We start from the raw sequence: 72,089 nt of genomic DNA on the forward strand, positions 1-72,089 counted from the left end.
GTTCAGTTAGCCAGGTGAGTGTGGAGTAGGGAGGGAAGCATGTGCAAAGGTTCTGTGGCAGGAATGATGGTGTACGGTGACTGCCCATCTTGGTCTACCCCAGGCAGTCCCTATTGTCCTGGCTTATTGATCAATAGCATTCTCTTCCTTTCTCCAAAGTGGCCTGGTTTGGAAGGTAAATTATATGGTTGACTAACTGAATAAAAAGAAGCTGGCTGGCACAGTGTCTCACGGCTGTAATCCTAGCACTTTGAGAGACGGAGGTGGGTGGATCACGAGGTCAGGAGTTTGAGACCAGCCTGACCAACATGGTGAAACTCCATGTCTACTAAATATACAAAAATTAGTTGGGTGTGGTGGTTCATGCCTGTAATCCCAGCTACTCAGGAGGCTGAGGAAGGAGAATTGCTTGAACTTGGGAGGCAGAGGTTGCAGTGAGCCGAGATCACGCCACTGCACTCCAGCCTGGGTGCAGTGAGACTCCATGTCAAAAAAAAAAAAAAAAGCCTGGAGTGTCAGGACTGCCATGCTGGAGAGGTTGGCAGGGACTAGACCACATAGTCCTTGAAGGCTGGAGAAGGAGATCATTATCTTGCCTAAGAATAATGAGACACCATTCACCATTGAAGGGTTTCAGACAGGGCGAGCCAGGATATTCTCTACTTTTCAGAACAACTTCCCCTTCTCTATTCTCCCAAAGTGTTTTTGGCGCCTGCTCTCTTGAGGATCCACCTTGCATATTATGGGTTGTTTTTTTCCATAGTTCTTCTCTCCCTAGACTGTGAGCTTTGTGAGGGACAGAAGGAACCTCTCCTGGACGATGCTCCGTGTCCTCCTCCTCCTTGCTTGCTGGGCGTTGGGTAGGAACAAATTTATGGAGGATCTTCCATGGCTTCAAAGCTGGAGCTTCATTGGGTAGTTTGTGAATAATAAATTAACTTCTATTATGTCTGAGCCATTATAAATGACTAGGAAATAGTCAAAGGGAAAATACTAGCTACTGTGCATTGAGCTCATGGCCTATGTTAGGCCTTGCACACTTTATACACACTATTCCATTTAATCATGAAAATATTTACTTTATGGATAAGGAAACAAAGATTCAAAGAGGTGACTTGCGCAAGGTGACACAGTGAATGAGCTGGGATTTAAACCAAGAATGTCTGACTTAAAAGCCAAAGCTGGGCCAATCACGCCTGTCATCCTAGCACTTTAAGAGGCTGAGGTGGGCAGATCACGAGGTCAAGAGATTGAGACCATCCTGGCCAACATGGTGAAACCCCGTCTCTACTAAAAATACAAAAATCAGCTAGGTGTGGTGGTGCACGCCTGTAGTCCCAGCTACTCAGGAGGCTGAGGAAGGAGAATCGCTTGAACCCGGGAGGCGGAGGTTGCAGTGAGCTGAGATCATGCCACTGCACTCCAGCCTGGCGACAGAGCGAGACACCATCTAAAAAAAAAAAATCCAGAGTTCTTAAAACAGCAACCATGAAATTAGTAGCCCTCGATTTCTCCATTTGTGGGAGCAGAGAGAATCTCCCCACCCTGTGGATCCAGAGATGAGGTTGGCCATTGTCCTGCTAGGCAGAGCTTCACCAGAGCAGATGCTGGGGTAAGGGAGGTGCGTGGGAGAGGCAGAGGCGTCCCACACCCGCAGTCATAGCCTCTGGTCCCGTGTCTACATCAAGTACCCAGCTCAGACAGGGGGCGGTGGTATTTCTTTCACCCGCCTGCAGTTTGGCAGGTTCCTCAAAGAGAAATGCTCTTAGATTCATTTAAAAGTCTAAGTAGGGACAGCACAAATTATTAGTGTTTGAAATATTTATAAAGTCTCTTGTTTGCCATGGCATAGGAGGTGATAGACCACAAATAAAAGAAAACCGCAGATGCACCACGCATGGAGAGAGACAGAGAGGGGCAGGAATGTTGTCTGCCTGCCGCCACCTCATTTTTGAAGGCTGCTAAGCCAGGTGAATTTTCATCCTGTGTTTTCTGAAACTGACTTCCTTTCTACGGCTCTGTTCACCTCTCCCTCCTTAAAATGATCACCAGACACTTAAACGGAGGATTTCAACATCACAAACCACGAACATTAGGGCAAGCTGGGGGAAAGGCAGATGAAATCACTCTGTTTTTATTTTTGTTTTTTTAAGAAAGGGTTTCACTCCTGTCACCCAGACTGGAAGTGCAGTGGCACGGTCTCGGCTCACTGTAACCTCTGTTTCCCGGGCTCAAGCAATTATCCTGCCTTGGCCTCCCAAGTAGCTGCAACTACAGGTGCATGCCACTGTGCCTGGCTAATTTTTATATTTTTGTAGAGACGGTTTCGCTATGTTGCCCAGGCTGGTCTTGAACTGGGCTCGAGCGATCTGCGGACCTCAGCCTCCCAAAGTGCTGGGATTACAGGCATGAGCCACTGCACCGGGCCAGAAACAGTATTTTAAAATTTTTCTGGGAGTCTAAAATGATATCAAAATTAAAAAGTTTAAAACACACACACACACACACACAACATAAACTTATACAGTGTTTAAGTTGGGAAAAAAACATAGAGAAAAATAAATGTGCTTTTCTGATTTAACAGATGTAAAAACCAAAGTCATCCATGAGTCAAGGATGAAAACTGAGGTCGTCCGTCTGACTTCCAGCCCGGACCTCCCTTTTTGCTGATCGTTGGCCACTTAAATGCACATGCTAATAATTTAGAAAATAGGTGCTTAGGTCCTGCTTTGGGAATTACCATGGCTTGAATGTATTCATTGATGTGCATATGTACATACAGCTGTTTATACATGTATATGCATTCATTCACCCATATCAATGAATAGAATGAATGAATGAACTCATTTGCACTCATTTACTAACTCAACAAATACTGTGCTATGTGCAGGAGATGCAGCAGTGAGCAAGAGAGATTTGGCCCTGCCTTTTCCGAGCTAGAAAAAGACATGGATTCAGGTAACGTCTTGCGCTTCCAGTTGATCCCATGAGGAACTCTGGAGTGTGACTTGTACCCTAGAGTTGTCCTGCCTTGGAGTAAAGAGGCTGGCCTTTTGTACCCTTGTATTAGTCAATTATTGGCTACATGACACCAATGTAGCCAACTGGTGCAGAGGGGAGGGTGTACCCTCCCCAGGATTTCCAAGTAAGGCAACTCCTGTTGGTGGAGGGCAATGTTAGCTGTGGGGTGCTGCTGTGTTAGCAGCAAACATTCACCACAGCAGGGGTCTGGACTTACCAATGTACATTACCAGTTTAATATACATTTAATGTACAACACCAGTTTAATGTACATTTAATGTACAATCAAGGAGGTTGGATGCATTGACCTTTCAAAGGGGATCTGAGTGGGGCACCAATGGCATCTACTACGTGAGAGACGGAGCTTTATCCCACTGGGAAAGTGGGGGAAGCCATCTAGAATTCACACTTCTATGTGGTCTCAATTTGAGGGATGAGGGAGCTGGGCTATTTACCCACCGACTCCTGGCAGCCCTTACTGAAGGTGACTCCCGGGGAGTTTAATTCTCAGCATGGCCTGTGCGTAGCCACAGAGAGCTCCAGCAGCAGACAGAGTCATGTGCTGGAAGATAGAGATTGGGCAGATGTGCTTGGAAGTGGGGAGCATTATGGAAATGTGGGTGTGTGGGATGCCAAGATCATCTGCTCCAGGTGGCCTGGACCAATCCGACTTATCCCTCAGAAATGTGGAATGAGGAAGCTGGTGTAAGCTTGGAGTCTTAGGTCAGCTGAGGCACCAGAGCAAGGAAGTTACAGCTGTGGCTGGAGTGGTCATCATGGCCTTTGGCGTGGTGAAAATGTACGGGCATGAAGGTAAGGCATCATCAGCATTAATGACCAGGACAGATGGGGAGTAGGGAGCTGTGTGCACAGAGATGCTGGGGAGTCACTTGGGCAAGGGGGTAGCTGGCTGGGGACCCCACCTGGCTTCTGATTATTCTTTCATTTGTTCATTCATTCTACAGATATTTATTGAGATTATTGAGATTATGATGTGCCAAGCATTGTGCTCAATGCGGGGAATATGAAGGAGGAATAAAACAGACAGGGTCCTTGCTCCCTTGGAGTTTATGTTCTATGTGTGTGTGGGGGTGGGGGTGGGGGCAGGTAGGAGGGGGGATAAGTAAATAAATGAACAAGATAATCGGAGAGTCAGGTACATTTAGTAAAGGAAACCCAACAGGGTGCAAGGTGGAGAGTATCTGATGATGAGGGTACTTTCAACAGGTGATCATAGGCAAATTCTGACCATCCCCACTTTACAGATGAGGAAACCGAGGCTTTGAGAGGGTAAGGAACTTGCCCAAGTGCATTCAGCTAGCAAGCGGCCCTTTCTGTAGATCCCATCTGTCTCTCTGTAATACCTTCTACTCCTTGGCTCTCGGTTAATTCCTTGAGCTAACAGAGATTAGATCCACTCTTTCTGCTTTCCCTATCAGTGATTTTATGATTGGAGAGCAGGACGCTGATCCTCCTGAGTCCCTGCCCAGACCCTTCTGGGCATGCACTGGCCTGGGATGAGCTGTGACTCACAGCTTTGGGGCCAGCCTCACATTGCAACTGTCAGGGCCCAGGAGAGTAGAGTGGCTCTGGGGACAGGGAGGCTCGTCCCGGCCCACTATTCGTTCACCGTGGGACCTTGGGCGAATGACCTCACTTCTCCAAGTCGCAGTTTCCTCCTCTGTCACATGCCGACACCAGTTGTCTCTACCTCCTGGCACTATTGTGAAGATTAAACGAGCTAACACTTGTGTAGGACTTGGCGCCATGCCCAGCACAGTAAACACTGACATCAAGCTCAGTGGGGGCAACTGCTGCCCCCAAATATTCTGATCACCTGTCCAAGGGTCTGAAGGGGCAGGGGAAGGCAGGCACTCTCAGTCCTGGTCTTTAAGACCCTCAGCCCCTGAGTGACCCTGGACCGGAGCCGGGGGTGGAGAAGAGGCAATTTTCCGACTTTGGGTCAGGACTGCCAAAGCCAATTAGGGAAGTCAGACGGGCGGCAGCCTCCAGCACCCAAGCAAACCGATGTGGCAGCCAGCGGAGGGGCCAGCTCACTCTGACCTTAAACCCAAACGCTCCTGCCCACATCTGCAGCTAAATAAACCAAGTAAATCATGCTGGCAGATAGATAATTAAATAATTATCAGGCACTTAATAACAAGGAGTGGGTGTTCTGAATTACCATATTAGACAGTGTCTTTGAGGACTAATTGTTGCATTACATCAGAGTTACTCATTCATTATTCTTGTCATTTCGGGTGATAATTTGCACTTTAGGAGACAGCGACAATTTTAGCAGGCAATTAGAGACGTGTCAGGCTTGGCCCCGTGAGTTACTGTCACAATTACTGCCTTTTTTTCCAGGGTCCTCATTTGCAGCCGTGTATTTAAGGGGATTTGGGTAATTCCAGGCCTGGGCAAAACAACCAACCCACGGGATAGTGGCAGGGTGAGGACACAGCAGCCGCCACCATTGGAGCAAGGAAGGGGCGGCTTTCCCAGAAGTGGTGGTGCGGAGCTCGGGCCAGCAGGCAGAGCTGAGCAGGGCTGTCGGAGCCACATCCAGTCACTGAAAACGAGCGTTCTACCTCCCAAGTAGTTCGTGACGCTGCCTGTTCCTCTCTTGGCTTCTTGTCACCCACTCAACCTAGGCTTTTATTACTGCTTACCTGAACCTTTGCGATGAGTTCTTCCCAGGCCTTGGGGAGGCGGAAAGGGGGAGAGAATGAGAAGGGAGAACAGAGAAGAGGAGAGGGGAAGGAATAAAAGAGAGGAAGGAGAAAAGACGTAGAAATCATGTTTTTAACTTTCTGTCTTTGATGATGCTTGGGAATTGTGGAGGTCTTGAGTATCCGGGGAGGGAGTGCCCCTCCCAGGGTTAGGTAATTCCTACAGATAGCAAACCACTTCCCTTCTGAGCAAGCCTTTGATATGCAAACCAACCAATCCTGAGTCTTTTTTTCAACCTCCTGCCCTCCAGGACACTATCCCCCTGTTCCAAATCACCCCAGGACCAGGAACCAGACAGCTAGGGACTGCCCCTATAGCCCAGAGTCAGCCGAAATTATTCAAAATGGCCAATGCTAAGTCTGCCTACCCTGGCTCACCTGTTCTTGCCAGCAAAACCCATGATATTGTTATCATTAGTATTATTACTGTTTTTGAGACAAGGTCTCACTCTGTCTCCCAGGCTGGAGTACAGTGGCGCAATCTTCGCTCACTGAAACCTCTGCCTCCCAGGCTCAAACGATTCTCCCACCTCAGCCTCCCAAATAGCTGGGAGGACAGTGTGCACCACTGTGCCAGGCTAATTTTTTCTACTTCTTGTAGAGGCTGGGTTTCACCATGTTGCCCAGGCTAGTCTTGAACTCCTGGGCTCAAGAGACCTGCCTGCCTGCCTCTGTCTCCCAAAGTGCTGGGATTATAGGCGTGAGCCACCATGCCCAGCCTATTATTATTATTATTATTTTATTTTGGCTACCATCAACTGAGAAAACAAAATCCATGATAAAGGCCCTGACCTATGCTTTCCCCTGGCTTCTTCTGCCCTGTGTAACGTATTCCCTCCTCTTGGGAACTGTGAGTAATAAACTATCTTTTCGATAGCAGTCGTCTTCCTGCTGTGTGGGTCTTACCTAAATAAAAGCAAAATCCTGTATGCAAAATAGAAAAGAATATAGGAAATGAGAGAATAGAAGAAGGAAGAGAAAAATGAAAGAAGAGAGGGAGACGGAGAGAGAAGAGAGAAAAGGGAACGGGAGAAAAAGGTTTGAAGGAGAGAGGAATAGAGGGAGAAAGAGATGAGAAAAAGGAAAATCAACGTGGAAAGGACGGAAAGGAGGGAGAGGGAGAAAGAGATGGGGGAGAAATGGAGGAAGAAGGGGAAGACTAGAGGGAAGGTTGCATGTGAAAGTTATATATGAAACCAACTTTTTTTTTTTCCATTGCTTGGAGTGTTTACTTTTCAGTGAAATCCGATGTCTGGGTTCATTTACCCACAGCTGACTCGCTTGACCCTGGGCAACTTCAGAACAGACACCACGAATCAATGACGCAGAATAGGCTCTCAGAAAATATTTTTGACTGGCTCCACAGTGTGAATCAAGAAAAATAAAGCACGATTAAATACAAATGTGAAACTCCACAGAAAGAGAAGAGTTTCAGCTTCAAAGCAACGACTTCTCAGCTCTGTCCTTAGCAATTAGACAGGAAGAGACTGCAGTGGCTGAACTGGGCCTCCTTTTTCCTTGGCTTAGACTTGGAAGGAATTATCGGCTCAGAATGCATGCTGCCAGGAGAGAGGGCAGCTGCTGGAGGGATGTGTGGCCCAATAACAGTCAGAGGTAGTAAAACTCTGTGCCTCAGAATGTGGGCCTGGAGTCTCAGCTCCACTACTTATTAGCTGTGTGACCTTGGGCAAGTCACATTTCTGAAATCATAATTTTCTCATCTCAAGGGTGATGTGCTAGCGGGCTTTGCTGAGCTTTAACAAAATGAAGTCTATAAAGAATTATGGACCAGGCACTGTGGCTCACACCTGTAATACTACACTTTGGGAAGCCAAGGTGGGGGGATCCCTTGAGGCCAGGAGTTTGAAACCAGCCTGCAGCAAGAGTTGGCTTCATACGCAAAATGGGTTTTTCCCAAATGTGTAAAAAATTACATTTGAAGAAAACCACAAACCATTATGTAAAAAGCTATGCAACATAGCGAGACTCCCAACTCTACAAAAACTAGAAAAACTAGCTGGGTGTGGTAATGAGCACCTGTAGTGCCAGATACGTGGGAGGCTGAGGGGGAAGATCTCTTGAGCCCGGGAGTTGGAGGCTGCAATGAGCTCTGACTGAACCATTGCACTCCAACCTGGGTGGCAGAGTGAGACCTTTACTCTCCACTAAAAAAATGCATAGGACCTGATGCAAAGCAAGTGTTTTTGGGTAAGTGGGAGCTACTGTTTTATTATCATTATTTTAAATTTGATTTAGTATATGGTTATCTGTCCCTGTATGGCTTTGATCTGAACCCACCATCTCCCTGGTCCTATTGGGTTAGAAGGTAATTCTGGTGTTTGGGCTGGTTCCCTCTGACACTGGGACTGGCCCTTCCTAAGGTGGTTCCTCTGAGGGTTGGGATTCTCCCTTGACCTCACTCCTTGAGGCATGCTACCCCAAACATCACAAGTCCACTCGCTGGCTGGGAAGCAGAAGGAAGGGCCATCTACAACATGCACTCAGCATCCACTGCATGCCAAGCCTCATGCCAACCACATAACATTCATCACTTTGTTAAGCCTCACAGTAGTCTCTGAAGTAGGGGCAATTAATCTATTCCCATTTTACACGTGAGACAGGCAAAGAGAGGTAGAATAGGTTCTTTAGGGTGATACAGTCACTCAATGGCAGAGTCAAGATTTGAGCCTGACTCAGGATCTTTTCGCAGTCTTTCCTGTCTCCTAAGATGCAATATCGTTACCTGATGTGGTCACCCCACAGGTGAAAAACTCAAACAGTGCTTTGAACCCATTTCTGCAGCAAGAGTTGGCTTCATACGCAAAATGGGTTTTTCCCAAATGTGTAAAAAATTACATTTGAAGAAAACCACAAACCATTATGTAAAAAGTAAAAGTGACTGTGGACAATGCATTTTAAGGATATGTATAACATATATAAATCTGTGTACATATATATATATATACACACACACACACATCCTACACGCACGCACACACACATATATGCATAAGCTAAATGGAGTTAATTAAGTTAAAACCACAGTAAATCTGACAGATTCATATTAACACGATGGTCAAAACTGTAGGAAATATAGTATTTTGAAAAAGAATAAATCCAGCCAATTACAGATTTATGTTGACGCCAGCACAGTTGCCACCGTTTTACAATAATCATTGATCAATCAACGTTTTATGACAAAACTATAATTTTCACGTGTTTCACCCTCACCTAAAAGTTTCCTCGTTTGCTTAATTCCCAGAATGTGATTCCATAAATCTTTCTCTTTGCGATATTAAGTAGATAATAAGAATGCCATGTAAGATTTGCTTATGGTTTAAACCACAGTTGCAAATGATTTATAATTAGGGCCAAATCTAAGACAAAACATTATTAAAGTCAAAACCTGCTGTAAATTGGTGCGGTCGTCTTGGGCATTTAGGAATTTATCAGGGTTTGATGACAATATTTCCTCTGGTGATTTCCAAGGGGTCTGCGACACCAAAGAGAGATATTTATGATTAAGGGAAAGCTACAGAACTACCAGGGTGTCCCTGGTGGCATCAGCCAAGGGGACTGTCAGGCCTGACTCCGTGTGTCATCATCGAAGGCAAAACCCTCAGTGTGGGTCTCTCTAGGCATGTCAGCCAGCACTGAGGGGCTCAGAGTCCACCCTGCTCTTCCCACAGGCTGATCTCCTTGGAGTTTTCAGCTGAAGAAGTTTCTTGGAATAAATCAGACCATTAGAGTGTCATTTGTGCAACATGTGTTTATTGAGCACCTACTATGTGCAAGGTCCTGGGGATACAGTGGTCAACTAATGAAGCAAATATCTCTGCTCTCATAGTGTTGTGGAGAAGAGACCTCATCCTCTACATATAGGAGGTAAGGCAGAGGCCAATGTAGGTGGGAGGTTGGAGAGATGCAGTTAATGGGTGAGAGGGAAGCTGGTAGGAAGTGGGAGAGAAGCTAGGCTGGTGGAGAGTGGGAAGGGAGGCTGGTGGGACGTGAGGGGGAAGTTACAGGGATACAGGGGAGGCTGGTAAGGGGTGGGAGGGAGGATGTAGAGTCCATTTAAAATAAAGTTGTCAAGGAAGTCCCCCTGGAGGAGGTGGGGTTTCCTTTGTTTTAGGGGTGGAGCAGTGAGCTGGGGTCTGTCTGAGGAAAGAGCATTGGTAGATCTCTTTCTGAGGAGGAGAGATCAGTAAATGCAGAGGCTGTGAGAAGACAGCATCCCAGCACACACAAGTAACAGGGAAGAGCCCAGTGTGACTGTGACTGCGGAAGAGTGAGCGATAGGGGGATCGGGGAGTGGAGTCAGGGCTCAGGCCATGAGCTGCCAAGACCTTAGATTTCTGGTGATGGGGAGGCCATAGGGGAGGGTTGAACCAGCTGGTGACCTACTCAGATAGACATTTCAAAAATAATTGTTTCAGATACCGTCTGGACAAATGACTCTAGGGCCAGGAGCAAGATCGGAGGCATTCCTGCTATCCAGGTGAGGCATTCCTGCTATCCAGGTGAGGCATTCCTGCTATCCAGGTGGGAAAGGAAGGTGGCCAAGACCAAGAGGTAGAGAAGGGGAGAGATGAGTGCACTTGAAATCATTTTTGGAGTGGAGCTGCCAGGACTTGATGAATTGGACATTGGATGTGACAAGGAGGGAGGAATAAAGGTTGGGTCGTTTGAGTGAAGGTTGAGTTGTTTTAGGTCTGAGCACCTATTTGCATGATGGTGCCTGTTCCTGAAATGAGGACTGGAGGTGGTACCAGGTTAGAGAAAGAGTGGCATAGGATCTAGATTTTGGCGAGGGGTTGTGAAGCTTGAGATGCCATTAGTTTCCAAATGGAGAGGTCAAGGGAGCAGGTGAATATGTGAGTCTGACCTCTTTTGGGAGAGAGGTCAGGCTGGAGTGAGAAAATAGGAAGGCATCCTAAGGATGGGTGTAAGCCATGAGGTCACCAAGAACCAAGGACAGATAAGTACAAGGGAACATCTGCAGCTGAGTCCTGAAGCCTGCAACGTTTAGGCATTGGGGGAAGGAGAAGCACCCAATAGTGGACATCCAGAAGGAGATTTCACTGACATTGGAGGAAACCAAGAGCATGTGGTGTCCTTGGAGAGAACATCAACCCACAAAGGTGAAACCATCAGTGGTATCAAATACGGCGGAAAGGTCAAGATGAACAGTGGACTCTGACTACTGGCTTTGGAAACATGATGGTCTTCGGCCACCTGGACATCAAAAGTTCTGAATTCTTGGACTGCACTTTGACATTTTTTCATCAACCTCCCTGTAAGACATTTCAAGAATCAATGGTGTCAAAATTGCTTAATTTCTTGGAGACCTGTTTTTGAAGAGCATCCTTTACTGCATGACAACTGCCTTGGTATGAGCACCTAGGAGGTATTGCTTCCAGGGGAATACCAAGGAAATCTGCTTCTTTTGAATAACTGACTATATTTTCCATCTTTAAACACATAGATTCCTATTCCCTTCTTTGCTTTGGCCACCAGTTGCTTAGCGACTGCATCCGGACAGTGTATTGTGTGCCAAACTCATTCTTGGTTCCATCCTATTTTTTATTCTCATTTTCCCTTTGCCCTGGTTACCTTCTCTATTTTATTTTAATCCTCTTGTAATGTGCACTTTTCTCTCTAACATGTATTTCTGGTGTGTAATCACTGTAAATTTCTTTGGAACCATATGGGGGCAAATAGTGTGACAAATGCCAAATGTTATGACTGTTAGGTAGATACCCTTGAGCCTTGATTAAGAACCCGCATGCATCCTGATGGGGAGAAAAGAGACCTGGGCATGAAGCCAGGAGGTATTTATTCTAGTTCAGGCTCTGTCCCTAAATAGCTGGGTGACCCTGGCAAATCTAGTCCCCTCTCTGAATCTCAGCTACTTCCATTATCACACACGGGTTATACTAGCTTGGGATTAGCAAACAAGAGGCGCCCATGCACTGACCGTCACCTAGTTCCATATCGGGCATCACTCATCAATTAGGCACTCTTTGGCATTGGGCTTAAACAAGACATCAGAATCCTTCTTAACACCGTACCTCAGGCCACGGCTACCAGTTAATGGGAGTTGGCGTGCTAAAGGAGGCCTGTTTGCACTGTGGGACTAAGTAACATTTCCATGTGAGATTGTTGCTGATGAACTGGAACCCTAGTACCATCTGTAGTGGCTGGCATTCTATTGTCCGCACGACAGCATTTCAAAGCAGAGGGGATGGAAAGGCATTGTGGGAAGGCTCTATAATAATTGTATAAAATTATAAGGTATACCATATATATCCTAGCATTTGCCATTGAATATATGAGTATATCCTTAAGTATATCCATAGAGGGTATGGTCAGACCATACCCTCTGTTTACTTAGGCTGAGCGTTTGGGACCTCAGGATATACAGGCTCACTGAATGCTAAATCTCAGATATACAGGCTCACTGAATGCCTTCTGTTGGAATAAGCAAACTCATGTAGTTTCCATGATCACTAAAATGTGTTGTTTTTTGTTTTTTCCTTCCAAATAGAAATAAAGACATAATCCAACATTTCTGTTTAAATCACCCTTCACATGTCTGGGAAAAAAGAAAAAAAAAAAACCTTTTCTTAATAGAGAAACTGGGAGACTAACTTTTAATTAATTAATTGATGTTCAAAAAATTCCCCGTTGCCTAGTGTAATTGAGTGTATCTATGTCTATGTTCTTTGAGATTCACAGAGCTGTAACTGTGTGACTCACACAGTGCTAAGACCTCCCTAATTAATTACTTCCTTTAACCCTTTGAGGTGGCTAATTTTATTATTCCCATTTTAGCACTGAGAAAATTGAGACTCAGAGAGTGACCAGATCAAAATGCTTTCAAAAACCATCTTCAAAGATATCTCCGCTATAACAAAATCCTCACCAAAAACTTAGAAGAATTCTGGCTTTCTATCCTCGTTTTTGAAACCTCAATGAGAAATTGACGGCTTCAATAGAGATTCTGTGCACAGGCTTTTATCTCAGAAAGAGGGTGATATTTTCTACATTTTCCCATTTCCCCATTGAATCCCCCTTCAACCTGAGAGCTAGGCATGGTTGTGATACCCCTTTTACAGATGAGAATGAAAAGGCTTTGAAAGTGGTGCGTTGCCAAAGCTTATAGATTTGAACCCACGCGTGACTCCAGATCCCCTTCTCCAGGATAAACTGCCTTTGAGGACGAACTGTCCTTCTTAGGACTAAGCACAGGCATATATTACTTCTTTGCAGAAATGAAAATGAAGGAACAAGATGATGATGGGGATTTCCAAATGTAGATCCTTTATTCAGATGCCAGGTTGCTGGGGGAGGAGGGAGGAGATCTGGCCATCAAGAAAGACTTGGTGTCAGACGGCTGTTTGCATATGGTGATCTTGGTTTCTTGTAGCCGGTGACAAGTGGGTTACCAGGTTCTGCGGGCAGAAATATATTTTAGGAATCACTCTGGCCCAGGCACTATGGACAATAAATATTTCCTGAATAAATGATGGTTGAATAAGTTAATGAACAAGTGAATGACAGCCCTGCTTGTTATCACCCCAGCAAATGTCCGACATCTTGCATCTTTCAAAAACCCATTTACAACGCCGAGCCCTGGACGCCTTGCCTGCTCTGCCCCCAGATTCCAGAGGCAGCCACCCTCTCTCCCATCTCTGTTTGGGGAGCCGCATCCAGGAGATTTGCTGCAGCAGCAGGAACCGGCTGACAACACAATTCTTCCTGTTTCCAGGGAAAGCCTTTATTTTGCTTTGTTCTGCACTTGAAGGGAGCATGCACAAGGCTGCCAGAACAGCTCAGCTACTTTAGGCTGTGCTGTTTGGAACGAGGGATGTTAAGCAGAAAGGCCCAGGCTGATGGGGGACTGGGAGGCTGCCTTCCAGCCCATCCCTGCTGCTTGACCTTGGATGCATCATTGGTGGTGGAACGTAGGTTCAACTATCTTTAAAATCAAGGCTGGGCCGGCGCGGTGGCTCACGCCTGGAATCCCAGAACTTTGGGAGGCAGAGGCGGGCGGATCACCTGAGGTTGGGAGTCCAAGTCCAGCTTGGCCAACATGGTGAAACCGTGCCTGTACCGAAAATACAAAAATTAGCTGGGCCTGGTGGTGCGTGCCTGTAGTCCCAGCTATTCGGGAGGTGAAGGCAGGAGAATCACGTGAATCAGGGAGGCGGAGGTTGTAGTGAGCCGAGATTGTGCCACTGGGCGATAGCGTGAGACTCTGTCTCAAAAAAAAAAAAAAAAAAAAAAAAAAAACAAGGGCCTGGCATGGTGGGTCATGCCTATAATCCCAACACTTTGAGAGGCCCAGACAAGGAGGATCGCTTGAGGCCAAGAGTTTGAGACCAGCCTCAGCAACATAGTGAGACCTGTGTCTCTATAAAATTTTTTTTAAAAAATTAGCCAGGCATGGTGGCACATGCCTGTAGTCCCAGCTACTCAGGAGGCCAAAACAGGAGGATTATCTGAAGCCAGGAATTTGATACCAGCCTGAGAAACAAAGCTCTCTGCAAAAAATATTTTAAAAATATTAGCTGGGCATGGTGGCATGTGTGAACCTATAGTACTCAGGAGGCTGAGGCTGGAGGATTGTTCGAGCCCAGGAATTCAAGGCTGCTGTGAACTGTGATTATACCACTGCACCCTAGCCTGGGTGACAGAGCAAGACCCTGTCTTTAAAAAAAAACAAGCAGGCTGGAAGAGATGCTCCCAGAGTCTTTTCTAGGTCAATGACATACCTTCATTTAGGTGGTAGGCACACCAACAGTGCCTTGCAGGGAGCAGCAGCTGAATACATCCTTGCTGTTCTGATTTCAAAAAACATCAATCCCTCCCTCCCTCCCTGCTCCTTCCCTCCCTCCCTCCCTCCCTCCCTCCCTTCCTTCCTTCCTTCCTTCTTTCCTTCTTTCCTTCCTTCCTTCCTCTCTCCCTCTCCTTCCTGTCTTTCTCTCTCTTTCCTTCCTGTCTTTCTCCTCTCTCTCCGTCCCTCCTTTCTCTCCCTCCCTCCCTCCTTTCCCTCCCTCCCTCTTTCTTTCTTCCTTTCTTTCTTTCTTTCTTTCTTTCTTTCTTTCTTTCTTTCTTTCTTTCTTTCTTCTTTCTTTCTTTCTTTCTTTTCTCTGTCTCTCTCTCTCCCTCCCTCCCTCCCTCCCTTTCTTTCTTTCCTTCTTTCTTTCCTTTTCCACCTAGGCTGGAGTGCAGTGGGCATGATCTCGGCTCACCACAAACTCCTTCTCCCCGGTTCCAGCAATTCTCCTGCCTTAGCCTCCTGTTTGTTTTAATAAAGATAGGGTTGCACCTTGTTGGCCAGGCTGGTCTGAACTCCTGACCTCAGGTGATCTGCCTCCCTCGGCCTCACAAAGTGCTGGGATTGCAGGCAAGAGCCACCGCGCTGGCTCTTGCTCCTTTCCTGAGCGGCTATTTTGAGAGCGATGGAGGGGAAAGGGTATTAGATCCCTGACCTTGAGGTCGGGGAGGGGAGGGTGATGCTAAGTGGCGGACGAAAGACGTGAAGATAATGAGAAATTGCATCAACTTTACGCAGGCTGTTTCTGGGTCTAGAAGCAAGCAGAAATAAGGCGGGAGGGGGTGGGGGGAAGAAAAAGAGGCATTTATTTTGGAGCCATATCAGAAGCACAAGTGTCAGGGGCTGAAAGGCCGCCTTCTCCTGCGGGCTAACGGTGTGGGCGACAGCCCGCACATTGAAATGAGGGAGCGATTAGACCGCGCTTGCTTCTGAAGACGGATTTCTTGGTAGGGGGAGCGGGCTGGGGGGCTGGGCCGGTGTAAAGGGGACGGCAACATTAGGCTTTGGCAAGTTAATTAGGGTTCAGGAGTCCAGCGAGTGAGCAGGGGGAGAGGCTGGATTTGCATAAAGCCCATTTACATAATGTTCTTCACAAATTGTGCAGCCAGAAGGCAGGGAGGGGGTGGGGAGGGAAAGGGCTGGGGAGGGGGAGGTGGTTAGACGCCCGAGGCAGCCGCCGCCAAAGGGGGAAGGGCGAGGCCCGAGATGGGACCTGCTCCTTCTTCGCCACTCTCTCCACCTCTCCCCTCCTCTGTCTGCACCAGGGCCACCCCTGCCTATCTCGGCCCCCACCTCCATTCTGGGCCGGACCCCACACTGCCCCCACCATAGGGTCGGCCCAGAGCAGACAGATTTCTAAACTGCCTCTATGGTCACGGGTCTCCCTTGCTTTAACCCTTTCTGGGACTCCTGGCTGCACTCAGGGTCAAGTCCCGGCTCCCTAGCCAACCTATGTGACTCCTCGTGGTGGTCTTGCCCCTTTCACCCTCCTGACCTGGCTTCCTTCTAGTCCCCTCTTCCTAGCTAAGCTCAGTCCCACTGAAAAGCTCGTGTCCCTGGACTCCTTTGGCTCTCACAAGCCTCCTCCGCTCCTGTCTTGTCATCTGTCCTGGAATGTCCCTACCACAAAAGCTAGTTTCTTTATGGCAACCTCACCTCCTGTTGCACCAAATACTCTGCTCTTGGGGCATTTTCTGAAGTCCCCATAACTTCCTCAAGTGGACTGCTAGCCCCCTTTTGTGCGACCAGGGAACCTTCACCCACCTGTATTCCAGAACTTACCACGCTGTATAGTAACTGCACTGGGGCAGGTCTCTTTCCCCACTGGGCTGTGACTCCTCCAGAAAGGAACTTGCCTGATGCAAACAGTAGATGCCCAAAACTGTTGATTGAATGAATGAAATATGTCATCTCAGCCAGAGATTGAGACCAGGTTTCAGTCTGCCTGAAATGAGCCCGACCAGCTCTCTGATTTCTCTGGGGTTCTGTCTACACCTTCTTTCCTTATTGGGTTCCTCAGCCTGTCCTGTGTTAGTAGCTGCAGAGGGTGAAGAAGCTGTGGTGACCTCTGAGCTGAATTCTCCACTGAGGGAAGCAGGCTAAGACAGGCAAAAGGGCAAAAGGCAACCCAGGCTGGGCACACAGCATGTGCAAAGGCCTGGTGGCCGGAAAGTGCATGGAATGTTTGGAACGTGAAAAAGGATTGAGTGGGTTAAAGCCAGAGATGAAAGACGGAAAATATGGCGAGGCTCCAATCTAAGCTTAAGAGGCTGAAAAAATTCTGGTAGATTTTTGTGAGCCTCTGAAGCTTTGTGATCGAGGAGAAGAAAGAAGAAAGTTGCATCCACTGAGCACCTACTGCGTGCCACTGAACAGGTGATGTAATTCAATGGCCAAGCACAGTAGGGATTATTCTCCCCGTAATTACCAGTGTGGAGGATGCCGAGCCTGCTGGAGTCACTTGCCTGAAACCTCACAGCTGCAAAATGGTCAAGCAGGGCTTTGGACCCCTGGTTTCCAAATCCTGCGCTGCCTTCTGAATTCAATGTATTTGTGTTTTAGAAAAGCATATAGAATAGAAGGGAAATAGAAGAGAGAAAGAGGCAAAGAGAAAGACAGTTGGGAGGAGGCAAGCAGTCATTTAGAAAGAGAGAAAAACGGAAAGAAGAGAGGAGAAAGACGGGAGAAGAAAGGGAGAGAAAAGAGGAGAGAGAAGAAGGAGAAAGAGAGGAGAGAGAAAAGGGAAAGAGAGAAGAGAGAGGAAAAAGAAAGAAAGGAGAAGAAAGAGAGAAAAAGAAAAGATCATGTCCTTTGCACGAACATGGATGGAGCTGGAGACCATTATCCTTGGCAAACTAACACCGGAATGGAAAACTAAATACTGCATATTCTCATTTATAAGTGGGAGCTAAATGACAAAAATACATAGACACATAGAGGGGAACAACACGCACTGGAGCTTATCGGAGGGTTGAGGATGGGAGGAGGGAGAGGATCAGGAAAAATAACTAATGGGTCGTGGGCTTCATACCTGGGTGATAAAATAATCTGTACAACAAATCCCCATTACAGAGATGTACCTCTATAGTAAAACTGCACATGTACCACTGAACTTAGAGTAAAACTTAAAAAACAAAGAAAGACGAGCAGAAGGGAAAAGAGAGAGAGAAGGGAGGGGAGAGAAGAAAGAGGAGAAAAAGAAAGTGAGAGGGGAGGGGAGAGGAAGAGAGGGGAGAAAGAAGAGAAGGGAGAGAGAAGGAGAGAGAAAAGAGGAGTGAGGGGAAGAGAGAAGAGAGGAGAGAGAGGAAGAGAGGAGGAAGTGGAGGAGAGAAGGCTGGGAGGAAAGAGAGGAGACTCAGGTGTCAGTCACCCTGCAGGGCGGCAGGGATGCTCCCGCTCCTAGACAGAGCTGTCCAATAGAACTTTCTGTGATCTCTAATCTGCCCTCCAACTCAAGTGCTCAGTAGACTCGGGTGGCTACTGAGCACTTGAAAAGTGGTTAGCGCAACTGAAAAGCTGAATTTTTGTTGTATTTAGATTTATATTAAATGCTCACATAAAGGTAGCGGCTACAGTGTTGGACGGTGCAGCTTTAAGAGTAGTCCTTTTTTCCTTCAAGGTCCTGGCTTGAATTTTCTCTGGGTCCTTCTCGGCCTCCCCTTCTGTGACTCTGTTCTGAACCACACATCCCTGATGTTTCCTTCCCTCATATTCCTGGACATCCCACCCACACCGAGGTTTAATTTTAGCTGATTCTCTCTCAAGGACAAAGTATATATTTTTATTTTAATTTATGTCGCCTGAACCATTTCCAAGTTTTACTTTTAGAACCTGTCAATATTAGTGACATGTGGCATTTCAGGTACTTTTCTGCTGGTGGGGCCTAAATTTATTGTCATTTTATGTCACTCGGCAAAATGCACAAAATGCCAGAAGTGTTATAAACAGAGACGATTTATGTTCGGGTTGGGGTGAGGTTAAGAGAATGAATATAATCAATTTTTTTTTCAGAGACTTTTATGTGAGTGTGAGGGCCAGCAGGTGCACATTTGAAGCTCAGTGGGAAGTGTTTTCCAAGCAACAGGAGACAGCAGATGCAGACGGGGTCCAATTACTGCTGCTCACAGCTGATCACGCCATGCACTTGTGTGCGGATACCTGGCTCCTGGTCTCAGGTCCCTAGTATGGGGCTATGCACACTGTAGGCGCTCAGTTAAAGCTTGTGGAAGAAGGGATGGAGAAAGGGCAGGAGACCTAAGTGGGAATTCTAAAGACCCCTCTGTTCAACCCCCGTCAGAGTGATCTTTCCGGACCTTGTCACTTAACTACTCAAAACCTTTCAATGGCTTCCTAGTACCCCTATGTTCTGACTTACAGGGTCCTGCAAGATCTGCACCTGAGGGTGTCTCTAAGGGACTTGGAATGCTCTGAAAGTTTCATATCTTTGCTCCTTGCCTTCCCACGAGCTCCTCCTGTTCCTGGGAGTGCTCCCTCCTCTTTCTTGGCCCTTCTTCAGTAACCAACTCAAACTCAAAATCCTCTGTCCTTGCACCCTTTACCTTTTATCCCTCCAATGAGAGTTTGGTGTTTCCTGTTGGTACCTTATACACAGTCATCCCTGGGTACCCATGAAGGATTGGTTCCAGGATACCAAAATCCACGAATCCTCAAGTCACTAATACAAAACGACATAGTATTTGCATATAACCCACACAATCCACCTGTATGCTTTAAATCATTTCTAGATTACTTATAATACCTAATATAATGTAAATGCTATGTAAATACTTGTTATACTCTATTGTTTAGGGAATAATGACAAGAAAAGAAGTCTGTACATGTTCAGTACAACCATTCTTTTTTTTTTTTTTTTTTGAGACAGCGTCTGACTCTGTCACTCAGGCTGGGGTTCAGTGGCTCCGTTATAGCTCACTACATCCTCCACCTCCTGGGCTCAAGGGGTTCTCCCATTCAGCCTCCTGAGTTGCTAGAACTGTAGGCATGCACCACCACACCTAGCTTATTTTTTGATTTTTTGGAGGCAGGATCTTGCTTTGTTGCCTAGGCTGATCTCAAATTCCTGAGCTCAAGCAATTCTCCTGCTTCGACCTCCCAAAGTGCTGGGATTATAGGTGTGCGCCACTGTGCCTGGCTGAAAATACTTATTATGTTACATCTTCTTATGTTACATTGAGTGGGTAAGTGAGTGAGAATCCTTAAATATAACAGAGAAACAGAAACCTAAGGGCCTGTAGATTGTGTTGCCTTACAAGATTCAGGTGAATTGCTTTTTGACTCTTCCAATAAGCTCTCAAGTATAGTTTAAAAAAACATTTTTTTTTTAACAGAGGTGGTGTCTCACTATGTTAGGCCAGGCTGGTCTCCAACTCCTGGCCTCAAGTGATCTTCCCCATCCAGCCTCCCAAAGTGCTGGGATTACAGGCATGATCTACTGCGCCTGGCCTGCAACCATCCTTTTTTTCCCCTGATTATTTTCAATGTGTTGTTGGTTGAATCCACAAATGCAGAATCCAAGAATATGGAGGGCCAACTGTATGTCTGCATTACAGGGCTCCACATGTTGCCTTGTTTGCTTCCCTGTTGCCACCAGAAGATCACGCACCACTGGGCGGCATGGTCTGGAGAGTCCCATTCATCTTCATCCTGGGCCTGAACAGAGAAACCGACAAATGAAAGACAATTGAATGAGATAATGAATGGGTGCAAATTGGGTTGTTCCCTCACTGTCTCCACTTCTTATCCATGTTGGATCTGCTAAGTCAATTACCACCATCACCTACTCACTTTCCCATTTCCAAACCTTATAACTGTTATCTTTTCCTCCATTCTCCTTGTCCTTATGAGTTTATGCCTTTAAAATAAATCCTTTATTATAATAGTATTGTCTTTTAGGGAAGGAAATATATTAGAGGAGTGTGTTCAATCCTCCATCTTCCCTGGAAGTCAGTAACAAATGAAAGGAAATTTATCTGATAGACTGTGGGCAAGTCACTTCTCTCCCCACAGCCTCTGATTCTTCACCTGTGGCATGAGGAAGTTGGGCTGGATGAGTTCTAGGGTCCAGCCAAAGTCTGTGAGGGAGTCAGAGCTGGATTAGATGTGCCTAGTGGGCCACAGACATGGATTTTACATAACAGCAGTCACTCTCTGGGATCCCTACTCCGGCCAGTGCTCCCCTTGGACTGCTAATTCTCTTTCCACACATTCAGTTTCTGACTCCCAAACTCTGAGGACGATGGCAGGTTCTGAGGTCCCTCCCACCTTGTACAACTCACAGTGACAGTAACTGTCTCAGTCTGTTCAGGCTGCTTATAACAAAGGAGCATGGACTGGGTGGCTCATAAACAACAGGAATTTATTTCTCACAGTTCTGGAGGCTGAAAGTCCTACAACAGGGCCAGCAGAATTGATTCTGGTGGGGGTGATGGGGGTTTTCTTCCAGGTCGCAGACTACCAACTTCTTGCTGTATCCTCACATGGTGGAAAGGGTGCTAGGGTGCCCCATGCGGTTTCTTTAATGAGGGCACTAATTCTATTCATGAGGGCTCCACCCTCATGACCTAATCACCCCCACAGGTCCCACCTGCTAACAGCATCATGCTGGGGGTAAGGATTTCAATATATGATTTTTGGGAGAACACATTCAGTTCATAGCAGTGACTGACACTTGTCCAGTTCAGTGGCTTACTCAGAGACCTCATCTTGACCTAATGCTTGTGCCAACCTGGTGAGAAATCTGGAATCCCATTCCACAGATTAGAAATCTGAGGTTTAGAGAGGGGAAGGGACTCATCTAAGGCCAGAGAGCAAGTCAGTAAGGACCCAAGGTGGCAGTCGTGGTCCAACTGACCTACATTCCTGGAGTGTCCAGTATCCTGCCCATGGTGACTGCTCAGCTAACATTTGTTTGGAATGAAAGGTGACTACACTTGAGTTGGGGTAGTCAGGATCATGGCGACAGCCATGAGGGCAAGAAACAGCATTTAAAAAAGTATTTACTTAGTGTGACATTTTCAGAGCTATTCCATGCCACAGCGTGGATTGGTACTTCTTCATTCTTTATGGCTGAATGATACTCCATTGTATACCACATTTTGCTTATCCATCTGCTAATGGGCATTTGAGTTGTTTTCACCTTTTGGCTATTGTGAACAATGCTGCTGTGAACATTCATGTGCAGGTACATGTCTGACTCTAAGTGAAAGAAGCTCAACACAGAAGGTCACATACTATATACGATTCTATTTGTATGAAATATCTAGAATAGGTAAATCCATGGAGACAGAAAGTAGATTAGTGGTTGCTGGAGCTGGGAGAAAGAGTGAAAAGGGAATGGCAGCCAGGCGCAGTGGCTCACTCCTGTAATCCCAGCACTTTGGGAGGCCGAGGCGGGCGGATCACAAGGTCAGGAGATTGGGATCATCCTGGCCAACATGGTGAAACCCCATCTCTACTGAAAAATACAAAAATTAGCTGGGCGTGGGCATGGTTGTGTGTGCCTGTAGTCCCAGCTACTCAGGAGGCTGAGGCAGGAGAATTGCTTGAACCCAGGAGGCGGAGCTTGCAGTGAGCCAAGATCGTGCCACTGCACTCCAGCCTGGCAACAGAGCGAGACTCTGTCTCAAAAAAAAAAAAAAAGAAAAGGGAAAGGCTACTGACGGTATGAGGTGTTCTTTGGAGGTAATGACAATGTTTTGGAACTAGACAGAGCTATGGTTGCACAACACTGTGAGTGAACTAATGCTATTGAATTGGATACTTTAAAGTTGTTAATTTTATGTAATGTGAATTTCACCTCAATCAAACAATGAATGACTTAAGACTTCTCTCCAGTAACATTCAACAAAGCCTTCTGTGTGTCTAGTAAGTGTTTGCTTCTCCAGTTTAAAACACATAGCACACACTTGGGAAACATTTGTGATATCAGTTCACCAGTGGGCAAGTTGATGGTTTCTGTCTTTAGCCTTGATACTCCCAGTCAAGTTCCCAGATCAGTGGCTCGGCATCCCCAGGAGCTGGTTAGAAATACAGAATTGTTGGCAACCCCAAACCCAGACCTACTGAATCTCTGATGTATGGCACGCGTTTGCCTCTGCAAACTACTTTCCTGCTATCCTTGTCTAATCACTGAAGAAAGAAACTGTGAGAGAGGGATTGAGGCTAAATCTCCCTGAAGTTTGTCCTCGATGAATAGATGTGCGGCTCACTTTCTCCCTCTCCCTCTCTCTCTTTTTTCCCTCTTTTTCTCTTTTCTCCCAGGTCACTCTCTTTCTCTCCCTCCCACCCTCTCCTCTCTCCCATACCTCTCCCATTCAGTAGAGTCCCTTCTCTCCTGCATTCTCTGAATTGATTTTTCTCACTCATCTTGGCAGGTTAGTAATCACCATTCTCAGCAGAAATTCCTTCCATTTCATTACACTGGGTGAGAAATCCCGGGCAGCAGGGGGTGGGGTAGGGGCTGTGTTTCATTTCACTCCCATCTCTGTGTCAGGTGGGGATAGAGGAATCTCCACACTGAGCATCCCACAGGAGGAAGGCCAGTGCTGGGAAGGGATGGAGACCCCTTGGTGGCTCTTTTCAGCTTCATGGTCCTGTGCTGCGGCTCATCCCAGCTCCCAGGACTCCTGCCTTTCTCTGTCCTCAACAATCGCTCACATTTGTGGGAATTCCAAGGCTGGCAGAACCTATTTCTATGCATTGCTCAGTTTAATCCTCACCACACTTCTGAGAGGTTGGCATTGTCACCTCCTTCATGTTACAGGAGAAGAAAGTGAGGCTCAGAGATACTTGCAAGACACCTGGGAATGAAAGCCGGTCTCCAGGCTCAGGCAAGGTTGTCCTGGACTATACCAGAGCCACATAATAAAAGGATCATGCTGCCCATCCACCTGCCAGCCATGGTGGGTTCTAGCAGAAAGAGCCCAACATTTGTGATCCTATGGACTTGGGGTCCAGTCCCAGCTCTGCCACTTACTGGCCATGCCACTCTGGGCAAATTGCCCCATCTTTCTGGCCCTTCCTCTCCTTAGCTGTTCACACGGGATGGGGGGGATGGGGGGGATGGGAGAGACCTGCCAGAGTACAACACCTAAGAACAAGGAATTCTGTAATGCAAACCAGCTGTAGAACCCAGGGAGGACCCACCATCTCTTGGAGGCACCATTTCCCTATTCTCAAAGCATATTTAGAAAAAACACCTACTTTCTGTGTTGTTGCAAGAATTGCGTGAACTATCATAGCTCTCATGCAGCTTTTAGCACATGCCTGGAACACGAACAAGCACTCGATAAATAAATACCCTGGATGGAAATAATATTATTATAGTTCAAGGATTTAAGATGCTTTCACAATGGCAGATGGACCCTGAATTCAGAAATGGAAAATGTGAACGAAACGTGTGCTTAGAATTAAGAACATCATCCTGCGTATGGTGCCTGCCCCAAGTGAGGCACAAGGCGAAGCATTTTACAGAAGTTTTCCTATTGAATCCCGATGAAGAGTCCTACAGGGTAGGGTGTAGTCTCCCCATTACATAGGCGAGAAAACTGAGGATTGAGGACATGAAGTTACTTCTTCTAACTCCTATAGTGTGTAAGAGGTAAAGCTGAAATCAACTGAGATCAGTCTGCTACCAAATCCAAAGTACAGATGAAAAAAACAAAAAATCAGATGTGAATATGTTTTGCAAACTACATAGTTCTAGTCGTTTGTAGGGTGAAAGATGGAGGCAAACATCATCATCATCACCACATTGTCATATCTATTAAACATTAGATATCATCATCATATCTACTAAGCATTAACTGCTTATCACGTGCCAAACACTGGGCTAAGGGATTTACACGGATTAGCTCATTTAAGCTCTACAACAACAACTCTGTTATAATCCTCATTTCACAGATAAGCAAACAGGCTCAGAGTGGGAAAGCAATTTACCCTAGGTCACACAGCCAGGAAGTGGTAAAGCTGGGTTCTGACTTCAGGGCTTACAGGCTCCAGAGTGGAGTCCTTAACCCTTCACCTGAAATTGGAAGCTACTAATCTTGGCTACAGGGAGTTTAGCTGGCAGGACCCTCTCAGCCCTTGGGGACCTCCCTATCACCCCGTGCCCCAATCTGGGCTCCAAACTGGGAGTGGACTAGGCTCCCACCCATATCTCTGTGATCAGCCCATCTTCAGATCAGGCTGTCCCTCTCCTAGCCCGTTGGAGCCCCAGCCGGGACCATGCTGTATGCAGATCACCCCATTAAAATTTCATGCGGATTCAAAAATTCAGTGTTGACTCCGGTGACGCAAATAAGTATGAAAATTCTGAGGAAGGCACACTGTTACTGAAATCAAATGGTTGAACGGCCACTAATGAGGCAGACAAGGAGCCTCGCTCACCCTCTGAGGATTGAGGAGAGACGAGAGGAGCAATCGCGCTACATTATTCATGCCCTCTTGTTTGAGTTTCAGATCTCAAGGAGGCTCTGGAAGGGGAAGGCAGAGAGGGCAGAGGCGGCGGGAGGAGGGGGTGGCAGCCTAGACAGGGCCCCACTCTGCCAGCTGCGGAAGGCCGGGTGACTAATTGACAACTACTCACTGATCCCCTTCCCTAGGGCGCCCCTCTTCCATCTCTCATTTTTAGCTCCGGCCCACAAGCACCTCCCTTGCACCTGCCACGGTGCCCAGATATCCCCCAGCAGTGGCTGTGTGAGCGTGAGATGCAGAGGAAGACGTGGCGGCTGGGCGGTCCTGGCTCTGTGTGATCTCGGGCAAGTGACTAAACCTCCCTGAACCTTGATTTTTTGTTCTCCTTGTAAAATGGGAAAGCAGAAGGAGCGGCTCCTCTGCCTACCCTGGGGAGAGGTAGCAGTTCTGAGAGTCAAATGCCGCATTGCCATGCTTCTCAAGTTTGAACGCTCAGGTGAATCCCAGAGGAGCTTGTTGGGATACTGGTGGTGATTCAGTAAGGCTGGGGCAGGGCCTGAGATTCTGCATTCCAACCAGCTCCCGGGTGAGGCCCGTGTTGCTGGCTTGCAGCCCACCCTGTGAGCAGCGGGGCCGTACAGATAGGAAAGCACTTTATAGCGACCACTCGCTGGTCTAAGCCTCTCTGTGCATCAGCATTACTGGGGAGTTTGTGAAAATGCAATGCCTTTCCACATCCCCCGACGGTCTGCTTTAACTGGTTAGGTCCAGGCACTTGTACTTTTTAATTCTCCCCCTGACACCCACCCACCATGGCTCTTATATGCAGCCAGACTTTTGTAGTTCTTGTTACTAATATGTCATTATTGTTAACGGCCCTCATAGTTTCTTTTTTCTTTTTCAAGATGGGGCTCACTCTGTTGCCCAGGCTAGAGTGCAGTGGTGCACTCAAGTGATTCTCCCACCTCACCCTCCCCGGTAGCTGGGACCACAGGCACATGCCACCATGCCTGTCTAATTAAAAAAATAATGTAGAGACGAGATCTTGCTGTGCTGCCCAGGCCAGTCTTGAACTCCTGAGTTCAAGTGATCTGCCCGCCTTGGGCTCCCAAAGTGCTGGGATTACAGGTGTGAGCCACTGTGCCTGGCCCCCCTTATATCTTATGACCATTTTGCAAGCTTCCTTTTCTTCAACTCCTCTTAAACGTCAGTGCCACAATGCTTTCTCTCTTTTCCCCGAGCAAACCCGTTGTCAAGAAAGAGGCTGAAGAACCAATTGCTCCCACTCGGAGGAGGAAGGAATGCTTCACCCCCGGGAACTGACCTGTTTCCAGGGGATGTCACCTCCCTCCAGGTTCTAACGGTGCACTTCGGGTCCCACTATCTGAATAGTGCACCTGGGGCAAGTTTGCACCAGAGGTCACCTGGGCAGCTGCCCCCCCTTCTCTTTCTAAGATTGAGGCCTGACCACACTGATAACACATTCTCTAGAAGGAGAAACCAGGTTTCAGACAAGCCACGGAGGTAAAACCAGCTCTAGAGGGAAGGAATTGATTTCCGCCAGAGAAACCTGCACAGAATGTACAATCCCATCGTTGTCCATGCACCCGGCATAACCAATAAACAGGTTCCCCAGTCCTCCCTGCATTTCCTAATTATTACTGGGCTATAAAAATCCCTTCTCCCTCCTGCCAACATTATCTTAGTAAACGTTATGAGCGCTCACGAGGTTAATGCAGGGCCGTAAATCCGCAGTGGGTCGAACAAGTGAGACTTGAGGAACTGTTCATAAATCTATGGGAACGGCTCCAGTTTGTTTATTTAATAAAATATCATTTCATAGAAATGCACAGGGCACTGTGGGGTTCACATCTCAGTGGGCACGCGTGGAGAGGGGTGGGTGGTAGAGGTCTGCCGAGGGTGGGGGGTGTGTGTGCACGGGCGTGCAGGCAGACTTCCACGTAGCCTCTGCCTGGAATGGCAGGGCGCCGTGCTGTTTATTACTGCACCAGGCATTCTGAACTCAGTACCCGCTCCACTTAAGGCAGCCTGTTCTCTCAGAATTCTTTAATGGGCCTCGTCAATATTTGAAATGGTGCTACAAAGCCCAGGACACGTGTAATGCTGTTTGCACTACATGAACACCTCCTCGAGACAATCTTCTGGGATTTGTTAGGGGCGCTTACCCACATTGGGCTGTTAAATCAACAAGAAGTCAGGCTTCCCCACACGGCGTGGAATGAAATGCGAAAAGCATGGGCATTGGAGAAAACAGACATGCCTTCTAACACCAGATTTGCCACCTACTGGGAAGATGGCCTTGGCATTCACCTCTCTGGCCTCGATTCCCTTCTCTGTACCATGGAGATGATCATCTGTACTTTATGGAATACAGATGTGATATGCTGAGAGACTAGAGTGGAGCAGTAAGTTTGCTCTTTTTTTTCTTTTTTTGAGATGGAGTCTCGCTCTGTCACCCAGGCTGGAGTGCAGTGGCGAGATCTCGGCTCACTGCAACCTCTGCCTCCTGGGTTCAAGCAATTCTCCTGCCTCAGCCTCCTGAGTAGCTGGAACTACAGGTGCACCACCACGCCTGGCTAATTTTTGTATTTTTAGTAAAGATGGGGTTTCACCATGTTGGCCAGACTGGTCTTGAACATCTGACCTCAGGTGATCTGCCCACCTTGGCCTCCCAAAGTGCTGGGATTACAGGCATGAGCCAACACACACAGCCTCCTTTCATTTCTCTCTCATTTACTTGTGAGTTTTCAGCATTGCAGTATGCTGAGATGACTTTGTAAGTTAGTTTTGGCTGAAGGTCATCTACAGAGCCCCCATTCTTTTCTTTGTAATTGTCTGGGCCCCGAACTCAAAAGGCAGTGGAATGGGATCAATGGAAACAGGGGAGATTCTGCAGAACTGGGGTGTGGCATTCCTGCCCATAGGGGTTTAGCATCCCTGAGTCACCCCATCATAGAGTGCTGTGAATCATGTTACTGAAGGAAATAGGCAGTGTGATCTAGTGGTGAGGACCATGGAGTTGGCAGCCCTGGGTTTGAGTTCTAATTCAAACACTTAACTATCTGAGCAGCCTCTGTAGCCAAGTAATTGAAGCCCTGGGTTCTTGGGAATTGGAGATCTTAATACCCACTTTCTCGGGCTCTGAGCATTCCTTGAGCTAATATGGGTAAAGTGTGTGCGTAGACATGGCACATCGTACAAACACAATAAACCAAGGACAGATGGAGAGTGGAGAAGGAAAACAAGAGGCAGAAGCAAGGGTGACTAACCTGTCCCAGTTTTCTCAGACCTGCTCCATTCTTAAAACAGGAAAGTCCTACATCCTGGGAACTCCCTTAGTCCTGGAAAAACTGGATGGTTGATTGCCTTTGCAGGAATGGACAAGTCAATGATTGAAGCACTCTTAACTCTGGGTTTAATTTGGCTACAGCTATTGATGATTTAATAACAGCTGGCTGATTATGGAGGCTTCATCTAAAAGTCTCTAATTCCCCAAGGCTAATTGTTGAGCATTTGATTAACCCAGTGGCTCTCATTAGAATCACCTGAAGAGCTTTCTAAACATACCAATGACTGAGCCTCACCCCTAACTAGGGTTTCTCTGCCTTGACGCTATTGACGTATTGGGCTGGATAATTTTTGTTGGGGCAGGTAGTGGGTAGTGGAACTGTTGTGTGCATTGTAGATGTTGAATAGCACCCTCGGATTCTATCCTGAAGATGCCAGGAGCCATGTCCCAGTCACACGACAACCAAAAATGTCTGCAGACATTGCTCAATGTCCCTTGAAGGGCAAAAATCACCCCCAATTGAGAACAACTGCTCCAGGCTAATTTAAGAATCTGGGGGCAGATTCTTAAGAATCTAAGAAATTAAGCTTTGGTGTTTCACATTAAGTTCCCTGCCCCCAGCTGACTATATACAGCATTTGGCTAAGACCAACCTCACTGCCAATGTGGATGGTGCTGACATCCAAGAACTTTAGAAGGGGCTGGAGCTGACTTGGGGTTGGGTCCAGAATGACTATACAGAAGAGGCTGTGGGCAAAGACCTCACATGATAAGAGAGGTGCTGAATTCCTACTCTTTTTGTTTATGTATTTATTTATTTATTTTTGAGATGGAGTCTCGCTCTGTCGCCAGGCTGGGGTGCAGTGGTGCAATCTCGGCTCACTGCAACCCTCTGCCTCCCAGTTTCAAGTGATTCTCCTGCCCCAGTCTCCCAAGTAGCTGGGACTTCAGGCGCGTGCCGCCACACCTAGCTGATTTCTATATTTTTTTAGTAGAGACGAGGCTTCACCATGTTGGCCAGGATGGTTTTGATCTCTTGACCTTGTGATCCACCCTCCTCGGCCTCACAAAGTGCTGGAATTACAGGCATAAGCCACCGCACCTGGCCCTACTCTTAAATATTCCCTTTCCCCCACCTTGGTGTACAGCCCAAACCTCACCATTAGATAGGACTTCTTGCAGAAAGTTCAGAGTGCTGTGTTTTGAGTTGTCCTCTTCTAAGTTCTTCTGAAAGGCAGATCATGACATTGCTTTTGGTCCCTGATGACCTCTTCAGGGTGGAGACAGTGCTGGTCCTCAAGATGTTTTGGCATGCTAAATCATTTGCTCCTCACAGCTCTCCTAGGTGAGGTGGATTTCTTTGCACGTTTTATGGAAAAATGATGTTCAGAGAGTTTTAAACAATTTTCTGAAGCTCACACAGCTGGTTGGCAGCACAGATTAAAACAAAACCCAGGGCAATCACTAACTTCTAGTGACTGGCCCACTCTGACGTGTTTCCTCCTATCCCTTAGACAGCCAAGTGCTGGCTGAGCACAGTGGGGATGGGAGTGGGACACGAATACCTTGGCCAAGAAGGAAACATTCATGGCTGCTTTCCTCATGCCAAGTCTTGCACTTATATTATCTCCTTGAATAGTCCCAATGTCCCGGGGCAGCAATGCCTATGATTCCCCCTTTTGGGGAGGAGAATTCGAGGCCTAGACAAAGGAAGCAATTTGCCTAAAGTCATGTATCCATTATCAAGGGGAGGTGCCCTGATCTCAAAATCAGGTTGGGGGAAGAGCATTATAAATGGATTAATATTTTAAATTTCTCAGCTGTTAAATGAGAGGGATTCCTTATTTTTTATTTATTTATTTATTTATTTATTTTTTATTTTTTGCAGCATTCCAGTGCTCAGAATTATTTAACAGCTCTGAATGGAAGCATCCACCAGTTATATGTGTCTCTTTGGCATTCCTATGACTGAAAACATTAGACATTTTCTATGTTGATTGATCAGAACTATCATCATCCCTCTGCTAACAAAGTCCTCCTTTAATTGGGAGGTTTCAGCCTAGCTCGGCTCTGATTGGCTCACACCTTACAGGAAGCATCTAAAGGTCTTAGAGCCGAGACAGGAAGTGACTCTGTGTGAGGTCAGCATTTCTCTTCTTTTCTCCAAGGCCACCATAATCCATATGGAGTGAAGGGTAGTCACAATGCCATTTTGAAAAGTGATTACAAGGATCATAATAGTACGAATGGTGAATGAGTTTTCTGACTGCCAGGAGAGGAAGCATTTTAGGATTGATTTCAGAAGAGAAATCCATCATTTTGATTTTAACTGTGGCGGTTAACACGATGTTCACTCTAATTTTAGAAACATTTTGAGACAGGAATAGGTTGTACTAGTCTTTGTCAGCCCGTAGGTAACTTACATTTTCTGAGTCTAAAGTGGATACTAGCTAAAAGATTACGTTTAAAGAAAGTTCCCTTTTTTAGAATCACACCAGAAATTTCTAGTGTAATGACAGCATTTCTTAACCCAAGTGGAACTGTATGTGTCTTAAAATATCTGTGTTAATAACCAGCAGCCTTGGAAGTGAGAGGGAAGGGAAAAATGGGGCTAAAAGGAGCCAAATCCCACTTGCATGGCAGAGGAGACCTGGAAGATAAGATGGAGTTAATCAGTCTGAAATAATGAGTGGTGAGAATTCTGCCATTGAACCACCAATGTTCCCTAGTGTGAAATAATGGGAAAGTCACGGAGACTGAAACAGCATATGAAAAGCCACAGAGCATAAAATACCCAGCTGTACTGGGGGTCCGGGAAAATTTCCAAGTGGTGGGAGCAAGAAGTATATAGCATGGGGAGGTCAAGAGATGTGATGAGTTGAGGAAGGTTTGGACACACTTATCCTACAGTTTGCTTTTTCCCTGACACCCAACAGAGTCAGGCTTTAACCCCCAACCCACCCTGTCTCCACGGACTGGCTTGGATGCCTGTCTTCCTGAGCTCCATCTTCATTGACTCCATGGAGGACAGAAAACTCATTACCATCAGAGGCTCATGCTAGATGCCCTGTGTGGACCTGTGACTATGTTAGGGTTTGTGTTAAAGGAGTATTAAGATTGCAGGTGAAATTAAGTCTGCACAGCAGTTGACCTTAAAATGGGGGAGATTATCCTGGATTATATGGATAAGCCCAGTGGAGCCACAAGGGTCCTCAAAAGTGGAAGAGGGAGGCAGAAGAGAGAGAGAACCACGGAGATGGCAGCTTGAGGAGGACTCAGCCTGAAAATGCTGGCTTTGAAGATGGAGAAGGGGGCCAAGAGCTAAGGAATGAGGGCAGCCTCTAGAAGCTGGAAAAGGCAAGGGAACTGATTTTCCCCTGTTCTCCAGAGGAAGAACAGCCTTGCTGACACCTTCACTCCAGCCCAGTGAGACCCATTTCAGACCTCTGACCCTCAGAACTGTAATATAATAAGCTCCTAAAACTTTTAAGTCACTTAATATATGCCAATTTGTTTCAGCAGCAATAGAAAAGTAATATAGGCCCTTAGTTCTTTAATCTAATAAATGGGTTTAATAACCATTTCTATTTTGTAGTGTATTGAAAATTGAATTAATGTACTACGCCAAGTGTTTAGCACAGCCCTTGGCCAATGGTACCCTTTTTATTGATGCCACAGGTGGAATAACCACTGGTCCTCCTGACTTAGTTCCCTGGCTGCTTTAATGTGGGACTAGAAGAAAGAGACCTAAATTAGGAACCTGACAGACCTGGGTTCAAGTCCAGGCTCTGCCTCTTTCTAATGGCCTTGGACTTGTTCCTACTCTGGAAGAAGTTTTCCAGTCTATATTACGGGTGTGGGAGGGATGATCTATCACATCCACCAGCAGTGAGCCTCCTGTGAGGATTCATGGCGGGTGGGCTTTTGTAGCCCACTCAAGGCCCTCAGAGAGGTTTTCTGTAAACGTGGTACCTTGCACCAACTCCTTGGGAAGAGATTTTCTCAGGCTTCAGAGCTGAGGGTATTCACCCCTGACCCACTTGCTTCTCTCTCCAGGGAACGCTCATGTATTCCTGAGAAGTTGGCTGGAACCAAGTGAGCATTCAGAGACCACAGATCCAGTTGACTGGTCCCTGCTGACATCCAGTCCATGTTGTTGGCCACATCAGCTCCTCTTCAAACTCGTGATGCAAATCAACAGCCGAACATGTTGATATTTTTTGTTTCTCTCAGCTAAGTGGATCTCTGAGTCCTCCTGGTGCAGTGAAATGATTTGAGTTTTGCAGCCAAATAGAGTGAGGTTTAAATGGTGGCTAAGCGGCTCACGCCTGTAATCCCAGCACTTTGGGAGGCATAGGCGGCTGGATCACCTGAGGTCAGGAGTTCTAGAGCAGCCTGGACAACATGGTGAAATCCCGTCTCTACTAAAAATACAAAAATTAGCTGGACATGGTAATCCCAGCTACCTGGGAGGCTGAGGCAGGAGAATTGCTTGAACCTGGGAGGCAGAGGTTGCAGTGAGCCAAGATCGTGCCACTGCACCCCAGCCTGGGTGACAGAGTGAGATTCCATCTCAATAAATAAATAAATAAATAAATGGTGGCTAAGCCGCTTGCTTGTGAGCAAAATGGTTAGCCTGCATGAGCCTTGGTTTATCCATCTGATAAATGAAGATACTAACAGTCAACATTAGATAACCATAGAGCCTACCTCATAAGGCCATTACGAGAATTGAGATGTTAGTTCAAGTAAAATGGTGCTATCATTTGGATGACTGTCTCCTTCAAGACTCATGTTGAAATTTAGTCCCCAGTGTTGGAGGGTGGGCCTCATGAGAAGTGTTTGGATCATGGGGAAGATCCCTCATGTATAGGTCAATACCTTCCCTTGGGAGTGAGTGAGTTCTTACTCTACTAGCTCCTGCAAGGGCTGCTTGTTGAAAAAAGCTGGGTATCTCCCTCTGCCTCTTTTGTTTTCTGTCTCCATGTGGTCTGTATACACACCAGCTTCCCTTCGCCTTCCACCATGAGTGGAAGCAGCCTGAGGCCCTCATCACATGCCCAGTCTTGAACTTCTCAGCTCTCAGAATTGTGATCCAAATAACTCTTTTTTTTATAAATTACCCAGCCTTTATAACAACACAAGATGGACTAAGATACTTATTATGACGCAGGAGAAATGAAGAAGTGTGGGAGGTATTACCTCGCTAGTAGGCGAAGGAGGGCACAATAATTACAGAAAAATTCCCATAGGAGGTTATACTTGAGCTGAACTTCAATGGGTGAAATGGATGTAAAAAGTTTAGCACAATGCCTGATGTGAATTGTGTGCTCAGAAATTAAAAGGGAGAGAGGAAGAAATTGGGTTTTCTGAGGTTAGTGGGGGACCTAGGATCCCTCCTTGCCCCCTACTGAACCTGATCCACCCCAGTCCTCACCCTTCTTCTCTTCCTGCTTATTCCTCATGCCTCATCGCTGCATTCACTCTTGGTCCTGACCCCTCACCCTGCATTCTACTGCTGGGGCAGCCAGCAGAGACAAACATGACAGGAGACAGGGAGAGGCAGAACTGGGAAGAGGGCTTGAAGAAGATTGATACTGGCATTGTTGTCATGGCAACACCAGGATGGGCTAGAGGCCCCACTGCTGGGATCAGCTCCTGTAGTTCTTCTCAGATTCTAGAGCCTTTGATGGTAGGCAAGAAGCTCAGATAGGGGTCCTGAGAAAAACGGCTGGGGCCTCAGGGTGACAGCCAGTGACAGGGCAGGCACTGGGACCTGGGATGCCCTTCTGACAACATCTACTGAATCCATAGGACCTTAGAGAAGACCTGTCCAAACTCCTCAATTGAGTCATGGGGAACTGAGCACTAAGGAGGAGAGTGGAGAGAACACATTTCCTGAGTACCTACTATGTACCTGGTACTTACTGCTAGCTTTTAATAACATGTCTCTTCACCAGACTATGTGATCTGCCAGAGCAGGGTGGCATCTTGAGTGAGGCTAGATGTAGAGACACCTGAGTCCAAATACTGACTCTGCCACTTATCCTCAGGATGGCAGTGCACGTGATCTCCCATCTCTGGGCCTCAGTTTCCTCATCTGCAGAATGAATAAAGTTGATGTTATATATTACTTTCCTCACAGAGTGGTTGAGATTTTGAATGATGTAATTTATGTAACATGCTTAGTGCATGCTTGGCAAAGCATAAATGTCATATATAATAATTAATATTACAAGCCTACCCAGAGAAAGAGAAATTTGCATCTTGCTGGCTAAATAAAATAGACAGTGTTTGTATAGCTTTGGGAGAAGAGGGATCTAGTTTACTTCTTGAACCATCTGTTTTCACCCCTTTTCCTGCCTTACATTTTTATATGTATATATTTTTCTTTCTGTCTTTTAAAGAACAGAGCTCTATGGGCTCATGGGAGCACACTGGTCAGCAGTCAGAAAACATAGGTTAAAAATAATAATAGTTCTCATTTATTGAGAACTTACAATGTGCCAGGCTTCCGGTTGCCCATTTGATATTACAACTATTTGATTTACAATAGCTCTTAAAGTTAAATGCTCTTGTTATCCCATTTTGCAGGAGAGAAAACTGAGGCTCAGAGAGGTTGTATAAGTCATCCAAGGTCACACAGGGCTGGTAAGGGGCAGAGACGGGACCTCAGTCGCTGGTGGACTTTATTGTCGAAGATGGGGATGGGAAGGAGAGCACCTGTGCCGCTGACCTTGGTCTTGAAACATCGGTGGGCACTGGAGCTGAGCTGCTCTTTGGAATATTGGTTCTCCAATGATGATGCCCATCCTGCCTCCCCCAGAAATCTGAAAAGGGAGAGAAGAGAAAGTAGCGAAAGGGCATGGAAGGTGGGATGCAGAGAGACAGTGAGAGAGAGGATCAGAGTCTTCTAGAAGGATCCAGCTCCTGAACGATTGCTCTGGGGGAAAAAGGGGACTTGATTTGATATGTAGTTTGAGCAACACTGTTGCTAGGGAAAGTGGCTTTCTTCTCGTTAGTTGGAAGAGAGACATTCAGTTTTCCCCCTTCTTGCCACACTAGTGGTTGGAAACCTGTTTTCTGTCTCTTGCAAATAGTGTCTCATTATTCCTACCTTACAGGTTGGTTTTGGGGAGTCCAGGAAAGAATATTGAAAAATCCAAGCCTGGTGCTCGTGCATGTGGGTGTTGAGTACACATCCTTTAGCCCTTCTCCTGGTCTTGTCAGTAGCCTCTGCCTATATTTGTTCAGGCCATGCTGATAATGTGTAGCCAGTCCCTGACCCAGAATGTGGGTTTCCTGGGAAGAATTTTTGCAGCCCAGCCACCCAAGTTCGTTTGCAATGCGGGCATTCCCTGCCGTAAAGCTCCAAGCTGCTTGGAAGAGTTAGGCATCACATTTCCCTGCATTCAAAAGTGCCTGGAGTAAGGATCATGTTCTGATGGCGGCATGTAAATGCCTCTTTCAAGAGAGGAAATTGCTTTGAAGTTACTATTTCCCTGGCTTTGATAATAATCTGCTTAATGTCTTGTGTCAAACTAATTACAGCATAATTACCTTTTTTAATAACAGGTACTTTTAATTGGTGCAGGGTTAAACAATTCTGTTGTAAAAATCGGTTGTTTTACATTCATGGCTATAGTTTACAAAGAACTGGGACAACCTTGTAATATTAAACACTCCATAGAGCTGGGATGGGGCGTAAATGAGGGTACCACCATGCCTCCTCTCCATGACATTGAACCCTTTTCTTTGCAATGCTTCACCTTCTCACAGACAGAACTTCTTATGCCAAATGCTTGGAAAAGGAGAGGAAGGATGCTATTAGGGCCTCATGTGTTCACACACATCATCTTGCTTCATTCTCACATGTCCATGCACAAAAGCACGGGAAAGAGGTATTGCTATCTCCATTGTGTAGGTGGGTAAACTGAGGGTTAGAGAGGTTAAGCAAACTGACCTAAATCACAATGTCAGATGACTGAATCAGACATTGAACTCATGCCTCTTTCTTCCAAGTCCCAAGTTTTTTTTTTTTTTTTTTTCTTGCTTTTGTTTTTGAGACAGTCTCACTCTGTTGCCCAGGCTGGAGTGCAGTGGCACAATCTCGGCTCACTGCAACCTCCGCCTCCTGGGTTCAAGCAATTCTCCTCAGCCTCTCAAGTAGGTGGGATTACAGGCATGCACCACGACGCCCAGCTAAGTTTTTCCTATTTTTAGTAGAGATGGGGTTTCACCATGTTGGCCAGTCTGGTCTCAAACTCCTGACCTCAGGTGATCTGCCTGCCTCAGCCTCCCAAAGTGCTGAGATTACAGACGTGAGCCACCATGCCTGGCCTCAAGTCCCGAGTTTTTAAAAGGCTGTATGATTAAGTGGTTAACTAAGTGGGAGAGGGGTCTGGAGTCCAAATATCTAGTTTGATCACAGGTCTACAAAACAGGGTTGGATCTACAAAACAGCATTGAATCAATGCTATATAATTAAGTGGTTAGCTAAGTGGGAGGGGGGTCTGGAGTTCAAAATATCTGGTTTGATCACAGATCTACAGCATAATTGCTTTGGACCTAGGGTTGTTTCTTACCCTTTCTGGGCCTCAGTTTGTTTTTCTTTTTTTGTTTTTTGAGACGGAGTCTTGCTCTGTCGCCCAGGCTGGAGTGCAGTGGCGCAATCTCGGCTCACTGCAAGCTCCGCCTCCTGGGTTCATGCCATTCTCCTGCCTCAGCCTCTCCGAGTAGCTGGGACTACAGGCGCCCGCCACCACGCCCGGCTAATTTTTTTTTGTATTTTTAGTAGAGATGGGGTTTCACCGTGGTCTCGATCTCCTGACCTCGTGATCCTCCCGCCTCGGCCTCCCAAAGTGCTGGGATTACAAGCGTGAGCCACAGCGCCCGGCCAGGGCCTCAGTTTCTTTATCTGTAAAAGCAAAAGGTAATAATAGCCTCTACCTCATGGGCTGATCAGATAATATAAAATACCACCGGCTAAGTGTCTAACCTAGTAGGTACTCACACAGCAGTAACTCCTCTAACGCATTGATCCAATCCTGTTTTTCTTCTCCCAGATTCTTTCTTTGTAGACCCCTGAGCACCCCATGGATGTATTTTCTCGCGTCTTGGCTGGGAAAGTGCACACACTCATTTCATTACTGCGCTTTTTGCATTTCATTAAAAAACCTGACAGGCCATTTCATAATAATTTATTAGCACAGAGTCAATTTTTATTAATTACAATCATTAATTTATCAGTGTTCCCGTCATCTGAAGTTTGGTCAGAAATGAAAGGCGAGAAGTGCACAGAGCAAAATGGGGGAAAGTGGAAATCTAGGGGATGAGGATCCAGCAGAGTGGGGGAAGGGATGGAGGGGGCTGTTGGGGCTGGAAGGCTTGATGGAATGGAGCTGCCATCTTGAATGCAAAGCACTGGGCAGGGCAGCACCTGGCCCTGGAACCTAGGGGTATGACCATTGAATGATGCTTTCTTCATTCATGCAGGAACAAAGGAGGTTTAGGAGTGACAAGTGGCAGAGGTTCACAGACTTTAGGAGCAAATTCCTCCAAGTTCTGGCTCTGTGTTGCCCTCCAGTGTCTTCTCCTTCCCCTTTCCCTATTGCTCACTCCTCCTGCATATGTGTTTTTCTAGTTGACATCTGCCCTTCCATGTTGTAAGCTCCTTGAGAGCAGCAACCTTGTCTTGGTCAATACTTGGTCTCTGGGGTTTAGCAAAGTACTCAATGAATACTTGTTGAATTAATGAATAAATAAACTATCTGCCCACCCCCTGTTCATTTTATGGAGTTGGAGGTTGAAGCCCGGAGAGGACATGTGCCCTACCCACAGTCACACAGCTGACTGGTGGCTGAGTTAGACCCAAGAGTTAAACCTACTGGACCTTTGACGAGTGGCCTTTGCATACCTTAACAGTCTCCCCTTTTGTGGCGTGGCTTTTTCTCTGGCCCAGCCTTTGAGGTCTCTCTTCTTCATCCAAAAAAGGTGAAATGAAAAGCAAACATTTGGATCGCGAACATGGGTTCCCCCTCAGGGAAGGTCAGAGTCTATTTCTTTCTGGGCCCTGGTCTTGTCTCTGGCACCCACATCCTGGCTCAATGTCTGTTCCCCTCTGGGCAAGGGGCCCTTCAAATGGCCTCACTGCAGAATCACTGGGGGAGCTGAGCTGGGGAAACATTTGGGTGCTGGGGTCCACTCTGGAGCTGTGATCCACACTAACACTGGCACTGTGTGAAGTGTAGGAACCATTGATCTTCCTGCTGACAGTACTCAGTCAACTCCATTGCCCACTGCCCTGCATCCCACATCTGTGTGGGAGTGCGTCCTCCCATTCTCTCCTCTTTCTGCTCTTAAAGACCAGGATGGAATTGAGTGGAAGCATCATCCCTCTACTGTCTCCTGTGTCCCAATCCCAGTTCACTGCAGCAGAAGGACATCTTCTTTGAGAGTTGGAGCCCCAGGGTCACACAGACGACCTTTGTTTGAATCCTAGTTTGTGGGTTACTGTGAAGACTGAATGTCAGTGCTCATGCCCCAGCCAGGAGTAAGGAGGGGTGGTGGTGGGCGTTAAAAAGCTTCCTTCAGGAGGTGGTACCAAGGCAGGGGACAGATGAGTAGGAATTAGCCAGGTACGCTATTGAGGATGTGGTGGGAAAGACATTCTGGGCAGAGGTGATGCTATACACAGAGACATGTAGGCAAACCCAGCACGGTGTGTCCAGGCACCCTGAGCACCTTGGTAATATGCTGAGTGTAAACTTCATGACAGAGAATGCCAGGGGAGGGTGGCAGGGACCAGATTGTGTAGGATCTTGCAGGGCATGGTAAGGTGAGTGGCCTTTGTTTTTAAGGCAATAGGGGGCCATGGGAAGGTTTGGAGCAGGGGAGTGGCAAGACCAGATTTGAATTTTAGAATTCAAATGTATCAGGGGGATTTGGGAGGGAAGTGTGGAAACAACCAGTGAAGAAGCTACAACAGGCATTGCAGGTTGCGAGATGATGTTGGCCTGTCCAGATTTGTGAGGACATGGGAAGTGACTGTGGGGAATGGGGAGAAGTTGGATTCAAGAAGAATGAAGAATTCTTTGCTGAGATTCTTCCCCACCTCTACCCCATCCTTGAAAGTCAAACCTCAAGTGCAGCCCCTTGCATGAAGATGTCATAGGCCATCTACCTTCCTGAGCTGGAAGGATTCTCGCCTCTGACCTCTGAAGCCATCAGATACAGCATCATGAGACCATGAAGTTTCTGGGTCTGGTCTTTTTGGGGAAGAGTCTGTGCCCACGATCTTCTGTTTCCCGTCATTTAGTTTGGGGCTTTGCTCAAATTTGGCATGGGATGAATAACTAGTGGATGGAAGAATCAAGTAGTGTTGAAGCCGTTGTCCACACCCTGATGCCAATAGCCCAAGGCACAGCAAATATATGAATTATATCATGCCTCATTCCTCAGAAACCTTAGTGGTGTTACTTTTTTTTTTTTTTTTTTTGCCTAGAAAGTAAAGCTGAGCCTTATTGGCTATATTGGTTTTTCTGTCCCTGAATAGCTAAAAAAAAAAAAATCTTAGGATCTCAGCTCAGTTCATCCACAATTCCCTGAGCTTCAGTTTACTTGTTTGAATTTGGGGGTATGCACACCAATATTGCCAGGTGGCTATTTTCTGAATCCCCTTAAAACATGAATGTTTCTCTGATTGAGAGGAAACCCGAAATGAGCAAGCTCCCATTTCACAGATGATTGTGGCACACTTGGGTTGTGGGATCTACCAGGATTGCAGCCGGAGTGCCCGATAGAGAGGCGTTTTGGGGCCAGCCTGTTCTTGGCCAGAGACGTGGCACATGGGAGAGGCTGGGGAGAGAGTGATTCAAGATTAATAACCTGGTTATTGGAGGCACTTTATTCTGACCTGAGGACAGCCATCATGAGCCAGGCTGGGGACAGTTGGCCGCTTGCAGATCCAGATCTGTCATGGGGTTTATTGTGGCATAGTGTCGCCTGCCAGCAGCAAGTTTGGCAAAACATTCCTTGCACGCTTCTCTGGGGCAGGAGCAGTCCAAGAGCTCCACAAGATCCCAGGCTCCCTATGATTCCAGGGAAAAGTCAGGGACTCTGAGGAATGGGGTTTGCAATGTCTGAATCATATTGTGTGCTTGGAGGCTGTGGACAAGCTGTCTTTGTATTGGATCACAGGCTTTGAATTGATTTCCTGGGCTGGGTTCAAATGCTGAATCTGTAGATTGAAACTCTGGGACCTTGGACAAGAGATTTAACTTTACTTAGCTCAGTTGCTAGCACTTAGCAAGCTCTGGGCTCATGGCGAAGGGCATAAAGAAACACATTCAAAAAGCCCAAGGTCACACAGCAAGTTAAGAACGATCCCAACTTCTAGGCAAAGGTTTTTCCTGGAGCCCTGCTGTAAATTATAAGACTCAGTCCTGAGGGGGATTCATCTTGATAGATTCTGACTTGGGTAGTCATGTCAAGGGAGGAGAAGAGAGAGGAATGAAGGAGGTCCCTTTTATTACTGATGTCAAGAGTCAGGACAAATTCCGCCCCCCTTCTTTGTTTCTGCTTTAATCTCTTTTTTTTTAAAAGATAAGAATGCAAAGTGTGATATGTTTATTTTTATGTAATTCAGCTAATGTTTACTGAGCCCTTTTTATGTGCTAGAAGCTAGGGATAAATTCAGGAGTAAGAACAGGCCAATTGTGGTGGCTCATTCCTATAGTATCAACACTTTGTGAGGCCCAAGAGGGAGGATTGCTTGAGGACAGGGGTTCAAGACCAGCCTGGGCAACATAGCAAGACCCCATCTTTACAAAAAAAAATTAGCCAGACTCAGTGGGTGTGCCAGTAGTTCCAGCTACTCAGGAGGCTGAGGTGGGAAGATCGTTTGAGCCCAAGGGTTTGAGACTACAGTGAGCTATGATCATGTCACTGCACTTCAACCTGGACAACAGAGTGAGACCCTGTCTCTAAACAACAACAACAACAACAATAACAACAGCAAACCCAGACACGATCCCTTGCTTTTGAGGGCTTGGGAGGTTTTACAGAAAATGTGGTCAAATATGCATACAATGCTAAAACAATCCGGAGCTCTTTCAACTACAAACTCTTATGACCATTTGGAACTAATTTTTAGAATAGTATAGGAAGAATACTACTCTTGAGATATGAAGGATATTGGCTAAACTGGGAAGTTTGACAGCAAATCTTTTTTAGAAAGAGGATCTATCTAGGAAGAAATATTTCTTTTCTAAGGCATCATTTCCACCCCCATCCCCATCACATTTACTTTGAATATGCTGTTTCAGCATGGGAGTTTTTTTCTGGAATGTCAGTTCTATCGATTTCTAACATATATATATATGGATATATATATATTTAATTGTGCTAAAATGCATATAAAATGTTCCACCTTAACCATTTAAAAAATGTACAGTTCAGTAATGTTAAGTATATTCAAATTGTTATACAACCAAGTCTAGAAGTTTTTGATGGTGCAAAACTGAAATTATTTACCCACTAAACAGCTCCCCATTGGCTCCTTCCCCCAGCCTCTGGCAGCCACCATTCTACTTTCTGTCTCTGTGAATTTAACTACTCTAGATGTCTCATATAAGTGGAAACATTCACTATTTGACTTTCGGTGATTGGCTTATTTCACTTAGTATAATATCCTCAAGATTCATCCATGTTGCAGCATGAGTAAGAATTTCCTTCTTTTTAGAGGCTAAATAATATTCTACCATATGTATATGCCACGTTTTGCTTATCCATTGATCCACTGATGGATACTTGGGTTGGCTTCACAGTGCTCTTGGCTATTGTGAATAGTGCTGCTTTGAACTTGGGTGTACAAATATCTGTTCAAGCTCCCTTTTTTCCCATTCCCCAGGATATATTCCCAGATATGAAATATGGAATTTCTGAGTGATATGATCATTATATTTGTAGCTTCTTGAGGAATCGCCATACATTTTTGCAAAGCAGTTGCACCATTTTACATTCCTACCAACAGTGCACAAGGATTCCAATTTCTCCACCCCCTTTCCCACACTTGTTACTTTCTCTTTTTCTTACATTTTTGTACTAGCCATCCTAATGTTTGTGAGACAAACACCTATTTTTTATAGTAGGTGAGTTCACAGCATGCTTTATGCTTCAGAACAACAGGTGAACATCCTTTCCTTGACCACAGGTGGTTGCTGTCTTCTAGGGGTTGGGTGCACAGTGGTGCACCAGATGTGGTCCCCACCCTGGCGACACAGGCTTGGGTCTGGCCTGAGACAGACAACTGTGCTCAGTTCCAAATGATGCTGAAGGTGTCTATAGGGAAAGAGCAAGATGGGAGCTACTTGAACAGGCCCTAACAGAGTGGAGTGGTTTCACTGCATTGCCTTTGGCGTGGGAAAACCTGGGTTCAAGTCCCAACTCAGCCACCTTTGAGCTTGGTGAACTTGAACAATGATTTTGTTTAACTCAGACTCAATTTCCTCATTTGTAAACTCTAATAATGATGCCTATAGTCTTGATTTGTTGTGCAGATTAAATGATCTATATTAAATATAGATTAAAGATATATCCACATATATCTAATTCAATCTATATATAAAATCTATATGTCCCTTAGCATAGTGCCTGGGAACAACCAAAAAAGGATAGTATCTATTTTTTGGAAGGGGGACTCAGGTGCACAGAGTTGAGTAGACACCCTCTGCAAAGGTTTTTCTTTTGTTTTAAGTTACTCCCTGTCTTTCACCTTCCATCCTTTTTTGTTTTGTTTTGTTTTGTTTTTTAGAGACAAGGTCTCACTCCATTGCCCAGATTGGAGTGCAGTAGCACGATCGTAGTTCACTGCAGCCTCCAACCTGGCTCAAGGGATCCTCCTGCCTTGGCTTCCTGAGTAGCAGGGACTATAGGCATGTGTCATCACACCTGGATAATTTTTATTTTTTATTTTTTGAGACAGAGTTTCACTCTTTTCGCCCAGACTGGAGTGCAATGGCGTGATCTCAGCTCACTGCAGCCTCTGCCTCCTGGGTTCAAGTGATTCTCCTGCCTCAGCCTCCTGAGTAGCTGGGATTATAGGCATGCGCCATCATGCCTGGCTAATTTTTGTATTACTAGTAGAGATGGGGTTTCACCATGTTGGCCAGGCTGGTCTTGAGCTCCTGACCTCAAGTGATCCACCTGCCTCGGCCTCCCAAAGTGCTGGGATTACAGGCATGAGCCACCACACCCGGCCTTAATTGTTAACTTTTTTGTAGAGACATGGTCTTAATATGTTGCCCAGGCTGGTCTCAAACTCCTGGGGTCAAGTGATCTTTCTTTCTGGGCCTTCCAAAGTGCTGGAATTACAGGTACGAGCCACTGCACCTGGCCTTCATCTTTCCATCCTAATACCTCTCCTCTCCCACCCTGGCCATCATCCTTGTTTATGTTTCCTCCAGCCCACTGACTGGCCATTGGTATCTATTTTCTCTCTGGAAAAGTATATATATGTATGGTGTGTGTGTGTGTGCTTCTGCAAAGTACAGACATGGTTTCCAGTCCTGGCTCTCACTCTACTTGCTCAGCATGGTCTTGAGATCTGCCTGTGTTGCTGCATTTAGATCTGGCTAGTTTCTTCTGATAGTTACAGAGTATGTTCCTAGTGCACCTCCCACCACGGATTCCTCGCGGCTGCTCTGATGAAGGGGGAGTCCAACTTTGTGTCAATAGAACTGGGATGCAACGAACATCCTTGTGCATATCTTCGTGTGGCCCCAGGAAAGGATTTCTTCAAGCTCCGTCACCAAAGATGGGCTTACTGGCTCTTGGTATCTGTACACTTAATTTCACTGAGTCTAGCCAGACTCAGATCTCAGATGGCTGCATTGTTCACACTCTCTCCAGCTGTACGTGTGAATTCCTCTTTCACCACATTTTTTGTCAAGATACGATACTGCCTTTCTCTCTGACTTTTGCTAGTCAAATATGGAATAATGTGCTACTTCATGGTGATTTTAAGTTATTGTCACTCACCACTAGTAATTTTGAACAAATCTTTAATATACTTATTAGTAATTTTCTTTCACTTGCTGTGAATTGTTTACTTATATATTTTATTCACTTCACTACCAGGTTTTTAAAGTGTTTTTTTTGCCGCCAGATTTGTATATCTCTGTGTTTTCTAGACAGCTATTCTTTGCAAATCTCTTGTTCCACTCCATTAGCCTCGTGCTAGCTTTGTCTCTGGTGTCCATGGGTCAGATCTCTTTAATTTGGACGTAACTACATCTGTCCTTTTACCACTTCCATGACCTCTGCTATTTGAATATTTTCAAGAAGTCCTTCCTCTTCCCATTCCAGATCACAAAAATATTCTCCTCCATTTTGCTTTCACTTTTCATGTTTGGGTATTTAATATATCTGGAGTTTATTTCTGTGTGTGGTGTGAGGTTGGAATCCAGCTGATTGTTCCACAAAGAGTGATTTAATTTTTCAATACACTTTATTGAATAATCCATCATTTCCTCACTCTTTGAGATTGGTGATGCTGTATGTATGTATGTATGTATGTATGTATGATACATGTATCTATCTATCATCATGTAGATTGAAACTCTGGGACCTTGGGCAAGAGATTTAACTTTACTTAGCACAGTTCATCATACATGTATGATAGATACATGTATCTGTCTATCATCTACCTATTTACCTGTTATCTATCATTCATCTATCATTTATTTATCTCTCTTATATCTATCTATCTATCTATCTATCTATCATCTATCGTCTACCTATTTACCTGTTATCTATCATTCATCTATCATTTATTTATCTATCTTATATCAATTATCTATCTGTCTGTCTATCTATCTATCTATCTAATCTATCACCATTTTGCTCCACTTGTCTGTTTTTTAAAATATGCTATTAATATGGTTTAAATAAACAACTGCAGAAGCTGAACCTCTCGATGGGCTTATCGGAAATCATGTCTACAAAGGCATATTAGAAATTACCTGATCTGATCCCGTTGCGTCACACATGGCATGATTAGTCTCAGGGAGGAAAGCTCCCCGGTCAAGGACCTCACGTCAGAAATGGATTCCCTGTCTCCTGACCCCCATCCTCATCAAGCAGCCCTGAATATTTGTTCCATTCCATGACACCCGAGGTGTTTGGATAGGAGCGAGTGCCTTTTAGGGGCAAACATATTCCAAGCCTTAATGATAGATTAAATACCAAATACCTTAACATTTGAAAAAATGACATTCGATTACACCAGGTTGTAAACAGAGAAAAAATTACAATGGAACCCAGTGTAGATCTTACATAAACGGCACCCATTCGGTGTAATGACTCTGAGAATGTCAGTGCTAACAAGCACATAATTGGCACCGGAGAGATAATTTTTGCCACCTTATGCAGAGGGGAAACCGTTCTGCATAATGATTTTACTAGGAATATTCTTTATTCAACAGGCCCATTTGCATAACCCTCCCAACTTTCTCAAGTTGATACAAAATGCTCTGGAGACATTGCCAAGTCTCTTCCAGAAGACGTCTGCTTCTTGAAATAAGCTTCCATTTTGCGAGCATGTGTTACGTGCCAGGCTCTGTGTTCCCTACCTCATGTGCAGTATTTACATTTACAGACAAGCATCTCGTTGCTGGACATTTCTGGAGGGCTGAGTTCTTTTCTTTCCTATTCACCATACTCCCAAAATCTAACACAAAGCCCTGGATGCAGGAGGTGCTCAACATTGTTAAATCAATGTATGAATGAGTATCGTGACTACCCTGTGAAGTAGAGGCTTTTGCCACATTATTGAAACTGCTTTCTAAGGCCACATGCTAGGAAATAGCCAACTGGGATTTGAATATAGGTCAGCCTGACTCTTGTTATATACATTTTACAAACATCTTCTATCTTTCCTTTAGGGAGCAGAGTGTCTAGTTACACACTGGCCAATATACTAACCACCAGCTACATATGATTTTTTAAATGTAAATTAATTAAAATCAAATACAATTTAAAATCAGATCCTCCATCATTAAACCATGTGTGATCTATTGTATTGAACAGCACAGCTCTAAAATATTCCATCATTAATAGAGAAAAATTCTACTGCAGAGTACTGTGTTTCTATCTACTCTTGAGTGTCAATCGTGTTTTGGGTCATGACTTAGATATTTGTGTATGTAGTGCTGGAACATGCTTGAGCTCTGGAATCACACAGACTTGGTTTCTAATCCTAGCTCAGGACTTGACTTTAGGTGCACAGCTTAGCCTCTCAGACCCTGGGTTTCCTTTTCTGCACAATGGGGATAATAACAGGACCTAACTCATAAGGCTGTTGTGAAGATTAAAGGTGGTGATGCACAGAAAGCATTTAGTGAAGTCTCTGGCTGTGAAGATGAAAGATAATGATCCTCATCCTACAGGAAGGAAACACATTCAGAGAAGTGATGGGACTTGTCAAGGTTCTCACGCCAGTGAGCAGGTCCCCTGGGATATGAGCCAGAGTCTGCCTGGTGCCAAAGTGTGGGAGCTTTTGGTAACTGTGGACGCCTGTCTCTTGAAGCCTTTCCTTTGACGAGACGGGGAAGACTGCAGTGCCCACAACTGCAGGTAATCCAGGGAAGACAGGGAGTGGCTGAAGAGATGTGGCCATGACAATGCAGCCCTCCTCACTAACCAAAGAAGTCACAGTTCTCACAAAGATTTGAAAAGAACATTTTATTTTATTTTTATTTTTATGTATTTATTATTATTTTGTTTGAGATGGAGTCTCACTCTGTCACCCAGGCTGGAGTGCAATGGCACGATCTCAGCTCACTGCAACTTCCACCTCCCGGGTTCAAGTGATTCTTCTGCCTCAGCCTCCCAAGTAGCTGGGATTACAGGCACACGCCACCACACCCAGCTAATTTTTGTGGTTTTAGTAGAGATGGGGTTTCACCAAGTTGGCCAGACTGGTCTGGAACTCCTAACCTCAGGTGATCTGCCCATCTCAGCCTCCCAAAGTGCTGGGATTACAGGCGTGAGCCACTGTGCCAGGCCAGAACATTTTATTTTAAAAATAAAAATAAAAACTTAGCCAAACCAAAGACAATCTTTATTTTACATAATCGAAAAGCAGGCCTGGTGAGAGGGAATGAGTATCTTAGGCTCACCTACCTGCTTAATCTATGAACTAGAGTAAAATCTCATGTCTTTTAACTCTCAGTTCCATTTTTTTTGTCCTGCATTTTAATGATTTTAAAATAACTAGACTTTTTGACAGTTTTACTTATTGATTAGGGCCCTTTCGGTGGCAAATACCAGAAGCCCAAATGAAATTGTCTTCACTTAGACAGGGAAGGTATTGGTTTATGTTAGTGAAATGGGTGACAGCTTCAGGTGTGGCTAGCGAGCTCCAGATGCTCAAACCATGTCATCAGGAATATTTGTCTTTCCATCTTTGGCTCTGCTTTTCTCTGAACTGGCTCCATTCTTGGGGCAAGAATTTCTCTTCACTGTGTTAAGATGGCCACTAGCAGCGGTAACTCTATTGGAATTGTTTGTCCCTCATTGCCAGCAGAAAAGGAGTTTCTTTCCTGAGAGTTGTAGCAAAAGTCACAGGACTGGCTGTCATTGAATGGCTTGGGCTGTGGACCAATCACAGTGATCTGGAGGAATAGGACTTGCCTGTGGAGCCAGGGGCAAGGATTAGTGCAGCAAGAGTCCTGTGGACTGAGGATGAAAGAAGGGTCTCTAAAGGAATAGAAGCACCCTGTTCCCAGAAGATGGGGAAATAGATGCTGAGTGGCAAGCACAACAAATATTTACTTACAGTGTCTGGGTCTCTGCTTACAATGACCCTGCCCACTTGCCTGGCACAGGGTCAGAATTGCCAGCATTGTGGTCTTCATCAACAGCAAGAATTTAAAGGGTAATAAAAGGAGGACTATCAGTTGCTTGCATTCACGACTATAAAGGAGGATTCAGCGTAACTGAGAGCTCTGAGCATAGAGAGGTGTGGATGGGGAGAGGAATGCCATCAAAAGGGTCACTGGCCAATGGCAGGGAAGGCGTCATAGCTGTGTTCAGGGCAGGGGCTGGCTTGTAGATTAAGCTTCAGATTGCTCAACAGAACCGGGAGCTCCCTTTGGGGGATGTGGGCAATTGGGAAGGCTTCCTGGAGTTGGTGATGATTGATCTGGGCTTGGAAGTATAGGTGAGATTGGCATGGACCAAGGGGAATGCATTTGAAAGGAAGAATATATTAACCATGAGTGGGCATATGTATTAACCATAAAGTGGGCAGTCTAGCAATGTGTGGAGAAGAAGGATCAAAGATGCTGGTTATTTTCTTCCCCTCCCTTCCCTTTCTCTATCTTCGTTTCATCCTTTTATCTAGGACTGTGGCTAGCCCATTCGGCACCTGTGTGAAAATTGGTAGTAGGCTCCTCCTCTGGAAAGAACCCAATCTTATCCAGCAGATATAGCTTCAAAGTACACCGTGAATTGGTTTTCAGCCCCTAACTACCCCATTGACTGGACATCTTGAACAAGCAATGAGTCAGACAACTGTACCCTGCAGTCCTCTTCCTTCCTTATCCCTCTTCCTTTCGTTTTTTCCTCCCCTCATCCTCCTCCATTCCTGCCAGTTCTTATTATGCATGTCCTGAAAATATGTCCCCTTTCATCTTTGGCCATCCAGCTAACCTGTACCCTGCATTACCTAGGACCATTTCAGCAGCCTCTGTTACTGCAGGCAGCCCTTGCCCTTTGTTTTTCTTGCCCTGAGTGCCTGCACCTCTGAGGCTGCCAAAGAACCCTGCCACTGCCCAAATCCATCTCCAATTCTGCCCTGGCTGAAAGGCTTTAACTCACAGGCCCAGGCCCCCTTTTTGACAGGCTTGATTTGGCTCCCTGCACATCTGGGCCTCCCATGTGGCCCCCACACTTCGCCTGTGTGGGTTGCTTTATGGATATAATAAATATTACTTCCTTAATATGATTTTGCTTAGGTTCCCAGTGACTCACTCAAGCAAATCTTCCATTTAACACATGACTTTCTCTTCAGAGGGAGCAGAGAAAATATTGTTATTGGAAGAGGCACAGCTGTGAGGGTTTGGGGAGGAGTGTGTCCATCTAAGCTCAAAGTTTGCTGCTGCCCACAGGCCTGGCCCTGGTAAGACCTCAGCATATCATGCGTTCTTCCATGGGCAGGAAGATTTCAAGAAATGTCCCAGCCATGCCTAGTGCAGGTAGCTACAAAACGACTTTAGATGTCACATGCAGCCCAGTGACGTAGTGGGTCATACCTCTACTGCTTGGTGTGTGGAGTGGGGCCAAGTCCATTATATCATTCATCTGGATGGTGGAGAGGGCCAAACTTACCACCTAGTCAATTTGTTAGATGCATAAAATAGCCTTTGCTTTCAACAGGATGTTTTAAAATTACAATTTTAGCCAAGATTTGTTTTATCCAATGCTTAAGATATGAATAAATGGGATTGTCAAACCAAGATGGCCAGGAGTCTGTTAGCGACAACTACTGGTTAAACTGGTTATAGCAACCCGGCTCTATCTATTTTACCACCTTTGAGAGGTGGAAGAAATAAACACTTATTGAGTGGCTACAATGTGCTAAGTTAATTGTCATGCATTGAGTATTTATGGAATCCTCACTTTTTTTTAAAAAAGTCAAGTTTATTGAAGTACGATTTATATAACATTTACCCTTTTTCAAGTGTACAGTTTGATGAGCTTTGACAATTGTGTACTATAGTATAAACACCAACACTATCAAAATATAGAGCATTTTCACCTCCTCCAAAAATTCCCTCATACCACATTGAATTCATTCTTCTACTTCCAACCTCATGTCTGACAAGGCCTAATTCAATTTCTGTCCTTACAATTTTGCCTCTCCCAGAATGTCATATAATGGAATCACACAATTTGCAGCCTTTTATATTTGCCTTCTTTCATTTTGCACAGTGATTTTGTGATTCTTGTATATTGCTGAATGTATCAATAATTGATTTCATTGCTGTATAGTATTTCATTGTATGGAAACCTCATAGTTTGTTGATTCGTTTTTCTGCTGACCTCACAATCATCTTTTGAGTTAATATATCCATTTTAAAGAAAAGAAAACTAAGGTTCAAAGAAGTGAAGTAAAGTACCTAATGTCACTTAGCTAGCAGGGGGCTGCCACAGGATTTGGCACAGACTTGAACTCGAATTCTTGGAGTGGTTGTAATATTAACATTTCTCGTTCTGCTTATTCTGCTAAATAACCTCATCGGATCAAGAATATACTTCCGGCTGGGCACGGTGGCTCATGCCTGTAATCCCAGCACTTTAGGAGGCTGTGATGGGCAGATCACAAGGTCAAGAGATCGAGACCATCCTGGCCATCAAGGTGAAACCCTGTCTCTACTAAAAATACAAAAATTAGCTGTGGTGGGGCAAGCCTGTAGGCCCAGCTACTCGGGAGACTGAGGCAGGAAAATAGCTTGAACCCAGGAGGCGGAGGTTGCAGTGAGCCAAGATTGCGCCATTGCACTCCAGGCTGGCGATAGAGCAAGACCCTGTCTCAAAAAAAAAATACATATATATATATATATATATACTTCCTCCACAGAGCTTCATTTCCTCCTTCCCTCTCTCAATAAAAACTTGATAAAGAGGTAAGCACCACCAGGACTAGGAAAAGAGCTGTCTTTAGATGTCCTGGGGCTGTGCTGGAGGGAGTAGACCAGCCATCACTTCATATGTTCAGCAGAGATGTATCAGCGCTTTGCAAGAGGGTACTTGCTTGCAGAGATTCTGACTGGTGTAGGGAGTTGAGTTACATACCCCTAATTGTCTCTTCTTCCCTTGACTTTCTCATTAGAAGAGGAGTGTTTTGGGGAAAGAAAGCCTGAGTAAAAATGCTGTTCTGCTATGTGACATTGTTACTTCTGTTCCTTGAACCTCGGTTTTCCCATCTGCACAATGGACGCCTTTCTCCGAGCTGTGGGGAGGCTCATTTGAGGTGTCATGTGAAGGCACCAGCCCAGCAGGGAGCGCCCTTCTGGCTCCCATCCCACATCTTCCCCACTGAGCTATATAAGGACAGAAACATTCTTTCCACTTTGGTTTCTCTGCGTAAGCGACTCCGTCCTCCATGGAGTAGGAGGCATGCCCTTGGTTTCTCAGGAATTTGGCAGGTGTTGGGAATCCATTCCTAGACCCTGCCTGCCTCACACACATGCTTCCGCTTCTACCTGGCAGAGAAGCTACAAATCAAAGTTCTTGATGTGGCGCGGTGGCTCACGCCTGTAATCCCAGCACTTTGGGAGGCCGAGGCAGGCGGATCACCTGAGGTCAGGAGTTGGAGACCAGCCTGGCCAACATGGCAAAACCCCATTTTTACTAAAACTACAAAAATTAGCTGGGCATGGTGGCGGGTGCCTGTAATCCCAGCTTCTTGAGAGGCTGAGGCAGGAGAATCAATTGAATCTGGGGAGGGGGGGCGGGGGTTGCAGTGAGCCGAGATCGAGCCACTGCATTCCAGCCTGGGTGAAAGAGTGAGACTCCGTCTCAAAAGAAAAGACAAAAAACAAAACACAAAAAAACAAGGTTCTGTGCATTAATTCTTCCAAGGCGTTTATACCAGCTGGGGGGCATATTTCATGACCAGAGAATGGCTCTCTTCCTGTCTTATCACAACCATCTGTGCTTGTCCTGTGGTGCATGCCCTGACTAATCCCTCTCCCCAGTTCCCCTACTGCCCCCCAAGCCTCCTGCTGGGCTGGTTCTCAGAGCCCACCCATCTTGACAACAGAGGGCTCTATTGGTTGAGGACCAGCTATGCAAAGGGACCACCTCACATCTCCTCCATCTCTCACCTTCCTCCCAAGTCTTGTGGGAGGCTGGATCTGCACTTGTTTCTTGCCACTGTACCCCATCTGGCTTTTGTACCATGAGGACATACAAAAGCAGAAGCTGAAGCTCAGAGGCGATGACATGGATTGCCCAGGGCAACCCAGGAACCAGACAATAAGTGATTCATTCACCGTGATTCAGAGAGTCCTCTGTGCAGGTGACTTCATCACACCATATCACTGTATCTTACAGAAACCCCACAAGAGAGACACCATGCTCATCCCCATTTTTCAAGTGAAGACACTGATGCTCAGAGAAGTGAAGCCACTTGTCCAAGGTCACGCCGCTGGCACATGGTGAAACTGGGAGTCACATCCAGGTAATCCTGCCCCAGAGTGCGTGTTCTCAGCATTCACGCTGTGCTGCATGTGACCCACTGATTTGTGCTGGACACTGCAAAAAAGGTGGAGATAGGTGGCTTGCCTAGACCACTGTCAATCTAGATTGAAGATATAGATACAGGAAGGGCATAAGCTAATTAAGCCTGGGTGGAATAATACTTGGCATCAACAGAACATCATACGATTTGAAATTTGCCTTCCTTCCCTTCTTTCTCTGGCACCTGTACTTTCCTTCTTCCCACTTCATCTTTTCTGTGTCTCTGTTTATAGGTTTCACACTGTCTAGTTTGGAGCAGGATTTAATCATGGCTTCATTAATAAATCAAAGGAAGAATGACAGTATTGAAAAAAAGAATGAAAAGAAGATTGAATGAATGTGGAGGCACAGAGGCAGGGAGGAGAGGGAGGAAGCTGGTTCCAGTCTCATAGAAGTCTTGAAAGAGGAGACTCTAGCTTTTGCCATCAGTGCCTGCAGGTGTGATTATAAGGGTTGGTGGGTAGGACTTTAGCTGGGAGTGGACCTAGGAGAAGCAGGTTGAAAGAGGACTGTTTAAGACTGGCCGTAGGGTGGGTGGCGCTGCTTCTGCTACTGCTCCGGCTTTTGGCATCTACACTTGTCAAAATAAAACACGAACCCCAGACGTGGGCATGCAAGGCTTACTGTGAAGTTCTGACAAGAAAATGGATATCCTTGAAAAACAATGGCCACACACACACACAACAGGGAACACGAAGTCCAGCAACTCCGGATCAGATCTTGCAGACATTTGCTGGATCTCCATTTGCTCATCTGGATGCTGGAATGAGAACCACTGATTCCAATCATCTGACTATAAATCAACAAGCAGAGGACCCTTTGGTTTAACCAACACTCCTATGAAATAGAGCCTGGTATAGGGGAAGAAAGTCCCAAAATGGGGTCTACGGGGACATTAGTTCTAACTCAGATTGGCTCCTGATTTCATGTGTGATCTTTGGGAAGCCATTTTCCCCCAGAAAACCCTCCCTGGGCCCCTAGGGCACTCAGAGTGAAATCCAAAGCCCTGGCCTGGTCTCTGGCAGCCCTATGGCCTCATTTTCGAGTCCTGTTGCCCGTACTCAGGAAGCACGATGTCCAGTTCTCTTCTGTTTCTTTCTTAAGTTTGTTCCCACTTCGCAGCCTTTTCACTTGCAGTCTCCTGTTCCTGGAGGGCCCTTCCTCAGATCTTCAGATGGGTCACTCCTTTACTTCCTTCAGGCCCTGCTCAAATGTCACTAAGTCACCGTCCCCGGCCCCTCTACTAAAGAGGCACATGTGGCCTTCCTAGGTTTTCTGACATGTTTGTTTACTTTACCTCTGTTTCTCCACAAAGATAAGTATGTCATCTGCTGCCTTCAACAGCCATATCCCTGAGGCCTAGAAGAGTTGACACTTGATTAACTATATGGTGAATGAATGAATGAACTATATGGTGAATTAATGAATGAATGAGGTTTCTGGCTCTCTTGGCCTTAGGCTTCCCCTCTACAAACTCATAGAGGGAAACAGCATCCTAAAATGTGTGTGTCCCCATGCTTTCTCCCCGGCCACCCAGCAAGAAGGGTGTGTGGTGTGCAGTATGGGACCTTGTGTGGCCCAAAGTTCCTGACGAATGAGGCTGATCCTGGTGACGCAGGCTTTATTGATCTGAGCAGGTTGTCAGTGAAGGGGAAGTTGTAATTGCTGCTGTAGTTTCATTGTAACCACCAGCCCCGAAGGGAAATTAAACTTTGCAGCTAATGGGGCTATATGATCCTTCAACCTTTGATATATTGAATCCAGCGTGGTCCCTGGAATACTGAGCGACTGCTCAGAGCAGTCTTTTTTAGCAGAAGCTGCCTCAGAGCTGATATTCTTTTTAGGCCTGGAGAAGGGGTGGAGCTGAATGACTCCTACACTCTTTCTTTCCACCTGTTTTCTAAAGAGGCTGAGAGCGCCTCTAAGAAGCAAACCATGAAGTGTTTCAGCTGGAAGGAGCCTCAAGGCGTAAACACCCACCTCCAGCTTCACCTCCTCTAATCCAGGCTCCTTACAGTAGCCCCGCAAGCTACTAAAGGCCGGATCTGACTCTATCACGTCCTGCTGAAATACCATCCGTGGAATCCTGTTGTCTGGAACCTTACTACTCAAAGTGGACCTGCAGCTTCGGCCACTCTTGATAGCAGGTTAGAATGCAGACTCCTGATCCCCACTCCAGATCTGCTTATCCAGAATCTGATTCCTGTTCACAGTAGTTTTTAAAGCATTGGACTAGAGGATACATTCTAAGCTAATTTTCATGGCCTATAGGCAAATTTGATCTTAAGAGGTAACACAGTATTAAGAGTCCAGGGTCTGGAACTAGGCAGACTTTGAGATAATCCTGACGTGGCCACTTACCAGCTGTGTGGCTGTGCGGCATTTCCTTCCCTGCTTTGAACCTCACAGGGTTGTGGTGAAAATCAAATACATTTTTACATGCAAATGCTTAAAAGAGTACATGGCAAAGAGTAAACACAGAAAATAGCAGTGTCTTTTAGCTCCTGCCAAAAGTCTGCACACAGGCCCTTTATTTAGGGCTAAGTATAAATGACTGATATGGCCAACTAATAATCAACATGATAATCATTCTTATATAGGTCTGTTTTTCAGAGGAGGAAACGATACTCGGAGAGGTGAAGCAAATGGTGGAAGGGGATGAAGAGGGAATTTGAGCACAAAACTGTCTTACTCCAGAGTCTGGGTGCATAAACTTGACCAATGCATACTTGATTTTTTTTTAAATTATTATTATTTTTTTTGCAAACTACCTGGTGAGTAGATTTGCAGATGGTGAAGCAAGGGCTCAGAGATAGGAAGTGGAATTTATGATTCCCAGCTTATGGATTGTAGGGAGTTTTCCTAACTCCAAGTTTTCCATTCATACAACCAGCATTTACTGAGCATAGATATTGCATGAGGCACCGTTGTAGTCCCTGGGGATCCTGCAGTGGCTAAGACAGGCTCAGCCCTGGCCCCCCAGAGTTGAGAGCAGACACCAAGACTCTTCAACATATTGCAAGGATCCTGGCTCTCACTTCCCAAAGTCCTGGTGATGTAGAGGACTTTCTCCACCCTTCCCACTAGGCCTTCCTTCTCTCCCCTTGCCTCTCAATCCAGTCCCAGCACACGGCATCTCCTGGGCGTGCATCCAAGCCAAGTAGGAGATGGGGCATATTTTATCCTGGGACCATTTCTCATCCTGTTATTGACTTACAGGAAATTATCATTTATTCCCAGCTGGCATTCTCCCTTTGCCATTTCTCTTGAGAGAGGAACTGGGGATGGGCCCTCCGTGGGACTCCTGTGTTCTGGCTGGGGAGCTGACTTCTCTGGGGCTGGCGGCTGCCAATGTGTAGATGGGGATGCTGACAAGATGAATGCAGAGACAGCCCAGCTAGAAACCCACACGGTGCTGGACTGGTAGGCAGGACAACTTGGTTTGCACCCCTGATCTGCTATGCTCTTTTGACTGATCTTGGGCATCACTGAATCCCCTTGGGCCTCTGTAGTCTCACCCATGAAATGATGTTCACCTGCTATGCATATCACATTCAAGAATACGCCTAGGTCACCTTACGCAAAGATATTGTTATATGTAAACATCCCTCATAGAAATATTGTCTGTATTTTATAGGTAATACGTGCTACAATGATTAGCGAAGTCTCCCAGGAGAAGAGGGAACCTGAGCTGGTCTCCCTTGCCCCTCACCCTCCCTAAGATTCCATTTGAAGGCCTGTCACTGTGTGGTGGACTTTCCATACTCCATCAAGTCCTCCCCAGAAAGACATCTCAGTGCCCTGTGAGCAGGAATAGTCCCAGGTGAAACTCCAGTCTGGCCATTTATGGCACGTGACCTTGGGGAGGCCAAGGTCATACATTAGTCTGTATTCTCCATGACAACTGTATTATTTTCTTAGTTTCAACTAAGAAACAACTGTATTAGTTTCTTATTGTTGTTTTAACTTAGGGGTTAAAACAACACCCACATTTATCATCTTAAAGTTTTGGAGGTCAGAAATTCAAAATCAAGGTGTTGGCAGAGCTAGGTTCCTTCTGGAGGCTGCAAAGGAGACCTCGTTTTCTCGCCTTTTTCAGCATCTAGAGGTCACCTGCATCTCTTGGCTCATGACTCCAACCTCTGCCTCCACAGTCACATCTCCTGCTAACTCTGCTTTTCTTGCCTCCCTCTTAGAAGGACCCTTGTGACTGCAGGATAATCCCCCCATCTCAAGATCCTTAACTTAGTCACATTTGAGCAGTCCCTTTTGCCATGTAAGGTGACATTCACAGGTTCCAGGGATAAGGACATGCATATCTTTGGGGGACCATTATTCAGAAGACCACATCAACACTTGCAGGCAGGACTTCTTATCATTTGGAAACAGAGGCCCGGAGAGGAATGCGACCACCCAAGGCCACTGGTCATAAATGGTCACCCTGGGGTTTGAACCTTGACCTTTCCCTGCTCTCAGTACAATGACATGCCTCTCTGGACAGGAGTTGATGGTGTAGGAGTGGGGGTGGTCAACTGGAGAACATCAAAGGCTTTATCATGGAGGATTCCAGGAGAGGAAAGGATGTATCTTTTTCTTGTTTATAAAAACCTTCTCAGGGCTTAGTACAGAGCCTGGTACATGGAGATGCTTAATAAGCATTTGATGAATAAATCAACATAAGGAAGAGAACATGAGGCATTTTACCAAAGAAAAGCAGTGATAAAGTAAAGAATATAATCAGGGTGTCAGATTGTGAAGGGCCTTAAATGCCAGAACAAGGAGGTTAAACATCACCATAATACAACTGTGAGCCACTGGTGATACCTGATAGGAATGTGGTATTTCAAGGAGATGAGTTTGGCATTGATGTGCAAGGAGGACTCTAGGGGAAAGAGATTGGGGGCTGTAGAAGGGTTAGGAACAATTCACTGGAGCATTCAGCATTTTGCCAAGCTTGCAAACTCTTGAAATAGCCAAGAAAATATAAACAAGAGAGGCTAGTATGAAATATGCAACTGAATTGGTAAAACAAAAAGAGAAGTATACCTTGACCACTGATTGGAATAGTCACAGCTCTAAAGGACTAGATACCCACCATGTGTTATAAACTGGACTAGGTACCGGCACCTTTCCATACATATTCTTACCCACCCTCCCTAAATATGATTTTAAAATTCTCCTTTGCAGGTGATGCAACTGAAAGTGAGGGGTGAGGGGATTCACCTATGTGGATACAGTTGGGAAGGGGGCAGAGCCAGCATTCAAACTTTTGCCCCTCCACAGATGAACTGGTATTTGCCCTGGTGACATCTTGTCTCTGGCGTAATGCTGAGAGTGATTGGTCAAGGATACACAATAGGTAAAATGACAGTGGTTCTCCCTTATCCACAATTTCGATTTCTGTGGTTTCAGTTACCCATGGTCAACCATGGTCTGAAAACAGTAAATGGAAGATTTCAGAAATAAACAATTCATAAGTTTTAAATGGCATATTGTTCTGAGTAGCATGATCAAATCTCACGCTGTCCAGCTCCATCCCGCCTGGGATGTGAATCTTCCCTTTGTCTAGGTATCCAATCTGTCTACACAACTTGCCCCTTACCCACTAGTGGCTGTCTTGGTTATCACATTGGCTGTTGAGATATCACAGTGCTAGTGCTGAAAGAACACCTTATTTTATTTTTATTACAGTATATTGTTATAATTGTTCTATTTTATTATTAAGTATTGTTCTGTTGTTAATCTCTTCTTACTGTGTCTAATTTACAAACTTTATTGTAGGTATTTATGTACAGGAGAAACATAAATATTATATTTAATTTATATTATATTAACTTTAAAGTTTATCATAGGTATTTATGTATAGGAGAAAAAGTGTATATAGGGTTAGTTACCATCTGCAAGATTCAGACATCCAATGAGGGTCTTGGAACATATTCTCCACCTTGGATAATTGGGGGACTCCTGAATTCCACTCTGGGCATATAGATGACATATGATGAGCATGACAAGACAGGACTGCTGATATGGGGAGCCTAGGAAGGTCCAAGGGAGAAAACCACCTTGAGTTGGAAATTTGTGTCTGGCTGGAACTTGGGAGAAGAGCTGTAGATGGAGATCCAGATCTGGGAGTTGCAGCAGACACTGTTGGTGTCCTCACCCATATCCCTGCAGCCTTGCCTTCGTAGGGCTTGCTGGGATGACTTCCAACAGTCTAAGGGCTTTGCTATTGTCTGTGTCCTATTCTGCTTACCTGCATGCAAGCTAGAAGTGCCTGAGAATTACCATCCTCCAGGAGCAACCCTCAACTAAGGATTGACAGGAGTTGGTAAATAAACGGCTCAGAACCCTGGCTCCTCGAGCGGGATAACTCCAACAAACATGTTCTGCATTGCTTCCCAGCATTCTCCAGCTGCCCACGGGAGTTTCTGAGTTGATTATGCACCCTTGATTATCTGTCTTTCCCTCCTTTTCACTTCTGCATCCTCCTTTCTGGTGTTTCCTGGGACCACAAATAAACTACTTGTCGTCAAAACTTTGGCTGAGGATCTCTCCTTGTGGTGGAGCTGAAATTCAAATGGGAATCCTCTCCACTGAACTGGACCATGGACTAAGTAGAGAAATCAGAATCATTCTTTGGAGGTATGGATACATGTAATAGGTGAAATAAGGAAGAGAGTTGAGGGGTAAGCAGAAAACAGGAAAGCCTAGAATTCTGGAATCCAAGAAGGAAATTGGCTTGGGGATATTGATCAGCAGTGGCAAGGTCTCATACTTGACCCACAGGTCAAGTATGAGAGCTGGAATCAGGTCTTAGATTTAGCAATTTTATGATTAATGATTATTTGGAGGGTAATCTTGGTAAGAGTGATGGGATCAGAGCCCTATAATCCAGAAGCTGAAGAAGGTGGAGCAAAATATAGTAAGCATTATTAATTTCTGATAAATATTTATTAAGCCTATTTTATGAGTGGAGTACCTTCACATTTATATCATTGAGTTCTCAGTGCATTTCTAGAAATCAGGGCATGATACCATTTCATGGATGAGGAATATGGAGCTCACAGTGGTTCGGGTGATAAGTTGGATCATCAGCAGTGGAAGAAAGGAGACATATGCTGGAGACTGAAAGAGGAGAGTGAGATATGGAATTCTCATTTATTGAACACCTACTGTGTGCAAGCCTGAACATTAGTAGTTGTGTAATCTTGTGCCTATCACATATAATTAGTTGCATGTTCATTGTTACATATATCAGTTATTAGTAATTTATATATAATTAGTACTATCTGTAGAACATTTAAAACAGTGCCTAGTACAAGGTGAGCCCTTGATAAGTTAGTGATTACTATTTTTATTATTAATGTCAATATTATTACTGCTATAATTAGCATTAATAGAAATTAGCAATGATGTATATATAGGTCATAGCTTCTGTGACTTATAGCAGCCAAAGGTAGTCACAATCTCCGATTGATAGATGAGATCAATGATGCTAAGAAATGTGTCCAAGGTCACAGAACTCGAAAGAGTACGGCTTGCATTTGAATTCTTCTCTATGTGATTTCAAGGCCCATTTTCTTCCATTGCAGCAGCTTGGGCAGGGTTTTTTCAAGTCATAAGTGGCTTGTGATAGATTGAAGGGAGAGGAGAAGATGAAAAATTGAAGATGAGAGAGAGCTAAGTGGACAGCAGGTGTGTCTGGTGTTGTAGAGAGTGTGATCAAAAGACCAGATTTACAGATTTGCCCTGGACCTTACTACACAAACAAGAAAGAAGGAAGGAGGAGAAGTGAATTTGGCATTTTGGCAACAGTGAATTGCGGGTGAGAGGTTCCTGTTCGGGGCTTTTTGCTGACCTGAGAAAATTTTGTTTCATGTTTTTAAGCTGGTGAGCATGGGAGGTTTAAGGAGCAGTAAAATCTGGCCTGGTCTTTATGGGCATCGTGGCCCATAATAGAATCATGGCCCATGAAAGACTCATGCAGCAGCCTGCAAGGACTGGGGGAGATTGCTCAACTTATCTGTGTGATAGGTCATCTTTGTCCTGCTCCTAGGTCAAAAGCTGCAAGTCTTGTTGGCTCAAAGATCATGGAAGAACACCAAAGGAAATGTAGCACGGTAGAAACATCAAAAACTTTTGAATCAGACATTCTGGGCTTGAAGGGGGGATCTGCCAATCCCTGGCTTTGTGACTTGTGCCTAGTCAATTTCCTTCTCTGAGCTTTAGATTCCTCATCTATAAAAGAGGGTTAATAGTACTTTTCTCACAGGTGGATGGGCAGATGAAATGACATCATGTTTACAAGTGTGCCTGAAGTATAGAAAGTCCTGATAGCAGATATGAACTATCATTAATATAGTCACAACTTAGAATTTTTCCCAATTTCGTAATGCAAACTAAATCGATGTCTCTCTCAGCACCTTGCTGTTCTCCATGGGAAAACTGACAGAGCTGGTGTATTTTCTCCATATCTGGTTCTTGAAGCCTGCACTGTCTTTCACGAACTTGGGCTTGGAAAAATCCTGGCCTGAACCTTGGCAAGACTGAATCCCCAAAAGACAGATTTTCTGTGGTTCACCTTTCCTCAAATGTGGACAGGGATGCCTCAGAGGAGGCCAGGGCAAGCATTTTATGAGCAGCTCTTACCTTAGGTGGAGCTCTGTGGAAGAGTTGGAGTTACGGGAGTTTTGGTGTGGCTTATGGGAAGTTCAGGCCTTTGTATACCTCATTCCACCAAAGAAAGAGATTATGATCCTCTGGGGGAGAAAAGTATACACTAAGACCTTACTTCTTTTTTTTCTTTTTAAATTAATTGAGTGGCCATTTACTGCACACCAGGAAGCCATGCAATAATGCAAGCTACACCAGGAAGGCCAGGCCCGGAGAGCCTGCCACCCAGGAGCTGTCCGTGGTTCTGAAACCTTTGTGTTGGCATTGTGGAGGGGAACCCATCTCTGGCTCTGGTTCATGGTCTCTACTCTGAGAGATCCTTCTGAGTTCACTTCCCCATGATACAATCTGCAAGTTCTGACACACATCCTATATGTTAAAAAAAAAAAAACCTTCAGGCATCTAATAGCCCTGATTCTGTTCTAGTCTCTTTTAATGACCAACAGCTCCTGTAGATAAACTCTAGCTGGAAAACAGAAGGAAAACTTGAGTCTCTGACTTAGGCCCCAACTTTTATTCCAGCTATGCTCTAGCAACACATATTGGGAAGATTTTAAACCATCTTTAAAAAGAAAGGCACAGGGTAGTAGAAAGACCTGGTTGGAATCATGACTGCTTCATGACCAGGTATGTGGCTTGAACAATTTTTTTTTATCTCTCTGGTCCATCAAAGGTTCACTTTTTTTCAAACACACTGCCCACCACCTTCTGGGAAGCCTTTTTTCTTTGAGACAGAGTCTTGCTCTGTTGCCAAGCTGGAGCGCAGTGGCACAATCTCAGCTCACTGCAAATGCCACCTCCCTTCACCTCCTGGGTTCAGGCAATTCTCCTGCCTCAGCCTCCCAAGTAGTTGGGATTATAGGCACCTGCCCCCATGCCTGGCTAATTTTTGTATTTTTAGTAGAGATGGGGTTTCACCCTGTTGGCTAGGCTGGCCTTGAACTCCCAACCTCAGGCGATCCTCCCACCTCGCCCTCCCAAAGTACTGGGATTATAGGCATGAGCCACTGCGCCTGGCCTCTGGGAAGCCTTTAGTCCCCACTCTAATCCCCACTAAATCCCTCTGCTGGGGTCATGCTATATCTATTTTTGTCTTAGCCATTTCTAAGTTCCCAAGGTACATATTCACCCCATATTTATTTAGTCAAACATATTTATGGATAGTATGGATTTGATTAAAATCAAATAAATATGGCAGATCGAACACTGAATCAGCAGTCAGGACAACTTGGATCTACTCTGATTCTGCTGTCATTTTTCTGCATGGCCCTGGGAAACCCTCTGCTCCCTTCTGAGGTATCAGTTTTTGCCATCTGAAAGGCAACAGGTGGTATTAAATAAATGTTAAGGGTAGTTCCAGTCTTTGATTTAATACACATTCAATGGGTACTTATTAAGCAACTATTGTGTGCTAAGTAGTAGAAGTTCTGATGAAGGACAAAACAAGACCCTGGCCTCAAAGTGCTCTTATTCCAGTGAGGCAGGGAGAACAATGATCAGATAATTACCATGGCACATGATTTGTTAAGTTCTAAGACTGTGACTGGTATCAGCACAGGTGGCGACTGCAGCTCAGAAGAGAGGTAGGTAACCCAGCCTGGGGTGGTGAAGAAGAGCGATGCTTCCTGGGGGGAGGAGCTCTCTAAGAAAAAAAAAAAAAAAGAAAAAATCACTTGCAGAGGCTTGGGTATCTAAGGGGTATTGAATATTTGTGAGGCCGCAGCTGAAGCATGAGCTGTGTGTGTATAAAAGGGGGAGTAACGGCCAGGTGCGGTGGCTCATGCCTGTAATCCCAGCACTTAGGGAGGCCGAGGTGGGTGGATCACCTGAGGTCAGGAGTTCGAGACCAGCCTGGACAATATGGTGAAACCCCATCTCTACTAAAAATACAAAAAATTATCTGGATAAGGTGGTGGGCACCTGTAATCCCAGCTAGTTGGGAGGCTGAGTCAGGAGAATCTCTTGGGCCCGGGAGACAGAGGTTGCAGTGAGCCGAGATTGCTCCATTGCACTCCAGCCTGGGCAGCAAGAGTGAAACTCGATCTCAAAAGTAAAATAAAATAAAATAAAATAAAATAAAATAAAATAAAATTAAATAAATAAATAAATAAATAAAAAGGGAGTGTAGATGTCAAGAGGCTAGCCTAAAAATGTAAGCAAGGACCAGAGGTCTCATAGGTCACATTAAAGTGACCTTTATCTGGAGGAAAGCAGTAAGGAGTTTAATCAGGAGAATAATCTGGTCAGATTACATTGTAGAAGGCATCTCTGGTTGCAGTATTAGATTGGAGGGGAGGAAGGGTTAGATTCAGCAGACCGCTAGGGTGCATCCAGGTGGTGGCTGGTACTAGGGCAGTGATGGTAGGGAAGGAGAAAAGTGGGTACAATTGAGAGACATTTACAAGGTCCTGTTGACTGGGTGTAGACAGTGTGAGAAAAGAAATTGAGTTCTCTAGTGGGAAAACTGGATGTCTGTACAGCCATTTATTGAACAGGGAGGAGAAGAATGAAAACGTGGCTGGGTGTGTGTGTGATGCTTTCCGTTTTGGACAAATTGACTTTATGGTGCCATGGGGCATCCCAATGAAGATATAAAAGTTTAGAACTCAGAAAACCGGTCTTGATGGGAGTTGGAGACAAAACTAAGATGCAAATGGCTCTGACGTTCTCTCCTTCCACTCTATTCCCTGAAGGATCTTTTCCTTTCCTGAACTCTTTGAGCTTGTTGGTGCCACACAATTAGGCACTTAATTGCTTTCTAATTGATATGTGCCTTAGCCTGTCTCACCAGATAAATTTGCAAGCTTCTTGAGGGTAGAGGTCTCCTTATAATACCCTCCCCAAGATTCCCTCTGGGCACCACATGAGATTTGTGAGCTATCCGAATGGAGGAGGGGAGAATTTAGGTTGTTAGTCATTGATGGCTGCTCTAGACCTCAGTTTTCTCATCCGTAGAATGGAAGCCACTAGACTTCCTCCCGTCATTCTGTGATCTAAGGATTTTAGATTTGTTCATCTCCCAGAATGGCAAAGAGGGAGTTAGGGGCAGAGTGCAGCTCATTACATCTCCGAGATGCATGGTCCTGGACTGGTCCAACAGTAGGATGTTTAGGAAGGAAGCAGACACTTAAAAAAAAATAAAAGAGTGAAGAAAAATTGTTTCCCTCTAGTAGTAGCAGGCACTCAGCAAAACAAACAAGTCTAACGGAATGCTTTGGCGATTATACAGACAAACAAATCACTTTCCCAAAGTGCTTCTTGGGGGAATTACGGCTCCTGGAAATGAAACACAAACAGATTATTAAAAAAGAGCTCCCCGTTGGGAGAGAAACAGTATTTACAAGAGAAGATGTGCCTAGCCGGACCTCTAATTGCCGTTCATTATCTCATATTGATTTAATTAGCTGTTGCACTCAGGTCTGAATTGCCTGCTGCCCGCAGCAGGGGACTGGCGAAGAGAGGGGGTTCAGATTGACCGAGCAAGGCTTCTACCATCCCTCATTCTCCTCCTCCCTTTCCCCTGAAACAAGAGGGTCAGCTCACAGGGTGTCCTTGCGGTGGCAAAGTGGCGGCTGGCGGCCGGAGGCAGCCAGCCATGTCCAAGGCCTTGGGGGCAGCTCTGTCTCTCACGTGCCTCAACTGGGGTGGCTGCGAGGAGCTAATTAGCCGCAGTAATTAGAGACAGTGTCTTCATAATGTGGAATTAGAGTGGTTTGGTGAAAGCATGGGGAGATATATGGCCCAGGCTGGCTGTGGTAATGGGGGAGAAGCTGGCAGAGGGGAGATGAGGCGGTCTCCCAGAGTGTCCTTTGGCCCTTGCGGGGTGACTCTTTTACCCCATTCTCCAGGGTCGCCACTCCCATGTCAGCCTATTCAGCCCTTTGTGGCTGCTCCACCCCTCTGTGACCCAGAGACTCCAACTGAGCAGAGATTTCCGATGAAAAAGGAAGGTTATTAACGTTTCTCTCTAGTGGGCGTCTGGGACCAATTGTTTTGAAGATTTGGGGTTTATAATTGCAAGTGATTAATGGGGGAGTTGGCAATCAGGCTTAAAAGGTTGCTAATTGCTCTTTTAACATAATTGTGTCCGAGCAAGCTAGAGCACTGTGCGCACGGGTTTGGCATGCAGAATGCGCTGCATGGGGCATTAAATGGTATCTGTGCCTTTCCTTCCTCCCTCCATCCATTAAACAAATCTTGATTGAGAGTCTGTGGAGCTCCTGGCCCAATGCTGGCTACTGGGGACACAGCTGTGAATGAGGCAGAACCCCTGCCCTCAAGCCTGGTGAGCTGGGGAACACTGAGGAATGGAATTCCCTTATCTGCTGTATTTGTGCCAAGACAACTGAGCCAATCCACAATTATAGATAACGCCTGGGAATTTACAGTGTTGTCCAGAGAGAGGACGATGGGGGAACAGTGAATTGAGTAGGTTCCCACTCACTTGGAAGTGTTTAATAGGACGGCTGTATAAGTGCAGCACAGCCAACAAGCAGAAGGAAAGCAGGCTGAAAAAAGATCTTCCAGGTCTGTACATTCAGTTCCTGCACTGCTGGAACTCACCCTCAGGCTGCCTCACTCTGGTCCTAATAACTTTATATTTACACACAATTATAACAAGCCTGATGATTACATTTTTTTCCAAAACAGGTAAAAAGCAGTGATATCTATACAGAGCACATCTCAGAAGATACGTGCCACCTGACAGAGAAGGGAATTCAGGCTTATGGAGGCTGGGATTACTCAAGGTTGCATAATCTGTAAATTAGGTTTCAGGCTTCTAATCTCATATTCTTTGCATCAGGCTTGTGATAGGTCCCCAAAGGCCAGAGAAAAATCTGTTAGAGTCTATTGCATTGAAGAGTGGCAAGTAGATTTCATCTTGCTCACAAATTTTGCATTTTTTTTTTTTTGTATTTTTTTGTAAAGTCTGCTTGGAATGTTACATAGGGAAAGGATTTGAAAGGTACATCTGGTCACGGTGGGGAAAAATCAGTGATCAATCAGCGATCTCTGCTTTGACTAAAGGAGAGGGTGCAGTGATGTGGATGCACAAATTTGCCATCCTTTATAAAATTTCATCTCCTTCTCTTGCAGATATGCAGTCAAGACTCTCAAAGAGTGGAAGTGACTTGCCCAAGCCTCTCAGGAGTCCCTTCAGCAGCGATTTACTCACCTGTTCCCACAGGTCCAGTCCTGCAAGGAAAACAGGAACTGTGGCTTGGACTCTTGAGGAGATGACATATTACTGAGAGGGGCGAGGGGCCAGATGTAGATAAATAGTGTGTGCAGAGACAGTCCAGAGAAATAGTGAAGGGAGGGCATCACTCAGGAGGAGGATCTTGGAGGGCTGACCAAATTAATTCGGGCAGCCAAAAAGATTGAGGGAGGATAGCTCAGGTGGGAGGCACAGCAAGGGCAAAGGCAGAGAGTTGGAGGAAAATTGTGTGTGTGACAGAGTCAAGGAAGAGGCTGGCTTCGTTAGAATGGAGGCTGTGTGTTAGGAAGTGACAGGAGAGAAAACTAAGAATCCCTTAAAAAAGGACGATCTTTCATCGCTCTGGTCCCCTTGTAATGATCATGGTGCTGTGTACACACTAGGTGCTCAACAGGTGTTAAATCCTTCTCCAGTCATTCATTCATTCATGACACCCTTTCGGCGTCATTCATTAATTCAACAAACCGTCAGTGAGTGCTTAGTATGTACCAGATCTAGGACTGAGTGCTGGGAAACAGTAACAAATAAAAAAGACGAGGTGTCCATTCCTGTGACACTTAACCACCTGGCAGGAGAGGCTGCGTGGCCAGAGGCATGAGCTCTGGGCTGGGCATCAGGAGGCCTGGGCTCTGGTCTCTTGCAGTCACGAATTTGCATTGTTATTCTGAAAACATCACTCGCCTGGTCTGAGTCTCCCCTTGCTGCTCCTGCACGTCTGGGATCTGACCCTGCTCGCCACTGCCTGTCATTCTGCTCAGGGGTCCATTCTGCTAATTCCCTAAATTCTGAGCTCATTCCCACCCTAGGGTCTTCACAAACGCCTCCTCCACCTTCCACCTGGCTGGCTTCTGCTCATCCTTTGGGCTGCCCTGTAAGCGCCACCTCTTCCAGGAAGCCTTCCCTGACTTCCTCTGTAGGAGCATCCCTTTGTTCTGGGTCACAGTCCTCTTTTGCTCCACGGAGCACCTACTACACCTTTTAAGTGTCCACTTGCTGCTTGGTTACCTTGTGCTTTTCCCTCTAGTTTGAGAACGAGTTTCCCATTTTGTCCCCATTGCCATACTCAGTGGTTGGCTCATAGTTATACACATGGGCAAGAGTGAATGAATAAATGGTCAATTTGGCTGGACTTTCTCAGAATCAGTGGTCGAGAGCTTCTCACTGGAATGCCGGGAGACCTGGATTCTTATTCTGCCTCAGACATTCAGCAGGTGTGACTCTGGGAAATCTCTTCACCTCTCTCATCTTCAGTGTCTCCCTCTGTAAAATGGTGGTAATCAGTGTACCCACCAGAAAGTTGTCTTGAGGACAAAATGAGATTAAAAAATGACTGAACTTGGCTGGGCGCGGTGGCTCATGCCTGTAATCCCAGCACTTTGGGAGGCTGAGGCAGGCGGATCACCTGAGGTCAGGAGTTCGAGACCAGCCTGGCCAACACGGTGAAACCCCGTCTTTACTAAAAATCAAAAATTAGCTGGGTATGGTGGCAGGTGCCTGTAATCCCAGCTGCTTGGGAGGTGGAGGCAGGAGAATCTCTTGAACCTGGGAGCTGGAGGTTGCAGTGAGCCGAGATCACGCCATTGCACTGCAGCCTGGGTGACAGAGGGAAACTCTGTCTCAAAAACAAAAACAAAAACAAAAAAAAACTGAACTCAAAGTCCAATGCTTGGAGCTTCTCAGTGTTAGGCTGTTCAATATTATTTTTATTATTATTAGTGTTTCCAAATAGCAGAATATGCTGCCTTGGGTGGGTAAGGGCAGAAATGGAAAGGGGCAGGTGTGGCAGGAGGGCTTCACCTATCCAGCTAGGGCCAGAGATGGGACCAGGCCTTCAAGTGCCGTCCGGTCCTGCCTATCAGACGCTGGTCCCGGGCTATAAAGAAGGAATCAGCCCCATGGAGTTCTGATTTAATTAGCTTGGTGATATTGCCCTATCGATCACTCATTTCAAGTCCGCCAACTGGGGGAAGTGCGGTTTGCCCATCACCCTCTCACTTATAGAAGCCGGCATCGACTTGTTTATTCAAGCCCAGCTGGGGAGCCCTTCAGAGCCCCTCCCTCCCCCAGCACATATTTGAGTTTGGATAAATCTCTCTCTTCTGCAGACTGCTCAGCCAGCCCTTCTTCCTGCTTCCTGGGCTTTTAAGGCCCTCTCCCCATCGCCTCTTTTCCAATTGAATTAGCTTTAATATTTTTTTGATGGAAAGAGTATTTGCTTTATCTCTGCTGCTAAATGTCCTAATTGTTTCCTTCATCTTGGGTAATACTTCGTTAATTTTGCGGCTGCCTGCCTGCCTCTTCCAGAACAGCCATAGCCTTCAGGATTTCTTTTTTTCTTTTCTTTTCTTTTTTTTTTTTTTTTCTGCAGCTGATAATGCTGGGTTGGAGGGGATCCAATCACATTGGGGCTCACTTGGGTTCTTCTCCCTCTCACCCTCCCTGGTTATCTGTCTCTCCCCTTCTCCTCTGCCTTTCTGTCTGCCTCCTTCCCTTCTTCCTCCTTTCACCTCCCTCCTCGCAGCTTCTCCTCCTTTCCTGGAAAGAGAATTCAGACTAGCTTCGACATGAGAACCTGGTAGGAAAAGAGATGATTCCATTAGAACCCAGAGAGCCCAGCTGGGATCTAGCTGCACTCTAACTGTCCCCACCATGGCCTGCCCGTCCTGCTTTATTTCCTCCACAGGAACCATTAATTTAGGGTTTTCCTCAAATACGTGACACTGAATGTAAACTCCAGGTACCTGTGGTCATGGGAGGGGAAGAGAAGGGCCTCTGATCAAATACACTGAGGAATGCTGTGCAATGTAGGGAAGCCATGAACAATCAAAACTCACTGGGGAATTAAAGGCCCTGAGAAGGCCCACAGTAATGAAACCTACTGAATTTTGTTTCATCCAAAGATTTCTGAACTTAATGACTTTTTCAAGTGCGGCATGGAACTTACTCACTTGGGAAGTATCAGCTTCATCTAACAGTGTTCCTTCCCTACTCTTCCTTCTTTGCCAATGAAAAGTTTACGTTTTAAGAAAAGACACTTTTCAGATGCCCCAGTTCCTCAAGGAAGAACTAATGACCTCTCCTCTGTGCCCAGAAGAGATGAGTTTGAGACTCTGTTGGAGAATTGTCATGGACATCTTTTCCTCAGAGCTTGTCTGTGGCTCTGCATTCCTTAAAGGCAGGTGCTACGGGGGAGAAGATGGCCTAGCAGTCAGACACAAGTTCAAATCCCAGATCCACTGCTTGATGGCTGAGCTTCCCTGGCCTGTCACTAAAATTCTCTGTGACTTAGTTTGCTTCCCTGTCAAATAGGATAATGATATCAATATCCCCAGAGTATGGGAGAGTTTATTGAGATAACACAAATAAAATGTGGGGCTCCTGGGAGGAGCTCGGTGCATTGTGGTGTGTGTGTTTGTTTACTGAGATAAATTTTATGTAATATAAAATTAACCATTTACAGTCTGCAATTCAGTAGCATTTAGTGCATTCACAATGCTGTGCAACCGTCATCTCTATCCAGTTCTGACTTTTTCATCAACCCTAAAGGAAATCCTGGCAGTATCAGTCACCACGTCCCTCCCCCAGCACCTGTTTTCTGTCTCTGTAGATTTGCCCATTCTGAATTAAATTTATATCAATGGAATTGTATAGTATACCATCTTTTGTGTCTGGTTTCTTAGCATAACGTTTTCTAAGGCTCATCAATGTTGTAGCATGTATCAGAACTGCATTCCTTTATGTGTTTCAATAATATTCCATTGTATGGATATGCCACATTTTATTTATCCATTCATCACTCAGTACATTCTCCAGTGGAATTATCGAAGGCACTCACTTCTCTCCTTTGGCTAAAGGGTGAAGCTTTACTCAAATCCATTTGTAGAAACCACACTAGAGTTAGAGTTTAAAAATTAACACAAGATAGCGGGGTGTGGTTTGTGGAACTCTGGACTGGAAGTCAGGAGACCGGGACTTTGTTTCTGAGTTTGCTGTGTGACCTTGAGAATCTCCTTTCCCCTCTCTGGGCCTCAGTCTTCCCACCTGTAAAATGGAACTGGGTCAAGATGATTTTCTGATTACTTTCTGCTCCAACATCCCATGATTTTAGTTGTCTCTTGAGTTTCCAACAGGGTGCAAATACCTGGAGGGAAACTCTTATTAGGGATATCAGAAGGCTGTTTTGTCATATTCCTGATTCACATATCAGGCCTAGGAGTGACACAGGCAAAGGGGAGTCAGTGTTTCCATTTGTAAAATCAGGAGGGAAGTGTGGACCCAGGCTTCAGCTTTATGCATCTGTGAATTATGCCCTCACTGCAATGGAGCCGGCATTTCTGCAGCTCCTCCTGATCAGTGCGCTGGTGGGACTGCGGTTACTCAAACTTGGTTTTAAAACATCAACATCCATACATAGGACCCCCTGCCAACAGCCTGGTCACCTGCACTCGAGGTAAAGCTTCTATTGAATTCCAATGTGATATCTACAAGCACCCAGTATCTGGATTTTCTCATTGGTAGCTCCTCATTGAGACATATTTTGACAAATTAAGGATGTCTGTGTTTATTTCTGTTAAAATGGCACCCTGTTTGCTATTGGTGAGCAGGATCTAATTAGAAATTAATGAACATGCTACCATGGCAGCCCCACCACTGTCAGCAGTGATTTTAAGAGCTAAATGGTCAGTAGCAGCGGAGGGAAGAGCTTGGCATTCTGGGGAATCCACTGTACTTGCTCTCTGAGTTCAGCGATCAGGCCTAGGGGAGGGCGACTCCTACAGCTGGGTCTTAGAGGAAGGGTCTACTGGCCAGAAGTCATCTGTGGGCAAACAGGTCACCATGGGGAAACCACACATCTCCTGGCTGCTTTGAGGCTAATAGTAGTGGCACTGGGCAAATTACAAAAGGTAGCATCAGCTTACAGGGCAGACTCCATGAGGGCGAGATCCGCATTGTATTGTTTATTTTGCTTATGTTATCTATCCAGCACTAGCACAGGGCTTCACCCATGGCAGGTGCTTAATGAATATTTGTGACTTGCCCTAAAGCCATGATGCTGGCGTGTAGCAATTGTGGGATATGAATTTAGGCAACCTTAGACTAAAAGATCTGTGCTTCCTACCTGACACAATCTTCCTTGTTCTGCACATACCACATGGTGCTGTCATTGTCAGGCCATTTGTCCATCTCCTTTCCTGGGCCATGAGTTGCTTAAGTGAAGGAGGAGTGTTTTTTTTCACCTTCATATTTCTGATCCCCAGCACAGGGTCAGACCTACAGTAGGTGTTCAATAAACGCTTGTCACATTGAGTTGGATGAGATCTCAGTGAGCCACAGGAAATTTTTCTGCAGCAGGACAGACTACAGTTTTAGACTGAGACCTGGTACTCTTGCATATCTCAGCACCCAGCCCTGAGCCTGATATGTATCAGAGCTTAATATTTGGGGTTAAACTGAAATGTATGTATCCCACCCCATTCAACCCCAAAAGAATGGCCACTTTGCATTCAAGCGCAGTGTTGTCATTCAAGTTACATTTCCTGAGGGCCAGTTATA

The 72,089-nt window shown here is 45.6% G+C and overlaps 1 long non-coding RNA gene across 1 annotated transcript; it reads left to right on the forward strand.

The window, feature by feature from the left end:
• Positions 1–15,402: 15,402 nt before the first annotated feature.
• On the forward strand, positions 15,403–32,630 carry LOC116459313 (uncharacterized). The gene is made up of 3 exons (XR_004245515.1): positions 15,403–15,542; positions 18,607–18,796; positions 32,396–32,630. It is a non-coding gene; the product is annotated as an uncharacterized LOC116459313 (long non-coding RNA).
• The last annotated feature ends 39,459 nt before the right edge of the window (positions 32,631–72,089 follow it).

Source organism: Hylobates moloch, unplaced genomic scaffold (assembly GCF_009828535.3).
Source record: "Hylobates moloch isolate HMO894 unplaced genomic scaffold, HMol_V3 SCAFFOLD_19, whole genome shotgun sequence".
Lineage (NCBI taxonomy): Eukaryota > Metazoa > Chordata > Mammalia > Primates > Hylobatidae > Hylobates > Hylobates moloch.